Source organism: Rousettus aegyptiacus, unplaced genomic scaffold (genome assembly GCF_014176215.1).
Source record: "Rousettus aegyptiacus isolate mRouAeg1 unplaced genomic scaffold, mRouAeg1.p scaffold_m13_p_3, whole genome shotgun sequence".
Lineage (NCBI taxonomy): Eukaryota > Metazoa > Chordata > Mammalia > Chiroptera > Pteropodidae > Rousettus > Rousettus aegyptiacus.
Window position 1 is genome coordinate 2,669,163 of NW_023416306.1, and position 52,121 is coordinate 2,721,283.

The window sequence follows — 52,121 nt, forward strand, 5'->3', positions numbered from 1 at the left end:
TGGCGGGCCTCGGAGGTGGGGGCTGGAGGACCGGCCGCACCCAGGCCCACAGGCGGGGGACGGGGGCCCTGAGTGACCCCTGTATGACCTAGCTGTTGGAGCAGCAGCAGGGAAGGTCACCTCTGGTGCCAGGGAGCGTGGGAAGGGACAAAGAGCAGCGTCACCGACCTCCCCCAGCACGCCGCCTGCCCGGTCCCCACCCTGAGCCGAAGCAGGAATGGCCTGTGGGCGGAGCTGACCAGAGGGAACAGCCCCAGCAAATCGCTCCTGGCCAGTTTGAGCAAGTGGGTTCTCAGGCCATCAATAAATGATGACTGGTTGCCACGGCAACAGCCCGGCCCATATTTCATCTCCTGGAGATGCAGGGACGCTTTCGCAGGCTACAAACGGCCGGGCTCAAAGGGACGGGGCCCCAGCCTCCCGCCTTCGCCTGGGCCAGACCCCGGGGCTCTGAGCATGGGGTGGGGTGGGGGCCGTGCCAATAGACGGGGTTCGGAGGGGACACAGGGACGGTTCAAGACAACAAAAGTGGGGACCAGCACAGCCTGGGGAGCGAAAGAGAGCCGATTCCAACCCTCGGCTGACCCTCGCTCTTCGCCAGAAGGTCCGGGTCACGCGACCCCTCCAAGCCTCAGTTTCCTCATCTGTAAGAAGGGAGGTGGCAATTGCGTTGGGGTTTGCGAAAATGGAATGTGACAAACCACGTAACACGCCGGGAGCGGACGGGCACTCCACAGGTGCTACCTGACGGTATCGCTCCTGGGAAAGACATTCGAATGATAAGAATATGTGTATTTATTTATATCCGGCCGCGTCGTTCCTTGTCGGGCGGTCCGTGTTCCCATGTGCAAATTCACACCCCCTTCGGCGCCGTGGTCCCCCTTCCCGAAAGACACCCCCCAACACCCCTCGCAGCACGGGCCGCTCGCTGGTCATCATTTGGGCTCCGTGCATCTGGAAAGCCGTCATTCCGCCTTCGTTTCTGAGAACGCCCACGGTCCACCGGCGTAGGAGTCTAGACTGGCAACCCTTTTTTTCTTGCCCACTGGACTCCCGTGTTTCCGACGAGAAATGTGCCGTCTTCCTCCTCTCCGTTCTCCTCGGTCAGTGCGTCTCTTCCCATCGGCTGCTTTTGGTTTTCTCTTCATCACGGGGTCGAGCGGTTTGGTCGCTATGCGCCTTGCCACAGTTTCCTTCGCGCTTCTTACGCCCGGGGCTCGTCGACCATCCTCTCTCTGGGGGTTAATGGTCTTTATCAAGTTTGGCTAGGGACCGTCATGTCTGCAAATGTGTTTTCTGCTCCCCTCTCTTCCCTCCTCCAGGGACCCCTAGTGCACGTGCATTGGGTGGCAGCCCACAGCTCCTTGGTGGGCTGTCCACATACCTGAGGGGTTTTTCCTCTCGGTTTCACTTTGGATGTCTCCGATTGCTACGTCTTCAAGCTCGGCAATCTTTTTTTTTCTGCAACGTTTCATACCATCCTGTGTAGTTTTCATCTCAGACTCTAGTGTTCATCTCGAAAAGTTGGATTTGGGTCTCTTTTCTAGCACCCTTGCCTCTACTTAACACGTTTAGTTTTTCCTCTGGCTTTTTGAACACGTGGAACGCTGTTTTACGGCAGCCGTTTTAACATCCTCGTCTGCCGATTCTGACGTCCGGGCCGGTTCCGGGTTCGTTTCATTGGCTGCTCTCTCTCCTCGTTGGGGGTCATATTTTTCCTGCTTTTTGTGTTGCCTGGCAATTTTTTATTGGATGCCTGACATTGTAAAGTTTCAGTTATAGGTCCCGAATCTTTTTTATTCATATAAATAATCTCGAGCTCGTGTTGGGCTTACGTTTACTCTGAAACAGTTTGAACCTCTCAGGGCTCACTCTCAAGCTTTCTTATGTGGGACGGAGGGTGGGTCACCTGCTCCATTATTCCTTCCACCTGAGACGGAAGCCTTTTATCATCTCCCCAGTGGCCGCCAAACCCTGAGGTTCCCGTCTGCCCAGTGGGGACGAACAGACCCCCAGCCCAGGGTCAGCCCTGAGGGCTGTTTCCTCAGGTCGTTTCTGGCAATCGGGCCTCCCCCGGCTCTAGGATCTTTGCTCACACACTTGCAGTGACCAGCACGCAGATAAATACTCGAGGGGCCCCCCCAGGTCTCCCACACACGTGTTTTTCTGTGCACCTCTCTCCTCCGGCTCAGCCCCATGGTCCTCCCAGCCCTCAGCCCATCTCCTCCACTCAGGGGTCCCGCCAGTCTCCTCCGGGGGCCCCTCCCTGCCACAGCCTGGGAACCCCCTCAAGTCAGTGAGCTGGTGAAACCATGGGGCTCACCTCATTCGTTTGCACCTCTCGAGAATTCTGTCCTTCACCGGCCAGTGTGCATTGTCTTGAAACGGTGTTGCTGTGTCCGGATTTGGGGAGCAGGGGCTGGAAATCACTGCTGCTTTGAGCAGATGCTCCGTGGGGCCACAAGTTGGGGACACTGACCATGCAGAGCCAGCCCGGGCCCACGTCTGGGCTGTACCGGCAGCAGCAGCATCACTCACGGTGATTTTATTTTTTAATGGAAGAAGTCAAGGAAAAGGGGAGGGTCTCAGGCCCCCAGGGCCTCATCTTTCAGCCTCAGATTTGACCCGTCGACACGAGAGGACCTTCCTTACTTCTTGGTCCTCTTGACACAGTGGAGAACGCAGGGTCTGCGAAGGTCGTTTATAAACCGGAGGCCGCTCACGCTCCTTGGAGCAATGCCGGGCGGGCCTGGGGCACGGGGGCGTGCGGGCCATCAGGAGGACGGGCCCCGCAGGGGAGCTGGACATCCATCCCCGGCCAGGAGAAGGGTCCGGAATCCCCAGCGAGGAGGAAGGGGCACGTCTGCCCAGGCGACATGAGGACAAGATGCTTGGAGAACCCTGGGCTCTCCCCAGCGTATTTCCGTCTCTGGCATCATAAGCAGCCTGCCGTGGCAGGGAAGCCCCGCAGCCTGACCTTCTCTCCCACCCCCTGCCCGGCCTCCACTTCCGCGGGACCCGCAGTGTTAGGGCCCTGAGGCAGCTACCTCTGCACAGAGGTGGTGCACATCCCTCTGGCTTGGCGTCTCCCAGCCTCGTCGGCTTCTCTGAGCCCCAGGAGAGACAAGCCCAGCCGCTGACCTCCAGCCGGTAGGTCCCCCGATAAAAATTTACCGCCAGCCCATGAAACGTTTAACCACCATATTTCACGATTAAAAGGCGAGGCAGAGCCAGCACCATCAGAGAAAGTAAGTTCCTGGGGACGGACAGGCGTCTCATAGATCAAAGCAACAGAATAAAATAAATATGACCGGGAGGTTATGAGGAGCGGGAGTTCTGCCCAGGGAGGGGTTTACACGGAGAAGCAGCTCGCGGGAGAAAGGCTGGAGGGCGGCGGCCTGTCCTCACCCACGGCAGCCAGTTACCCTTGCCGGCTGGAGCATCGCGGGGCAGGAGCCCCGCCTCACGGGGAATCACTGCAGACCTCTGTGCCCGCCCCTGCCACCCCACCCCACCCCGCCCCGCCCCGCCCCCGGCAGTTTCTCAGCTTCGCTGCTGGAAACAGGCAGACCCTCCTAGGAAGCAGGGGACCCGCTCCAGGTCACCACGCCCCTCTGCCGCGTGCTCTTCATGACACCCCAACATATCCAAGGGGCCCAGGGAGCCCAGTCTCGGCTGGGATCACGTTGGAAAACTCAATAGTCCAGCAGCCAAAATTTATTAATAAAAGAAATCCAGGCCTTCACTGGTGCTTCTTAAGAAAAGATGGAACGGTCCAATCACGGGGCACAGGGCAGCTTCATCCAGCCCCTCTGCTGCCTGCTCCTTCTCCCACACCCGCAGATGCTCAGGCGCCCCGTGCTGCCTAACCCCAGAGAACGTCCAGACTCCCCCACCTCCTCTCCGCTCCTTCTGGTTGGACTGCCACGCTGCCCGCCCGCTGGCTGCTGCGGACACAGGACCGGTGGACGCTCTCAGCCGGGATCCCACCCTCCACCCCTCTTCCCACGCCCCACCCCACGAAGCCCACATGCCCCCTTGGGAGGAAAGACTGGCTGCGAGGTTAGGGGGTCTCGTCTCCTTCGCATCGGAGAACATTGATTTCCCACTTGTCCCCTTAGTCCCTGGCCCTGCCCCGTCTCCACGGGGACCACCCTGAGAGAGGGGGTCATTCCAAACGGGGACATCGAGACCACCAGGAACAAGAGGAGGCTCTTTGGAGGCTCCCCATCAGGAAGGGGGGCCGCCCCTCACCTCCTGGGACCCCCAGTGGAGAAGAGGGCAGCGCCAAGGGGCCCGCGAGACCAGCCTGCTCACCACCCTCCCACTGCGGCAGCGTCCTGCAGGAGGACCAGCTCTGCGCCCGGGTCACCCGTCTCCAGCAGGGCAGTGAGGCCGAGTACGGTCCTCGCTCCCTGAGGCTCTGGGTCTGAGCCCACGGTCAGTCAGCACCCTCAGCTACCGGCAGGCAGGCTGGGCCGCCCCCCTCCAGGCCCCTAGCTGTTCAGTTCTCATCCTGCACGAGGCACACCAGGCTTGTCTGTGAGCAGAGCTGGACAAAGAGCAAGCCTGGAAGAGGGGAAAAGGAATCGGAGATCTGGACGGCCCCAGGCAAGGCCTGCGCCTCTGGATGGAGGGTCTCTCTGGAAGGCTGCATGCCCCGCCTTTTCTCCTGGCCTCTGTGCCCGGCAGATGCCCGGCGCCCCACCTCCGAGCCTGTCTTCCCAATCCAGCCCCGTCTTCAGCCAGACCACAGGGGACCTTCTCCCGCCCCTCCTGCTAGCGACTCGCCCCGTGGCACAGGACCAGGTACATAGTAGGCGCTCAATAAACGTGGGTGAAAGGGTGATGGGGGAGGAATCCATGGGCAGCAAAGGGAGGCTGGGCAGATGCTCACCACGCTGCGCAAAGGGCTGACGCTGTCCTAAGAGCGTGCGCTGTGGGCGGCCCGCGCCTGCGTCCTCCACACCCTCCCGTCCACGCCCCGCCCCCTGCGCCCCGCCCCGCCCCGAAGCCACGCCCAGCCCCGGCTCCCACTTTCCAGTGGGCAAGCCTTTCCTCCGGACCGCACGGATAGTATGTCCCACGGAAGAGAAGGCTCAGCCCTGCCCCTGGGGGCTCTGGGCCTGGGGACAAGTCACCAACTCCTCGGACCATGAGTTTCCACGTCCAGGAGGCGGCGACGGCTACTGCCTTGCCACCGCCCAGGACGGTCACAGAGTGAAACTGGACCCTGGGTATGGGAGCCCCCAGTCAACTGTAAAGTGCAGCGTCCCCAGGAGGAGCGTCCCTCTGGTCCTGTTGGGCTCCCCAGGCCCAGCCGCTCTCCACCGGGCCTCCAGAGCCCTGGCGTTTTGTGGGGAAGGATGCCAGGGCCCACGTGGGCAGCTGGCGACTGTGCCGGGAGCTAGGCAGCTCGCAGGCGCTCGCTGGGAGGAGGGAGGAACAAGGCAGATGGCTCGTGGGCAGGCTGGTGGCACCGCCCCGTGTGGGCAGTCGACACAGACTTCTGCGTGCCGCCTCCTCCACTCCGTGCCAGGGGACACCGTGGCAGGCCTCTGGAGTCAGCCCAGCCGCCCTTCTTCCAGGGGGCCCTCCTCAGGCACTGCCCCACCCCTCCACCACCGGCAGGCGTGGGTCCTCTGGTTCCCTTAGCACCTGTGCTGCCCTCGCCCTGCCGACCCGCTTTGGTGGAGGAAGCCATCTCCTCCTCCGCCGCCACCACCAGGCGGTGGCTCTGTGAGGGCAGAAATGGCAATGGCGTCTGTTTTTTTCCCTTTGTATCTCTTCCTACCCACTCCCGGCCTTAAACCAGCATGTGCAACTTAGGAAAAATGTTTCTGGAATGAGGGACACATGGATAGATGGACGCATGGATGGACGGACGGACGGATGGATGGATGATGGACGGACGGACAGATGGATGATAGATGGAGGGATGGTGGTGGGTGGATGAGTGATGGGCGGGTGGATGGATGTACAGACACACAGTTGCATGGCTGGATGAACACACAGACAAAAGGACAGAAGGATGGAAGGGTGGATGAATAGTGGGTGGACAAGCAGATGAGTGCACAGGATGGAGGGATGGAGAGGCGGATGGGAAGATGAGTGGACGGTGGACGGGCGGGACGGATGGGTGCACGGACACACGCGTGCTGGCAGAAAAGCAGGAAGTGGACAGAAGCAGGGCCTGGAGCCCCGGCGGGAGGACAGCACCCGGGCCAGCGGGACCACCGCGGGCAGAGCCCGGGCCGGGAGGAACGGAGCCCGGATGCAGGTCCCGGCAGCCCCAGCAGCCCTGCCTTCGTGAAGGTGCCGACCTCAGGGGATGTCGTCAGAAACAGAAGTTGAGGTCCCGCCGCCAACTTCACACCCATCTTGGTGGTCTCCCCATCGCCTGATGACGCGGAGGGACTCAAAACTCCACCTGACGGACCTACATGCTCCTAGCAGGAGGAAGGCTCAGGGACCTACAGGTACAAAGAGCCCGTCCCCAGAAGTCTGTGGGCTCCTGGGACACATGGACCCCGTCGCTCTCAAACTCCTGAGAGACAGGGATGGTCACCCCATTCACAGGTGAGGGAGCCAAGCCCAGAGAGGTCTCAGCACCTGGCGCACTGGACGCAGGGAGCTTTGGTGCTGTCCCAGCTCTGGAGTGCTGTGTGACCCTGGACGAGCCCCTCCCTGCTCTGAACCCCACCTTCGCCTCCCCTGAAGCACAGAAGTAGAGATGAATCCCCCCCCCACGGCCCCCCGCCCAGGCCTAGTTCTGCTCCAGGGATGAAGGACTCTGCTCGAGAGCTGCCCTGTAACTCCCCAGGGCCCGGCCATTTCTGGAACCTTCCGAGCACGAGACCAGGCGTCCGGGGGGACAGCCTGTCGGAACCTTTGGTGTGATCAAAGAATACGGGGCATTTGATGGGAAAGGACTGTGCGTTTGTGCCAGCTAAGGATTTCTTTGCTTGGTGACCTAATTTCTCGAGGAGGGCTGGGGATTTTGTGTCAAGTTGGAACAGATTAAAATGCATTCCGGAGGCGTCCAGCCTGGCGGGGAGGCGAGGCGCTGTCTTCCTCCAGCACGCCTGGTGCCAAGTCACTCCGCGGGGAGCCGTGCACGCCCGGCTGGGCACAGAGCGGCGGGCGCCCCAGCAGGGCCACGGCCGGCCTCAGGCCCGTGCCCTCAGCGCTGCCCGGGAGCTGCACCCACGCCCTGTCCACGGCCACGATGACCCGGGCTTTCGGATGACACTCCCTGTTCCTCGAGGTGCCTGGTGGACGTGACAGTCCTGTGGGCCCCTGGCACGTGGTCAGCTTAGGCAGGGGTCCAAGGTGGCGCTAGCGGTGGCCGTGGTAGTAACGATCGGGCCACACGGTGACAGCTGTGTGCCCCGCGCTGCCCTGAGCCTTCACCTGTTTTGCCCGTCCACAGCAAATGCCATTCTCATCAGTATTTAGAAGATGCCGAGGTTCCGAGTGACTCACCTCACCAGCAGCAGCAGCAGCAGAGTTTTCATTCATTCATTCATTTGTTCGTTCATTCATTCATTCGGTAAATCCTTTTGTGTGCCTGGTGCAAGCCACGTCTGGGGCCTGGAGCTCGGCTCGGATGGAGCAGGGGGTCCCCACCCTCGTGGGCTGCATCGGCCACGGGTGGAGGCCACAGGGCAGGACTCCAGTGCTGGCAAAGCGGATGGGCCAGATCTGAGCCTCCCGTGGGGCCAGGAGGAAACCCACTGTTGAGGGGAGGCCCAGAGGCTGGAGAGCCTGGCAGGGACGCGTTGGCCTGGGCCGGGGCTGGTGATGGAGGGTGAGAACCGGTGGTCGTGCCCCTCCCTCAGAGGAGAGGGCGGCCCTCCCGAGCCCGTCTGCTTGACCACGGTCCACCAGCCCTCGCGCCGCGGCCCAGCCAGGAGCCCTCGTTGGCCTCCTGCTGCTCGGCGGGGCCGGAGCTGCCCCGAGGCTGTGACACCAGGCCCATCACGGCTGCTCCCTCCTCCTGTGCCAGCTCCCGGCCCGTCTCGGTCCAGCCTCCACATCCCACGGAGGACCCGCCGTCCACCTCACCCGACCTTGCTCCCTCTCACGCCCTCACGGCCACGTCTTCCCACCCATCTCTCACAGGGAGGGGCGGCCACCTCCGGATGTCTCACAGGGTTTTCTCTGTCCCTAGAGGATCTGACTCCACTGCGGACAGACGCCCACCTCCTGCCCCTTCCCACCGCCCGCCCCGCCCAGCCGCGCCTCCCTGGCCTGGACCACCTGCAGGAAATGCTCTCCCCATGCCATCGTGGCCCCCTGCGCCTGGGCCCTGCTCCCACCTCACCTGGCCGCCGGCCCCTTCGCACAAAACAGATGGTTGAGGGGTCCGGCAGGACCTTGGTGGGAGGACAAGGCTTCCCAGACGAGCCCCAGACACAGACATAGGTGCCCTAGGGCCCAAGCGCCCCGTCTTTCCCGTGAGTCGGTCACTCCCTCTGCTGGGCAGAGGCAGCACCTGTGGACTCAGGCCCAGGGAGGCAGGGGCCCGGCCTGAAGCCACACAGAGGGGACACCAAGCTAGGCCTCCCACCTGGGGCTGCCCCTCCTGCCCTGGCCCACAGGGACTCTGCTCACACCCCCGACGGCCTGGCTGCCCTGGCCCACCACTCTCCGGGCTCAAGTGCCCCCTTCCCCCACCCCAGGCCCTGGTGTCCGTGTGGACCAGCACACGCCCGCACACGCGTGTGCACACACGGGTATCCATCCTCGCCCCACGCCCGCCCCATGCCCCGCCCGTCAGGAGCCACGCGCCCTCCCGCCCATCCCTCAGGCCTCTCAGCCACCAGTGGACGGGCTCCCGGCGCCCTCTCGTGGACAGTCGAGGGCTGGCCGTCACTGCCCATCCTGACTGGTGGCAAGGCACTCCCGGCCCTGCACAGGGGATGGGCTGTGGGAAGCAGACTTCGGGGGCCTGGCAGATGGGTCCGAAAGGGGTGCCACGGAGGCCAAGTGCAGCCTGAGGTGAGCTCCTGCGGTCAGGGGAAGGATTGCCTCCAGGGGACGAAATGTTGGGAGCCAAACCAGAGGACACCTCCAGTGTCCCTGAGTACAAGCTGCTGGGATGCTCACGCTCCGGGGCCCAGGGTCATTGTCACGCTCCGGGGCCCAGGGTCATTGTCTGCACACTCAACCCACATCTACCTGGTACCAATCATGTGCCAAGGGCTGTTCCTGGAACCAGGCTCAGAGGCCTTGCCCTCAGGCCGACTGGTCTGGGGACAGATGTGTGACCTGAGCAGTGGTCACCCCAGCAGGGAGGTGTGCCCGGGGTCTTATGGGAGCCTCGAGAAGGGGTGCATCCCACCAGAGCCTGCAGGGTGGGGTGGGGACAGGCCAGGCTGGACAGGCTGCAGGGGTCACAGGAGCCAGGGTCACAGGGGCGAGTGGGGAGGGGTCAGCAGCGGCCACTCTGGGAGGGCCTGGGCCTGGGAGCTCTGGGCTCTGAGCAGGCGGTGAGCGTGGGAGATGGGTGAGTTAGGGGGAGGACTCTGGGGGCCCGGGGAGGACCCTGCCTGGGGAAGAGGCCATCACGAAGTCCGAGGAGGAGGGTGGGGGCAACCCAGGGCAAAAGCAGGGTGACGGGGACAGCCGTGCAGAGGCAGAGCCGGTGGGCGGGGCGACTGGGTGGTGCCTGGGCGGAGGAGGGGGTGACGGGGGAGCAGGGGCACCCCGGCCAGGGCCGGGGCTCCAGCGGGAGAGCTTTCTGGAGGAAGCTGGGAGCTGCGAGTGGGGCCGGGGGTCCTGCGGTGGCGGCGGGCTCCTGCGGGGACCAGTACTGCCAGCGTGAGGACGACAGGGGTTTGGGGACCCCGGCGGGGGTGGGGGGGGGCACGGCCTCACAGCCCCGCCCCCGCTCTCTTCCGACTTGAAGGACGGCTCCACACTGGGGTCCCAGCAGCTGCCCCCACACGCTCCTTGTTGAAGGAAAGACCGCCTCACGGGGAGAAGGCCACCCCGTGCTCTGCACCCCGTGACCAGTGGCTGGGCACAGAGGACAGAGCAGCGCACAGCCTGGGCATCTGCTTGCGGGTCACATTTCGCTTTCGCCTCTCACTCTACTGAGGCCACGTCATGCCCTGGCTCTGACCCGTCTTCGGTGAGGGACTCCTGATCAACGGGGTGATGCTGGCCTTACCTGCGGGGGCCACAGGGTGCCCGGACACCTGGCCAGACCTCGTTCTGTGCGCGGGAGGGTGCTTCTGGGTGAGGCTGGCGTTCGGACTGCCCTCCCCGGTGTGGGGGGCCTCGTCTAATCTGGTGACGATCTGAGCAGCCCGGAAAGGCCGACCTTCCTGTGGGTGAGGCGGGGTCTCCCCCGCCTGACTGCTCCGAGCCGGCCCCTCCGCATTTTCCTGCTCTCAGACGGGCTGCGACGGAGGCCCTCACTGGCCCTTGAACTTGCCCACTGCAGATTCTGGAACTCACCGCCTTCTGTAATCCCAGGGCTAACTCCTCGTGGTGACTCTGCTTATACACGCACCCCCTGTGGCTGTAAGGGAATGTCACTGTCTCCTGAAAGGGGCCCTGACTCTGGCCTGGTCCGAGTCCCAGTCTTGGTCGCTATAAGTCTCGCCACCTTCAAAGCCACTGCCCAAGAGGCCGCGGGGCCATGTGCCCTCCTGGGGCGGGTGGGCGAGTTCCAGAGGCCAAGCCAGAAGCGCCGAGGCCACCAGCCTTTGCCAGGACTCATACAGGTGACGGGGTGCTCTGAGCCCAGCACAGGCCAACGCCCGGCTTCGGCTTCCTGTCCCCAGAGGAGACATATCCGGCTGCCCACAGCGCTCCCGGTGCCCAACTTTGCCGACCAGCGAGGGGTCAGCGATCGACCGACTCTGCGCTTGGTCAAGCGCCAGGCGTATCTGTGCCCCGGGGCCGGTGGCTCCCCCCAGCGCATGGCTGTGTCCCCACAAGCTGGGGAGCAGGTGACCCCAACAGGGTCAGCAGGGCCCTGGCAGCCTTCTCCCCCCCTAGGGCTAGGACTTGTGTCATCAACAGCTTCCCGCGGGCAGTAGCGGGGAGAGCGTGGATTTCAGAGTTGGAGACCCCGATCCCCTTCCACCGTGACTCTCCACGGTGACAGGCTTCGCTTGTCCGAGCCTGCATGTTCCCTCTGAAAATTGAGCAATGTCCCCCACCGCAGGCATTGAGGCAGGAGCTTTGACCTCTGGTAAGTTCTCAAAACCTAGTGGAAGAGGGTGGTGGCCGAGGGGACAGAACAGGGGACGGCGCCTGGCAGGAAGCGTGCCAAGACCCCTCTGAGGACATTTGCCATGATTCGGGGTGGGCCGCCCGCCCTGGTCCGCTGGGCACACACGGCCAGCAGCTCGGCCCCTTCTGCTTCCCCCAGGGGAGGCCAGCTCCCCAGCCAGGCAGGGCGGGGTCCCATCGCGAATGGCAGCCGCTCCCTGGAGACCCAGAGAGGGCAGGGACACCGCGGCCAGGCGGGGGCGCCACAGCGGCTTCCTTCAGGCGTCTGCCCAGAAGCGTCCCTCGGGTCAGGTGAGCCTGAGAATTTCCACACCCAGCGCCCACGGCAACTCGCAGAGTGCGGAGACGCAGGGCTGGGCGGGCCAGGGCTGACCGGGGCGCGGCGACTCCACCTCGGCCAGTGCTTCCCAAACCCGCCTCACGGGCGTCCCCGGGAACCCGTGTCCCTTGGCCAGGCCAGGCCAGGCCTGCTGGCCAGCGGGTGTTCTGAGTGGCACGCTTGGAAAACTCTGCCAAAACACGGCTCAGGGCAAGTCAGAGCGTACGACGTGTGGACCCTGCACTGCCCCGTGACATTCCTGCCCCCTCCTGCCCCCCGCCTCGTGCTCAGTATGAGAAAGAGCCGAGTGGGGCGTCTCTGTCTCCGGAACCCCTTCTCTGCAGCCGTTTGGGACCGGAAATCGTCACACCAAGGAAGCGGCTCACGCCCACGTCCACGGCCGGCCGGAACCGGGCTCCGCAAGTGGACTGACTCCCCAGAACGCCAGCAGTGGAGGCGTTCCCGCGAGCTGGCCCTGCGGGCGGAGGCCACAGGCGACCCCGTGACAACGGGACTCCCCAGAGCCCCCCGCTTCCCTTTCCCTCTGAGACTGACCGGGCCTTGGAAACCCCATCGAAACTGTTCTAAACCCTTCGCCCACAGCTCCTCCACCCTGAAGCCATTTCCGTCCTGTGACTGGTGCCCGGGAGCTGGCCAGCAGGCAGAAGGCCAGGATCTGGCCGGTGCTGCCCCCAGGTCGCCGTGTGGCCTCGGGCCAGCTGTCCCTGCTACGCCCGGGGCCCTGGCCGGCGTGGGCAGCAGAACGCCGTCGGCGTCATGTGACTCTGCGGGCTGGGGGGTGGCGCTCATGTCCGTCCGCCACGTCTGGACTCGGGCGCAGAAGCAGAGGACACACGCTCCTGGCCTGCGACTCACCGCCGCGGGCCGCGCGCGGCCTCCTCCGTGTGCCGACGGACTCGCCCGCGCATTCGTTCACGTGAACTAACGACCTGGTGAACACCGTGAGCCCCGAACCCCAGAGCGCTGCGCACCCTCACGCACCTGCCCCCCGCCCGGACCGCCCGCACTGCACGCCGCCCGCCGCCTCTGGCTTCCCACACAGCTCTGTCACACGCCGGCGGACGCCAGCCGCCGCGGCCTGGTCCGATGCCCGTGGATGAGCTCCCTCCAGCACTGGCCGTGGCCCCTGCCGGTGGCGTGCGGGCACGCGGCTGACCCGCCCTCCGGCTTTGGCCCAGTCCGGGCCCGGCACAGTGGTCCAGGAGAGCCTCGGCCTCGGAGGGCTGAGGTCCCACGCACAAGGTCCCCCCAGCGGCTGTCCAACCCCGGCCCTCCATGGGTAGGAGGTCCTGCCGGCAGGCCCCGTCCACGCCGTGGCACGGGCACTCAGGGCCCAGGGCCCTCAGCCTTCCCCAGGGACGACGAGCTCCATCCTGGCCAGGGGCCACGGAGGGCAACTGAGGACTGGCCTACCTGCCACCACAACCCAGGCGACCCCCTGCCACCCCTAGGAGCAGCCTGCGGGCAGGTGACCCCCCCCCCCACCCGCAGCCTGGTTTCGAGCCAGAATCAGAAGCCTGGGGGTCATAGGTCAAGGAGCAGTTCTGAGGTCTGCGTCTGATCACCAGGGGTCCAGGGGACAGGGGACAGAGAGCAGACCGTCCTCCCCCGGGGCCCCGAGTGGCGCTTACCTGGGAAGCGGTCCACGCGGGAGGCAGGACACCCACGGGACCCGGGTGCCGACACCCCTCCAAGCCCTCTCAGCCCCCGGGGCACAGAACACCCAGCCTTGGCAGCACCTGGCCGTCAGGGCGCAGAGCAAAGCGGGCAGGACCTCCCTGCTCCCCCCCAGGGGACGGGGACACACAGGCTAAGGGAGCGGCCGGAGCACTTCGGAGACATCCCCGGGTGGCGGGGGAGGGGCGCTTCCGGGCTGGCCTCCCCAGGGCTGGCTGTGGGCGGGGGACTGGATTTTCAAGCATTTAAGGGACAAGGATCCTCGCCCTTGACACCACCCTGAAGTGGGGCGTGACTGCCCCCTGCTGGACACTCCGCTCCCTGCGCCCAAGCTCTTCGGCAGGGAGCCCTGTCACCCAGAGGCCAGAGCCCACATCTCTGTGGGAGGGGACAGAGCCATCGTCACCTGGCTCCGAGGCCGTCATAAACGGGCCGGGTGAGGCTCTGGCCCTGAGCACAGGGCGATTTAAGAGGACACCAGGAAACTCAGTAATCGAGACCTTTTTTAATTTTAGCATAATTTTAAAATCAAAAATGAATGCCAAAACATCAAATGTTAAATGCAGAATCTGACGCTGGCCCCCCTCTTACCCTGGAGGCGGGCTGGGGTCCCTCCTGGCCCCCAGGAAACCCACCCGAGTCAGCCACGGCTCTCCCGGCTGCCAGAGTTCCCCTCTGGAAGGAGGGGCCGCGTTGACCTGCTCGCTGTCACAAGACGCCGCAGGCTGGGCTGGCATGGAGGCTGCCTTGCAGAAGTCCCAGACGAAGGGGCCAGCAGGTGGGTGTCCGGCGAGGCTCCGCCCCCTGCATGCAGACGCCCCGCCTCACCGTGTCCTCACGGGGCCTCTCCCTGGGACGTGGTTGGGGGAGCAAACCCACCCTTGGGGCCTCATCCAACTCCAGCCACTTCCACGTACCACTGGCCCATTGGGAGTTAGGGCTTCGAGTCCCGAGAATCGTGGGGACAGAGCTCGGTCCATAACCATGACACCCGAGAAGCAGACAAAGCCCCCGCCCCCTTCCATCCTGCCTCGGCTCTCCTTGGGCCCGGGGCAGACCGCAGCTGGCGCTCAGGGCCGGCCCGGCAGGCGCCGACCCTTCGGCAACGACGCGGCTCGAGCGTGGGCACAGCCACCGCAGGCTCCGCCTGCCGGCACCAGCCCTGGCGTCCCCACCGCCCAGACCAGGCTCCCTGGCCGGCCCCTCTTCCGCAGCCAGGCTGTGGGGCCACCAGTGCAGCCACCTCGTGGCCCCCAGGGTCTTCCGGGTTTGGGGCTGACAGCCCCTTCTGGCCCCATGAGTATCACGACAGTGGCTCTGAGCTGACAGACACTTACTTTCCGAGCCTCCCCGCCGAGGGGCCTGTAGTCACCCAGTCACAAACAGGGACGGCCTGGATCACGCAGACCGGTGGCCTCTGTCCCCACAGGACCAGGCCACGCGGAGATGGACTCGCCTCTGGGCACCTCCAGCCAGGTGAACTTGCCTTCTGGGGTGACTCTGCGAGAGGTCCCCAGCTGCCTTTCCCACAGAAGCGGCCTGGGGCTGCTCCTGCTTCATGGCCGATCCCTGCGTGACCATCGGCTTTCTGTCCCCGTGAGGGCCGCACAGTGGCCCTCTTCTATTTTTTCTTTCTTTCTTTTTTTATTTTTATTTTTTGAGCACTTTTCAAAAATAATTGAAAACAGATATTCACACCAAAACTTCTACGTGCTGTACAGAGCGGCAGCACTCACAGCAACCAAAATGCGGAAATAACGTGAGTGTCCGTCCACTACCAGTTGGAGGTCCAACACCTGGCTCGTGGACAAAGCCTAGAACGCCGGGGGGACGAAGCCGGACACAGGAGGTCACAGGGCGGGCAGTTCCCTTTGAGTGAACCCAGAGAGACAGACCCCGGACGGGCGGCTCCCGGGGCCGGCACGGGGTTTCCACAGGTGCCGATAAAACACTCGGGGACCTGACGGCGAAGGCAGATGCTCCGCACTGCAGAATGGACTCGCGTTGTGTGAACGTCGCGTCACTTTATTTGTAAAAGTGCTTTCAGGCGCTCAGCAGGAGACCCAGCTCTGAAGCCTGGGGTGGTTTCCAGATCTGGGGAGCTGCAGGTTTTCTGGGGGGCCCTTGATCTCAGCATTCATTCCTGGTGCTCCAGGGCTGGTCCTCTCTGTGCCCAGACACAAGAACGGGAGTGTGTTTCTTTGTTAAAAGTGCGCGAGGCTATGTTCCAGCCTTAAAGAGGTCTTAGGGACTCGGGTGTAGCAGCTACAAAACATGCCCCAAGGGGGTGAGCCTCTTCCCACTGAGAGGCAGGGTCTCCGTCTCACTCCTGGAAGGCAGGCAGGCTGTGACAGCTTCCTCCGACACAGGACGGCAGCAGGGTGGCCACGGGCTCGGAGGTGGGTCAGCAAACACCAGGCGGTTCTGCCCGCACCAGGTGGAGAGGCCACGAGCAGGTGCTCTGATCAACAGCTGTGGCCAAGCCCAGCTGTCCTCACCCACGGTGCGACGGTCCGGCCTCGGGTCACCTCCAGCACGGCAGGACAGAGGCAGAGCCAGCCCACTGCTGGGCTGGAAGTCCTGGCCCCCAGGCTCCATGAGCATAAGGAAAGCCTGGCTGTCCCCTCTCAACGCTGAGGCGGAGGCCGAGGCAGCCCAGACGCAGGTCGCGGGTGGAGTGGCACCGGACGCTGTCCCGCTGCTTCCAGCCGGGACCGCCTGAAGTCGGTATCGCTTTCTGTCTGACATTTCCTGTTCTGCAGACGCCCGAGCTCGGCCAAGCACACCAGGTGAACAGCAGTTCTGGCAGGAAGCAAGGAGCCCGCCAGGAAGCCCCACCGTCGAGCCCCTCGAGGGGCGGGGCCGGGCCGGTGAGGAGGCGCGGCCTCGTGGGGGGCCGCGGGCACACCCGCCTCTCTCCCTTCTCTGCGGCCGCCCCCCAGCACCCACGAGTGGCCCTTCTCCCCATGGCGGGGGAAGGGGCGACGAGGCCGCAGGGTTTCCGGTTGCCATCGTTCCACATCAGCGATCTGGGTGGACGCCCCCCAACGCAGGTGCCACACGTGGAGATGCGCGCCCCCTCACACGCACACGCACATGCAAGATGCATGCATGTCGGCGTGTGCACATGTGGACACGCACGCACAGGAAGCACATGTGTGCATGTTTACAGGCACGTGTACATAAAGGAAGCACACACGCAGTGTACGCACACACAATGAACACGAGAAGCACACGCATGAAGCACATGCACACGCAGACATGCACACGCAGACATGCACACAAGGAAGCACATGTGCATGCACACACACATACATGGGAAGCACACATGCATGCACACGCACACAGGAAGCACACGTGTGCGCACACACATGCGCACCCAGGACCTATATATATAGTGAAGCTTTTGGTCATAAGTTCTACTTCTCTATAAGCGGCACACAGAGTGCACATGTGCGTACACACAAGCACACACGTGCCCACATGCACACACGCTGGGTTTCCCGCCCTCCCCACACTACGGCCTTAGCCACCCCCAGCCTGTCCCGCCCCCCTGGCTCCCCGCTGGCCCCGTGAGCTGCGACAGCCTCAGGCCACTACCATTTCCTAACTCTTCTGTGGAGAGGGCAGGCAGACCTTTTTAAAAGACTCTAACAGAAATATTTGCACTGAAATAGAAAAATCACTGCTCCAAAGAGCATTTGCAATTACTGCTTCAAGGCAGGAAGTGTCTTGGGAGCGTGTGGGGCTGGGGAGGTTTCTCTCTCCTGTATCCGCAGCCTCAGGGAAGATCCCTGCAGGGCTGGCATCCTGCCCCAGGGCCCTAAGGCCGATCCCCCAGGCTTTCTCCGGGGCTCTGGCTCAACCGATGGACCCCTCCCCTCTCCACTTTGGAAAAGACAGACGGCCCCTCAGCCTTCCTCCTGCCCAGCCAGCTCTTGCTCCTTTCCAAGCACTGACCACCGGACGCCTGTGTCCATCAAGGAGACCTGCCTGCACGTGGGAATGTCAAAGCCAATCAATCTGTCTGAGCCGATCGAGTCTCCCATCGCCCTCGCTCAGCACGACTGAGCAGCCACGATGCGCATCAGGGTCCCAGGCGCTGCGGGGTGGGCTGCGGGAGCCCGACCCTGGTGACAGTGAAGCGGGGCTCCCGCATGACCTGCCACCGCCCAGACCGACTCCCCGACTCCTGAAGGCATCACGTCCAGCAGGGTTTGCCAGTCACAGCACCGCTGACACGGCACCCGGCCCGCCCCCCCCCCCCCCGCAGATGTCACAGCCACGTGCCCCCCAGGAGGCTGCGTGTGTCGCCTCGGGTGGAGAGCCACTGGTTTGGAGGAAATGCTGCTCTAGACTGTGGATCTTTCCTGAGCCCGGTGTTCTCCTGTCCATGCCGTGGGGCTCTGCAAATCCTCCCACCGAGACCGTGGCCTGGCGGGGACAGGCCCATCACGGGGACAGTCACGGGACGCTTCCTGCGCTTTGACAGACGTCCTCCTGAGCCGCGGCCATGCCCTCATCGCCCCACGATCACCAGACGCCCCCCAGGTTTCCGTTTTTGACAAAGCCGTCATTCCTGACACATTTCCACGCGGCCCCTCACCTCGGCTGTCGAGGGCAAAGCAGCCGCACAGGACACCGGGCGCGCACGCCTGGCCGGGCCCCGCGGTTCTGACGAGGCCGGCCCCTTTGAGCCCTTCGTTCTGAAGCCTGGCAGCTCGCTTCTGCTTGGCCCCAAGGGGCTGGCGCCCGACCCTCAGGCGCACTCCCGGCGGAGTCTGCTGCACCCGGCTGCCCGCAGCCCAGGGAGTGTCCAGAACTGGCGGCCCAGATCCCGTGACAGGAACGAAGGCCCTTGGCACGCACTGCCCCCCCACCTCAAAGCAGCAGGAAGGAAACACGACTTCCTCTCAAAGCTTTTACACAAATAAGCACAATACGGAGCAGCCGGAACTGCGACGGGCCCGTGCCTTTTCCCGGAGATAAAATCTGGTGACATTTGCCTTTTTCATTCATTCTACTGGGTTTCCTTAAATTATTTGACCTGAATAAATCTCTCTAATGTGTATTTTTTTTTATAATGTGTACTTTTTTAAAAAGCTAAACCATTATATAATAGATGTTCCCAACACTGAGACTCCAAAATTTTCTTTCAGGCAAAAATGATTGCTGTTTTTAGCTGAAAAAACTAAACCTGAACAGACTCTCTCAAAGGAGGCCCTTATCTTTTCTAAAAAGCCCTACTCACTCAAAAAGCGAGCGTTCAGGCCTCCCACTATGAATGTGGCTGTGTACGTCCGAGTGTGTTTCGTCACCAAGAGAACCCCGTGAAGACAAGGGTTTTTGAAACTCCATTTTCGGGAAAACTCGGTGAGTATAAACGGCAGACTCAACGCACAGGTGAGGCCGGGGGACAGACACACACGGGAGCCGGCAGTGTGGGCAGGAAGCAGCTCGCGGGCGGGGTGGCTCGGCGCCCGCATGCGGGGGCCGGAGAGGGGGGTCTCGCTGCCCCCCAGAAGGTGCTGGGTTGTGCCACGTGTGGGGGCTGCAGGAGGAGGAGCCTGTCACACTGTCAGCACAGATGCCCAGGCCACTCAGTCGGAGGAGGCAGGGGACACACTGCCCAGGACTCACGGCCATCGAGCCCTGGGATGCTGCGGAGCGCGAGGGCCACTTGGAGTTTAAAAGGCAGAGAGCGACCGGCGCGCTGACCGAAGGCCCGCCCTGTGTCACAGTCACAAGGCCACAAAGGGTAGGACTGCTGTGTCCTCACCTACAGGAAGCAGTTGCTCGCAGCCCCTCAGCCACTGCACACGCCGGCTGGTGGGGAGCCCAGGCCGGTCCCAGGGTGGGGGGGCGCTTGAGCCGGGTCCCCGCAACCCGGCTCTATCTGGGGTCGCTTTCTCCTTGCTTCCGGCGTCGACTTCGCCGCAGAGAAGTCCAGGCCACCAGAGAACGCAAGTGGACCGGGAAGGGCCGCCTGCCGGTGCGCTTCTCAGGCTCCTTCTCACAGATGTGGATCTCCCAAACCTTTCGCCCTAAGCCCCAATCGCCTTCATGAGTGGGGGTACGCGACCAGAGTTGACATTGTCTCCGGCCCCCCCTCCAGGGGACATGGCCATGCTGGACAGGGGGGAGGGGGGTTCCTTTTTGCAAATATGAAAAGTAATCCCGGGGAACTCGGGGCTGGGGGGCTGAGTGATGAGGCGGATGTGGATGTCGGCTTGAATGGGGGCTGGATGAGTCACCCAGGACTGGCTCTCCCGAGGGAGCAGCTCGGCCTGGCCCCGGGTCGTCCTGCTCTGTGGGGACATGGCCCCCCGTCCACGTGCACACCTCCACCTGTGCCCTGTGCTCCCCGCCCCCGCCTGGCCCGCTCCTGCTCAGCGGCTGGTCACCAGCCACCAGGAGAGGCCCGTGGCCATCTTCTCTCCCAGCCCTGCCTGAGGCCCAGGGCCCAGGGCACCCCGCCAACCCAGCCCCGGGGCTCGGCTTATTTGTCCACTTTTTGAACAGCTTTATTGTGATAGAATTCACACGCCACCAAACTCACCCACGGAAAGGGTGCAATTCAATGACTTCACGCATGCACCCACCACCACAGCCAACCCGAGTGTTCATCACCCCAGAGAGCAGCGGCCGTCGCCTCCCGCGCCCGAGCCCCGCCCACACTTCCCTGGTCTCCAGGTTTTCCTGTCCTGTCCGCTGCTCTGGCTCTGCCATGCTCCTCCCAGGTGACCCAGGAGGTGGGAGGGTCCCCTCTGGGCCGGAGCGCCCTGCCCCAGCCTGCTCACTGTGTGGCAGGTTCTGATTCCGGCCCCCAGGGGAGGGCAGGGGGAGCCGCCTCCTGCTGGGCGTACCCCCTGTGCCATCCTGTGACCCTTGAAGTCGGCTTCGGGGGTGCTGCTTAAAGAACGGGCGGCTGAAACCCCGCCAGCCTGGCCGGCCCCAGAGCACAGACTGGTCAGGACGCGGGAACTCTGCGGCCGGAGCTAAGACGGGCGAACGGCGCCGAGGGGGTCACCTGCTCAGATGAAGGCTGGCGCTGGGTGGCGGCCCAGCGGCTGCTGCACCCTAGGGAGCGAGGCTGGTGTGGGACTGGCAGAGGGCTGCCCGCTGGCTGGTGGTCCCGGGAAGGGAAACGCCCCCCTTTCTGTGTCTGACCCCTGACTTCCTCCTCGCTCCTGCTCTGGGAGGGAGCCCGGCTCCTCCCCAGCTGGGTGCACGTGCTGTGGATTGAAGTCACGGTCCAGTGGATGGTGACCGCAGCTCTGACATAGGGGTGGGACCCGCTCACTCCGACACACGGCCGAGACCCCTCCTACGAGGGACTCGGGACGGCCCGCGCTAAGGCCCCCCGGAAACACATGGGCAGCCCCCCACTTCAGCCTGGTGGGCGTGGAAACATGCCGGCTGCCTTCCCCCCAGACTCCCCTGTGCGGCAGCCTGGGACAGGCGGGCAGGGGCCGCTGGCCAGCCTGAGCCCGGCCGAGCCCCTCAGTTCTCAAAAAGCCAGCGAGGCGGAGCCCAAGGGAGGTGGGAGGGAGGGCATGGCATGCAGATGGAAGTGGGCGGAGACGGGAAGGGCCTGGCGGGAGTCGCAGAGGCCACTGCCCTGGTCCCCGGTCCCCCTCGTACAGGCCAGGAGGCCAGCACCCCACCTCAGAACAAGAAAAGAGCCACACACATAGAACCAGCCACCATTCCCGGGCCCCTCTCTCCACTGGGGCCACAGGGCCAACCGCCACCCCGAAACCTGGAGACGGGGGTTCAGAGAGTGGAGCCCAGACCTGCCCGCCTGGAGCCACGGCCACCGCAGCGGGGAAGTGGCTGGCCCCCGAACGCGGGAGAGTGGGCGAGAAAGTCCTGCGTGCCACCGTCCGGGGGTCTGGCTCTCAGGGGCTCTCCCCCCAGGAGCCCCTCCTTGGGGAAGATTTGAGGGGACCCCTGGGGTCATGGCAGGGAGAGGGGACATCCCTTCTTCGCCTTGCACCGGATCTGCCCCCCCCACCCCCGCCGGTTCCCCGCTGTCTGTGGGCTGCTGGCGCCCCCTCCACACGCGGCTCGCCCACCCCATCCAGGACTCCACGAGGCGGCAGCCAGGCGGGAGGCCCATCACTCGGCCCCGTCCCCTGGGCCAGCCCTCGGGGCTGCCGTTCTGCGTCAGGGCACGGGGGTCCGCTTCTCCGTTTCCAGGGCCCACGGGCAGGAGCCGGTTCCATCTGTCGGTCGGCACGGGTCACGAGGGGAGGGCGGGGAAAGTGACCCTCCTTCCTCTGCACCTGCCTGTCCCCCGGGAGCTGACCCGTCATCCTCAAGGTGACCGGTCTCGGTGCGCCCCCGCGCGTGCACTCAGCCACTGCGGCCACGCTTGCCGAAGCTCACGCCGTCCCATCTCTGGCATGTGGGGACCGCGTCAGGTTTTACGCCTTACTCCGCCCCCCAGACCGAGGTCTCAGGTTCAGTGTGATGCCGTCCATCCGAGGTCTTCAATTCTCGACCCTGGTGGGTAAGAAAACTGAGACTCTACCACGGGCCGAAGCATCACCACATGCAGCCGAGGACGTCTGGATTTGCAGCAGGACACTGGACTATGCCCTCTGCCACTGGCCTGTCCCTAGAGCCCAGGGTCCCTGTCCCCTGGCCGGTGCCTCCAGCAGAGGGATGGGGTCTGCGCCCAGACAGTCGCCTCTCCCCCAACCCGGTCCCTCAGCCAGCTCTGCAGCCTCCGGGAAAAGTCTCTCCTGTTTCAATCACGAATGTCCTGTCCTCGGATCCTTTTCTTCCCCGGTCATAGAGGCCTGAGGCTGGGGTCTTCAGATGACACCTGAAGTGACATTCTCTGCAGCCAAGACGTCGAGGCCAGCTCTGGGCGTCTCAGGAAGATCTAGCATCCCACAGAGACCTCTTGGCTCTCCAGACCCAGACCCAGAAAGCTCTCCACCGGCCTTTCGCCAGCTCAGAGACCGTGTGGTGGGGACCCTCCTCCTCTGCCACGGGGAACCGGAAACCCAGTAATTTCTACGGAGTGGGGGGACTTCCGAGGCCGAGGCGGGAACCCTCAGTCACGCCGTGCCACACCCGCTCACCGCGAGTGTCGCCAGAGCTTGTTCTCTGTGGCGTTTGTTCTAATCCCGAGGGCTGAAATTCTATTTCCGAGTTGTATACCTAAACCTCATCATCTTATCATCATTTCTTCACACGTTTTTCAGCAGCTTCTTCCGCTGAATGGAGCGGAAATAAGATTTCTGAGAAAGATTTAACAAGTTAACTGAGCTTTGGCTGAACTACGGCGACAGAGCTGCTGGCGGAGGTTCCGAAGCGCGAGATTCGAGTAGAGGCTTCCGACGGAACACAGTCCCGGCCGTCGGTGGCGGACACAGGCCAGCTGCCCGGCCCCCTTCCGGGCGGAGGTGGCAGATGTGCAGCCTGCGCCGGCCACATCTCAGCCTGAAGGACACTCCTGGGCCAAGGTCACCACCCTCCCGGGGCAGCCCCGTCCAGTGGCCTCTGCGCGGGGGTTGTCGAGTACCAGCCACTGGGATCGACTGGGACCACTGAGCGGCCATCTCGGCCTGGGCCTCTGTCATACCCGCGCCACGGCCCAGTCCCTCTGCCCGGTCCTGTGTCCCAAGGGTGTCACCCACTAACCCTGCACACACGTCCCCTCCGTGGGGGACTGACCCGAGGTGGGCTCCTGTCCCCGAGCCCAAAGGTGTCTGATTTCTGCCGACTGTCGTTGCTTTTGCTTTTCCTCTGCACCAAGTTTTCCTACTTTCAAAGGGGGTCCCCCTCCCGGCCCTGAGCCCCATCCCGGCCACCTCCAGCTACCCCCCCAGGGGCTACCAGGCCCTCTGAGGAGAAGACAGGAGCAAATGTCCCTAAACTGCCTAATAAGGGCCTTCGTCCAATTTGTTTTCTGGGAAGACTCAGAGTGAGAAAATCTTTTTCCTCTCGAATCTCGAGCTGGAAGCCATCTCACTCTTTCTTGAACAAATCCGAGACGCATCCGGTCTGCTGACAGCGTGACTGGGCCCTCCCGAACCACCGCCTCCCCAGAGGCTTCCGCTCTGCCTCAGGTTAGAACGCCCCCTTAGAAACAGACGAGCTCGGGGCCACGTTGTCCCCTGAAATGGTACGTAAAAAACGCGGCGAAACTCACACCAGGAGCATCCTAAGGACCTGGCACTCAGACTGAATAAAGCTGGCAGGAGTAGCTTCCGAGGTAAAAGATCTTCAAACTCGTTGCATTTCCAAAGATGGAATCCGTCAGTGGCTGCTCTGGGTGGGATATGCATATGCTGCATTTGCATATGTTAACATCCTTACAGTCAGTCCCATTAAATACTTCGGTGAGAGTTAACATTTTTATAGATGAAAACAATGCTCCGCGTTAAAAAAAAAAAAAACTGAAATAGTATAAAAGGAACAATAAAGCACCCCCTTGCCAACACCCATCCCCCACCCTTGGCCACTCCCCAGTGGAACCCCACTGATGGCTGCTCGAGGAGGGACAATGCGAGTCTGTACCTCCCCTGGCCAGGCAGCAGGTCGCCTGCCACCCCCAACCTGCTCCTGAGAGCACACCTGGATGAGGCTTTACCTGGGCACAGGCCCGCCCCGTTCTTTCCATCAGAGGCTCAGTGGTGTGTGGATGTACCTGCCATCCTTTCCACAGACCCCCTCATGCTGGGCATTCTCGGCTTTTTGCTTTGATAAGCAAAGAAGAGACCCACCTGGACACACTGAGAGCAGGACTCAGGGTCCATCCCTCAGCGTGTGGGCCGGCAGCCTACACGCCACAGCAGGGCAGAGGACGTCGGTTCGCCCCCCACCGGGGGCTGTCACACTTCCTCCAGTGGGGGAAATGGTGTCTTCTGTTATCTGAGTGTCTTCAATTATGAACGCCTTAAGGGAGAACAGATACAGGTAAAGGGTTCTCTGGCTTCGGCCCCTCCATCCTGAAGTTCTTCTCTGACTTCGAAATTTACCCATTAAATCAGTGAACACTTACGAAATCTCAGAATGGTAAAAGCCACGCTGGGCCTTACCCCAAAGCCAGAAACCATAAAAACCTCAAAAAGTCTTGGCTACGTAACAAATTTAAAACTCGACCACTGCAAAGGAAAACAAAGAGGTCGAGCCCAAGAAAAAAGATCAATGAGAAACTATGGAAAATAAATGCGATCCACACACACGTGCAGCAGAGATGGGCTAAAATCCCGAACAGAAGATGCTCTAGGGTAAGAAAAAGACACACGGCCCGAGAGAAAAATGAAAAAAACAAACAAACAAACAAAAAAAACGCACACAGGACACGTACAGGCAACTTTCCAAACGGCCAATAGCAGAATGGAAAGATGTTCAACGTCACCCGCAGTCAGAGAAATTATAACCGAAGTGATGAAGAGGCCGCTTCGCCTCTGAGGCCGCTGGGGAGGAGACGCGCGGCCGGCCCGAGCTGGCAGGAGGCGGCGGTCTCTGGCCCCGCAGCGCCGCTTCTAGGAATGTACCCTGAGGAAACACTCGGCCGCTTCCAGGAACGTACCATCAGCCCGGCTCGCCACAGCACGCCTTAAAGACTGCGAAGACACATGCCAAAATATTTAGTCCGCGTTTCTGGGTTGTTAGGTGACTAATTAGACATATTTCCCCAAACTTCTGATAATGAACCAGTATTACTCTTATAATGAGAAAATATTGTTCGTTAAAACAATCCACTGAAGCATGAAAACAATGTTTTAACGGGTTTCTTAGCACTTGGCCCCCAAATTCCCCAGACTGGTCAGAGTATAGACACCCTTTCTCGTGCTCCGCAGGAAGAAGCCTCTGGGTTTTGAGTCCATCAAACCTCCCGCATTCTCCAGACGGTTAAGGAACCCCCAGTTCACCCCCAGTGGCGTCTAGGTTACGGCCACAGGGCCAGCAGGGACAGACTGACGGACGGGACGGTGTCTGTGCCTTGCCCTGGATCTGCCACTTTCAGGGCCAGTCCCCACTGGCCTGGCACCCCGAGCAGCACCTGTGACACCGTAGGCCTTGGCGAAGAGGTCCAGACTGTTGGAAAACCAAAACCAAAAAGGCGTTCCAAGTCACACCTCGGGTGAAGAGACCGGAAACAGCTGACTTGCAGTCCAGGGCGGTTCGCCACGTGATTCCCTCCCAGATGTCCAGGACGGGTGGGATGGCTACAGGTGTGCACGGGAGGCCAGTCGCCGACTCCCCCGGCCCCCTCTTTGTCCTCCAGGTCCAGCGCACTCTCAGGGGCCCGGTGACCATCTCCTGGCAGACTGAGGGAAGCTCTCCCAGGTCCTGGCTGCTGCTCAGGTGGTCCAGGTTTCTGTTGGACACAGGCTGGAACCCTGGGAGCCTCACCTCCCAGCGCCATGCCCCTGGGGGGCTCTTCATCCATTCTTAGCCCCAAGGTCCTTAACTGTGACTGGGAGGGGAGGCAGGAAGCCCAGACTCATGGAGCATTCAGCAAAACCAAAGGCAAAGGCCGCTGGGGCATGGCGGTTTCTAGGAGGAAAAGCAGACCCTGCAGCACCCAGCAAAGGGGACCTGGGGACAGGGGGTGGGGTCGAAGACAGAGAAACCCGGCTTCCAGGGCTGGGAAGCCAGGCTCAGCCTGGAGCTCTGTGCACGCACAGCAAGGAACTTCACCTTAACTGGCCCCAAGGAGAAAGAAGCCAGCACAGGGCCGGGCACACGGGGGACGCCTGACATGCAGGAGCTTCTAGCGGCACAGCAGCTCATAATCACAGTAACTGCATCCCGCACAGAACAGCCCTCAGCACGCCCGCCCGCGGCCCGCCCCGCGCGTCCCGCGCTCCCACCTCTGGGGGGCGGGGGAGGGGCGTTCGCCGGACTCGCAGCACTTACTGAGCGCGGCCCCGGGGACAAGGCGGTCAACAGCCCCCGGGGGTCCCCGCCTCTCCAAGGCTGGGTGGGGGGTCAGACTTCACGAAAAGGATTAATTCAGCAGCAGCACCCGGGGCATTTCCGGGGGCCCGTGCGGCTCGGGCAGGGGTGGGGCGTCCTCGGGCCTCCGCGGCGGCCGGCAGGTGGGCGCGCGCTCGCCGGGCGGGGGTCCGGCCGGGCCGCGCGCCTCCCCCGGAACTCGGCCGTGCCATTCCCATGATGCCCAGCCACCGGGCACGGCTTCCGGAGCGCGGCCGCCGCTCCCGCCGCCGCCGCCGGTAGGTCCGGGGAGGGGGCGGCGGGGGTCGCCCCGCCCCGCGCGCCCCGCCCTCCGCGCGGCCCTCGGCGCCGGGGCGGGGTGGGGAGCGGCGCGCGGGAGGCGCGGGCCCAGCACCCTGCGCGCCGGGCCCGAGGGGCGGGCGCCGGGACCCCGACGCCCCCGCGCGCCCCCCGCGCGCCGCTCCTCCCCCGGGACGCGGGGCGGGCGGGCCGACGCCGGGCGCAGGGGCGGCGGCGAGGGGCCGGGCGGCCGGGCCGAGGTGAGCTCCGGGGCCGGAGGGGCAGGCCGCGGGCGGCGGTGCGGGGCCGCCGGGAGGGCGCGCGGGGCGGGCGCGGCTCGGCGGGCGCCGGGGGCTGTTACCTGGCCCGGGGGGGGGGTCGCGGCCCCGGAGGCAGCTCTTGGCCCCGCCCCCGCGCCTCCAGGCACCCCCCCCCATCGCTGTGCGCCCCGCGTTCCTCGAAGCCCCGCGAGGCGCGGAGAGCGCGACGAGGGGCACAGGGCGCACCCAGGTGAGGCGCAGGTGAGGGCCCGGGGGCAGCTTCCCGCCGGCGGGGCGCCCCCGCCCTCCGAGCTCCGCCGAGGGCCCGGCGCTCCCGCGGGAGGACAGTCACGCCCTGCACCCGGCGTCGCTTCCGGGAGGGTCACCGGGCGCCCGGCCGGCCCCTGGCCCCCGGAATCCGGACACGACTGCGGGGGCGCAGACCCGAGTGGAGGCCTGCCCCCTTCCCTGAGGGACTGCTCGCACTCACCTGGCTGTGGACCAGGTCGCAGCCCGGGCGCAGGGATCCCTCTGACAGGCAGGGAGTCCCGGGTGGTGCTTGGGTGAGAGAGCAGGCAAGGTCAGCTTTGAGGGCCCCTCCTGGCTTCCTGTCCCCCAGGCACACGCGGCGGGTGGCACCACAGCTTTGCCTGGGAGACCTTGCTGCAACGTCCTGAGGTCTGAATTTCTAGCCCACGCCCACTTCAGGTTGTCCCAAGTGGGCCCAACCCCTGTCCGGCCTTTGCCGCCCTGACCCTGGGGCCAAGTCCCTCCCAGGGGTAAGGACAGGAGTCAAAAGCGGCCTTTGTGATGGAGAAATGGCGGGCATTGCCAGCCGGGAACTGGACCGACCCTGAGCGTAAGTGTAAGCCAGGTTTCCTACCCCCTGGGGGTGGGCGTCCGGACTAATGTCGGGTGCCCTCCACCGCTTTTCAAATTCTGGTACCACATGGCTTTGGGGCATGCAGTGGGTGTCCTCAGAGCCACCCTGGAGACCTGGTCCCTGGCTCTCAGAGTGCAGGACCGCCGTTGAAGCCCAGCCCACGGGCTTCAGCTCACAGTTCTCTCCAAGCGCAGTTCAGGGGAGTTTTCCAGCGTGATTCATCCGTGCAGTTGATTGTTTTAAAGCCACAGGCTGTTGCTGGAGACGCCCTCTGAATTTCAGTCTCCTCCTTGCGCTAGGCAATTTGACAACTCAGGGCCCTAGGAGCCCAGCTCCAGCTCGTCAGGGTGAGGTAAGCGTGGAGAGCTCAGTAAACACGCTTAGCCCAGGCTGGTGGTCTCTCCCCTGTCTTTGCTCCCTAGCATAGCATCCTGGGGCATTTGGGCCGTTTAAGGAGTTAATGCTCTTGGTTTAGACTCCTCGTGGCCCCGGGCCTATGCTAAGGTCTTGTAATCCCTGTAATTTCGATCAGTGACCACAGCCAGGTGGGCACAGGCCCCCCGCAGATGAAGGAGCCCTCTGCCCACCCTCCACCCCCGTTGTTGGTTCCCACTGCTCTGTGGCCGTTTGCTACGCGGGAGATCGTGGGGTGCCGTGGGTGCCAGGACTGAGAACGGGTGGACGGCGTCACGCCCTTCCCCCGCCTCCATCCTGCCGCATCCCACCTGTGGTGGGGCGGCCGTAAGCTCGTCGTGACTGACTGCATTCAAACTCTGTATTTTAGAGTTCTTCCACAATTTAATTTCGAGACCTTAAGTTGATGTATTTTTGTTTGCAAAAAGAAATAAGACAGGTCATTTGCCAGCTGTCGCCTCTGAATCCGATGTCTCTTCTTCCGCAGAGGCCGTGGAGGTGCGCGAAGGACTCTACGCGCGGCGGGCAGGGCCATGAGGCCCCCGTGCCTGCCGCGCTGTGCCGGCGTTGGCTGCCTGGTCGCGACCCGGGACCTGGGCCTGACGGGGGTCTCAGGTACCAGAAGGGCTTGGACGTGGCAGCGTCACTTGCTGAGGACCGATCGGCAGCAGCAAGTGCCTTGCTTCTGAATTCGTCGCACCCTCCGGTTGATCACCGGTCCCGCCTGTTGGGCATGTCTGCCCAGGTGGCCGGGCCGCACTGTCCTGGGAGGACTGGTGTGTAAACGAGAGCACGTGCTCGTCAGAGAGGACGCTCGCACTGGGGAGGCATCTGTGCTGGGAGCAAAGGAAAGCCAAGGTCCCCAGGGTGGGGTAAGGTAGCCTTGCCTGGCACCGTTTCGGGGGTGGAACTCAATTTCCTATTTCCGTAAATGCTGCCGAGCTGTCCTCTTCCATCTCGGCCACTTTGCGGTCCCCGTCTGGGGTCGCGAGAGGTCAGGGGAACATGTTAAGAACTGAGCGCTACCTGGCGTGTCTCGTGGTTTCTGACCGACCGCAGTCTGCGTTGGGACCTTGGCGTGCAGGCTGTTTGCCGGCTGGTCATCAGTGTTCCCAGGACCGGCCCAGCGGTGCTGCTGACGAAGCCACTTGTCGTCCGAGACGCAGACCCGTGGGCCACACAGGGCGGAAACCAGGCCACAGCTGGGTTTGGGGCTACTTTTATGCTAAGTGGCCCCAATAGCAACGTGGCTGTGTGAGGCCGCCTGGCAAACACAGTGACGTTTCTGGATAAAAAGTGACGCTCGGAAGCCGTGTGGGGAGGCCGTGGGCGAGTGGCTCATCCCAGCGTTTCCTTTCAGGAGCCCGCTGTCCCCGTCAGGAATGAACTGGGCCCCGAGGGCCCCCAACTGACGCGGGGTCAGGATGCACCTCCTCTCTGACTCGCAGAGAAGCGCCAGCGGCCGCTACCGCGTTGGCACCTCGGGGCGACTCTGAGGTAGGTGAGGCCCGCTGGCTTGCAGAGACGTGGGGGCCCCCGTGGGTGCGGGCGGGCCCGGTCCAGGCGTCTTCCGCCGTCCTCGCGGCAGTCCCCTTCCCAGCCCGGGACTCCGGGGCCGGTGACGTCCGCGGTCCCCTCGGCACAGGCGCCGTCACCACTGTGCCCTCCTCCCCCCAGGACGTGACCCGGGCGCACACACAGCTCGCCGCCGCCGGCCCCGCCGTCGCTAGGATGTTCCTGGTGAACACGCCTCCTGTGCTCGCGCTCCAGTGGCGGTGGGACGGCCTCGGCCCGCCGGGGACCTGCAGGCTGCCCGGCTGCTTCCCGGAGCCCACGGAGAGTGCGGGGGGCGCGGCGGTGAGCACCCAGGTGCAGATGCTCCTCGGCTCGCTGCAGAGCACCCGGGCGTCTCGGGGCACGAGCGACGCCCGCACCCCACCCCGAAGCCAGCGCGCAGAGGGGGGCCGCGACGCCCGCCAGGCCGCCGGCCCCGCGCTGGCCGCCTGCGGTCTTGCTGCTGGTCTGAGCCCCAGGGGCGACGAGGAAGCCGGAGGCTTTGGCCCCTCCGTGCCGGATCTAGACAGCGACGACTCCGTGGACCGGGACATAGAGGAAGCCATCCAGGAGTACCTGAAGGCCAAGAGCAGGGCCACCCAGCTGTCTGCAGCCACCGATGGGGACTCCCAGTGCAAAGCGGAGCTGCCTCAGAGCAGCGCCCCGACCGCCTCGAGTCCCCCACAACCTGCCCCTGGCCCAGGAGGTGGCCCTGGCAGCTGCGAGGGGGCCAGTGAGGACCAGGGCTCCGCCTCCCCGCTCAGTGTCAGCAGCGAGGACTCCTTCGAGCAGAGCATCCAGGCAGAAATAGAGCAGTTCCTGAACAAGAAAAGACAGCACGAGACCCCAAAACGTGCTGTGTCCGCCGACAGAGACCCGGAGCCCAGCGACAACCCAGCCAGGTCAGCGTCTGGATCCGGCAGAGAGCCGGCCTTCAAGGCACGTCGGCAGAATTCGACAGGCGTGTGTAAGGAGTTTGTCTTCCGGAAGCTTCCCAGGTTGGCCAAGGCCAGCGCGCAGCCCAGAGGCCTCAGGTCTCAGGTCACTACCGAGCCAGAGAGCTTGGGTGGCATGAAGCCAGCTGCCCCCAGGCCAGCCACCACCAGCCGCCCGACGGAAGCTGCCCCCAGCAAAGGCGGGGTCAGGAGGAGCATGGGCCCCGGGGCTAGGGGAAGACGAATCGGGGGCGCAGCCCCGGTGCGCGAGGCGTCCGACTCCAGCAGCGACGATGGCATCGAGGAGGCCATCCAGCTGTACCAGCGGGAGAAGAGGCGGGAGGCCAGCGGCGAGCCGCCACCAAAGGCTGCACCGGGCCAGGAGCAGGGGCCCGCCCCTCCTGCACACAGCGCTGGCCACTCTGCAAAAAGTGCCTTGCCCGAAACCCACAGGAGAGCGCCAGGCAAGAAGCCAGTGGCCTCGAAGGCCCTGGACCTCGGCCTGGGTGGCCTTGACCCTGACCATCCCTGCAGGCCACCGAAGGAAACCAGAGCCCCTGCCCCACCAGGAAACACAGCTTCCAAGAGCGAGTTTGCGGACCGGTCCCCGTGCCAGGCAGACACGTCCACCGAGCTGATGTGCGCCGAAGCAATCCTGGACATTTCCAAAACAATCCTGCCGGCCCCTGGGGACCGGAGCGACAGACCCCTGTCCACCAGCCCGCTCCTCGGTCCCCCCAGAGTGCCTTCCCGCTCGGATGGTGACAGCAGCTCTGTGGACAGTGACGACAGCATCGAGCAGGAGATTCGGACGTTTTTGGCGCTGAAGGCGCAGTCGGGGAGCTTGCTGTCCGGGGCGGACAGCTGCCCACAGCCCGCGTGGAGCCCGCTGCTGTCGCCTGGCCCCAGCGGCCAGCCTGGCGGCCCCAGGGCCCCTGCGTGTAAGACGCCAGACACGTCGCTGAGCTGTAAGAGGAAACGCAGAGGCGGCGGCAGCGTCACACGGCCGTCCACGCCCAAGAAAGCGAGAGAGCTGGCCAAGGAAGGTGCCCCGGATGCTGACCACAGCCAGGGGACAGCCAGCGCGGTCCCCGGGAGGGAGGGCGAGGCCAGGGCCCAGCCGCTGCCCTGCAGGACGGTCGCGCTGAGCGAGGCCGACGCGGCCCCGGCCGCCAGGAGCGACGGGTCGCCGGGCCACGGGAAGGCAGCCGAGGCCAGGAGCGCAGCCGAGAAGGAGAGCTCGGAGGACAAGAGCAGCTCGCTGGACAGCGACGAGGACCTGGACACCGCCATCAAGGACCTGCTGCGGTCCAAGCGGAGGCCGAGGAGGAGGTGCAGGGACCCCAGAGCCGCAGGCAAGAAGAAGGTCAGGTTCAGCACCGCCGAGACACAGCCGCCGGACCAGCCAGAGGGCTGGCGCAGGGCCTGGAAGGACAGCAGCCCCCGCCTGCTGAAAAGCTGCCTGTCCCAGCCCCGGCGGGACGGCAGGGGCGACCCCACAAGGAAGCTTCCCAGCGTCCCCTGTGCTCAGACGGAGAGAGCAAAGCCGGGCAGCGTGGGGCCCGCGGACGCGCCCCCCGCCCTCCGGTCAGCACGAAGAGCCCGTGAAAGGCCCCTGCTCCACGGCGCGGCGGCCGGCGCTGGCCCCCGCTCTGGCGACAGCAGCTCCGTGGACAGCGACGACAGCATCGAGCTGGAGATCCGGAAGTTCCTGGCCGAGAAGGCCAAGGAGTCTGTGAGTGGCTCAGAAACGCAGGCAGCGGGTCCCCCCGCGCTCGGGCCGAGCAGCATGCCCAGGCCAGGGCCGCTGTGCCACAAGGTAGCCCTTCCACCTGGCATGTGCACGCGGAGTCAGAGGGGCCGGGGGACCCCTCAGCCGGCCATGGGACCGAGGGCGGGCCCCCGCGCGGAGCAGGCCTGTCTCCCGGCTGCTTTGGCCAGAGGCCAGCTGGAGCCACCCAGGATCGCCAGGGGGGTTCTGTCCGCCAGAGGATCTCCCGCCGGTGGGAGAAACCTTTATCCTCCCACAGACCGGAGCCCACGAGGGGGCGGGCCTGCCGCCGGGGACAGCGCCTTCGGTCAGCTGTCCAGTTGTGCGGAAGGTGGCACCCGGGCAGGAAGTCCCACCGGGGCCATGCCCGTCACCTCCCGCAGCCGGAGCACGCCGACCTGGGGCGCGGGGGCAGACAGGGGCAGGGGTCCCCAGGCCAGCCTCGCCCTCCCGTGGGGCAACTTCGCCCACCAGGGTCGGCTGCAGAGCACGTGGACGCTGAGCTCGGAAGGCGGGGACGTGGCGTGGAGAGGCGGCCTGCGGGGCGAGAGGGAGGAGGGCGCGGAGGAGGGTCAGGCCCTGTGCGCGCCCAGCCTCGCTGCCGACCCCAGGAAAGCCGTGCCCTTCGCGGGCTTCTCCCCGCTGCTCTCCACGCAGTTGTTCCACTTTGGGAAGGGCGTCCCCTGGGGGAGCAAGCCGGCCGGCCTCTTCAGCCCCCCGCTGAGCTTGCCGCTGCAGGGCCCATCCTTCTCGGCCTTCAGAGAGGCCCCAGCCGGCCACGGCCCCGTGTTTGGCAGCTCTCACCTGCTCGTGAAGAAGGAAGGGGGCCACTGGTCCAGCAGGAAGGCACCGGCAGCTCTCGGCTTACACGCCAGGAGGAACTCGGGGTCCGAGGAGAACGTTCTAGACTTGAGGTACAGACGGAGGCTGACGGATGGGGAGGACGACCAGGAGGCCTGGGGCAGCGACGCCAGTGAGCTGAGCGACACCTCCGTGGAGGAAGGCGGCGGCCCCCTGGCCAAGGGCGAGGCCCTGCCCCTGTGAGCGCGCGCCCCGGCTTCGGCGCGTGCGGGCGGCTGGTGCCGGTGAGGGGAGGGCCGGGCCTGCCGCGCGCGTGTGTGCACCCGCGGGAAACGCCGGGCCCGTGGCACAGGCGTGTGTCCTGGTGAGTATGATTTTTGTAGCTTTTTTGTAAATTATTTAAAGTGCTGTAAAAACTATTTTTGGAAACTCCAGTTGTTTGGTTTTGTAGGGCGTCCATCGGCTCACTGCGGTTTCTGTTTGGTTTGCAAACACTCGGCTCTGCCCGTCACAGCCAGGTGTAAAGTGACTCCAGTACTGGTTCTCTGGGGCGATGGCCGCTGGTACCGTCCAGCGGTGCCTGCAGTTCAGGCCTGAGTGACGCCCTCCTGGAGCAGCGCCAGAGCCCCCCGAGGTGTCACTCAGGACCATGCTTGTCACGTAAGGGACCCCGGGCCCAGGAGGCCAGAGCACGTCCCTGGAATACTGCGGTCACAGCCTTTGATCGGAAAACCACGACAAGGCACAAAGGCTGGTGTGCACACTGGCCGTCCCGTTGCACATGGAGGCCCCAGGGGACAGCTCGCACAGGCCACCAGTCCCCAGCGAAGCCCCTGCTGCCCCGTGCCCAGTCCTGTTTGGTGACCACAGGATTCTAACGGCTCCGTGAACCTTGCACACGGGAGCTGCTGCTGGTCACGTTCAGTGCAGGCCCAAACGGCCTGTGCGCGTCACCTGTTTGTGTCCTGACCCGTGCGCGTGAATGGCCCCTGCTGGACCTGCCCAGGCACTTGGAGCACCCAGGACAGGGCCCAGCATCGGCCGGGAGCAGCTGGGCGGGCGCTGCGCCTCAGCTGGCTCTGGGGGCCACCGCCCCCCCCCCCCCCCGCCCTATGGCAGGGACGAGGTGGGCCACGTCCCACGCTATGGCCCGGCTGCCCGGATGAACGCGGCGGCCTACTCCGCTCTGCCGCAGTGCCCGTGGCTGCTGCAGAGACAGGCACAGCCTCGTCCCGGGGGGCCGGGCACCGCCCGGGCACGACGGTCACGCGTCGCCCCGCAGACCGCCGGCTGCCCTGCATTTAACGGCTCGCCGCTGCGGTCTGGCCGGGACGGCCCCAGGCAGGGCTCACTTGGCAGCTGGGTGTCGCGGGTAGTCTAACGTACGGGCGAATTTTCTGCGCGTCGTGCACCCCGGTGTGGGGGGCGATCCACTCCTGTACCCAGACACGGACAGGCGCCGGCACCCGCAGTCAGCGCCGCCGGGCCGGGTGCTGTGAAGAGCGAGCTCGCGGCCGCCGTGACTGCCCGGCGCCTGCATGATGTCTTCTCAGTCCTCTGTCGTCAGCTGTGTGTGTCCACGTGGTGCTTTCGGGGCGCAGTTCATGTAGTCCCTGCCGTGTGTTCTGTTTAAGTTTTAAGGAGTACGTCTCACACTTGGAAACACACGTCAGCTCGTTTTGTACATGAGAACCATTTTTAAGGATAATAAACGAAGCGCTGCCCCGAATCAGTGTACGGGCTCTGTGCTGTGCGGGGCGGCCTCTGCCGGGCGCGGGCACGAGACCCCGTCGTCCGGGGCCTGCGGCGTCCCCTCCGGCGCCACCAGCGCGCTCAGCGCTGAGCATCTCGCCGCTGCCCCGCCGCCCCAGACTCCCCCAGACCGGCGCCTTCACGCCTGCCCCTCTTCCCGCCCCGCGAGTTCCCGCCACCCCTGCCACACTGAGCCCTGTCCTTTGGGTGTGCCGCGTCATGACACACGCCTGGACTGTCCTGGTCCGTCCCTGCGACTCACACGTTGTGTGAGAACGTCACCCCACTCCCCGAGTGGACCCAGGCGCGTGCCGCCGAGGCCAGGGGCCCCCCTCACCCGCCGGGAACGGGGACCGCAGTGGGGGCAGGTGGGTCAAGAAGTGAAGGCTGGCCGCACCATGCGCGGCCTCCGTCCCACACCCCCGCTGGCCCAGCAGGCAGTGTCACGGGCCACGTGCATACCCACTTGTGGAAAGAGGGCCAGGGGACAGCGCGTTACCGTGTCCAGCTGTAGTGCAGAAGGCCTGCAGACCAGTGACAGCCAAAGAGCCACTCTCCTCTCCCAGGAAGTGGGGGACCGGTCGGGGGCGGCTCTGTCCCCAGGGCCAGGCTCACCTCATTCAGTACAAGGAAGGGGGGGAGGCCCGGTTCTCAGGTGTCACGCTCCGGGGGATCGGGGTCACGGTGCCGGGTCAGGAGCTGCGGGAGCAGGAGTCAGCGGGGAGAGGCGGAACGTGCTGGCGGTTGGTGTGGGGTGCTCCCACCCCAGTCCCCAGAGAGGGTCTCCCATAGAGGAGCGTCACGCCGTCACTCAGGCTGAGGCCGGGTGGCAGGTTTTCCTGGCCTGAGACGGCCGCACTGGGAGCCGGGCACTGAGCGGACATACCAGCCGGTTCTCCGCACGTGTGGACACGTGAACGGTGTCACCGCGACCCCCTCCCTCGACATTAAGGGCCCGTGTGGAGAGGGAGGGAGCAGCACGATCCCACTGTCCACGCCTGTGTCCAGCCTGGGTGGGAGGGGGGCGGCCAGAGCACAGTTGTCATTTCCAAAATCTTCGAGGTTTCTGCCATTTTGTGTGCCGGACGTAGAGTTTCAGTGTTAAAACATCATATCTTTGAAACGTCTTAACTCTTCTTGACTATAATTGAAATATTAAAAGTCCCTGGAGAAAAACGTACAAAACCTAAGTGGGGCGATGATGGTTTAAGCTGAGAAGCCGCTGCTTTCAGCCCGGTAGCGAAAGTCGGTCGTTGGTGGAGTGTTACGAAACTTCATTCTTTAGTGTTCCCTTTCGGGGTGGAGTAGCTGTGAACTTTACATATTTTGTGGAAGGAAACTAACTGGCTTTTGTCACCCAAAATGTTTCGATCGCCTTTTCTGTGATCGTCGAGATCGGCTTTAAGATTTTGGAAAAGCAGTGCAAAGGCCGGAGAGCGATGGGAGGTCACTTCCTTCCGTTTCTCCACCAGCCACCCGTGCTGCGGCCACCACCGCAAACAGCACGTTCTCACAGCATCGGCCGAGACCTGTGGGTCTAAACCTTTTCTCCCCCCAGCTCCTTATGCAAAGATTGCAGATGGACATGTGTTAAAGGTCACGAAATTTATCATCACAGGAGTTCCTGTAGGATTTGTGCAGATGCGTAGAAAGTCAGGGCCCAGAAGTGGGGTCTGCGGCTGTTGACCTCGCTTGCCCAGGGCGTCCCCTAGGCAGTTCAAGCCCAGGGCCTCCTGCGGGCCCTCTCCTTTGGATTCTGATTTTCCCATCCGGAAACAGAGGTGCAGGAGTAACTCACCCCAGGTGTGCCTGCTGGAGGAGGTGACAGTGTGCGAGCCTTTTGAAAAGCATGTGATGGGCTAGCAAATGGAGAAGGGCGCTCACAGGGGCCCAGTGTCAGGAGGAGGGTACCAGGAGCCTGAGCTGGGGACCATGACTGAGTTTTGGGAAGACGGACATGTAAACCAAAGGCGTTTGTTTTCCAGCTTTCCAGACACTTAATAAATGTAGAAAGCCTAACTTTATCTTCACCCACTAGTGCTGTTACAGAAATGTCAGTTTTAATGGCTACGACCAATGAGAGCACTCAGCACCCGATTAAGATGCCAGAGTGCACTTTGGGACACGGCCACTGAGCTCAGCTTTTTGGGTTTGTTTGGTTTTTTTTTGGGGGGGGGGACAGATCTCAATAAAGTGCAACTCATCAGTCTTTAAGAAATCCGGGCCTCCCCAAGGTCACGGACACACTTCCTGGGCTTTCTTCTAGCAGCTTCATTGCTCCACTTCTCACACTCGTGAACGGACCCGCCGGCATCTCTCCTGTTGCCAGCGGCTCCTCCGCGGTGCTCCCAGCAGGCCCCGAGACCGCCCTCCACCGAGAACTGGGGGTTCTGTCCCAGAGGAGCGGTCCCCCCTTCGTTCTTGGCTTGGGGGACGCCGCCCTGTGTGTGGCCTGAGCACAGACCCTCGCCAGTGCCAACGCGGAAGACCCGTGCTGCTGGCCTTCTCCGCCCCGGAGCAGGCGGGCAGCCATGCCCCGTGGCAGGTGCGGGGGCTGGATCGGCGGTCTCCTTCCAACAGAACCGGGATGCAGAAGAGGTCTTAGCATTTCGGCGTTTTCAGTGCAGGGTTGTAAAACCTGGTTTTCGGTTTGGTGCCTGCAGCCTCTGCTGGTTTCGCAGCTCAAGAGGAGGATGTCACACACGTCCCGGCTCCGGGCTCGGCCTCGGCTCTGTATCTTTCTATTAAATATGTTGACTTTCTCTGCAAAGCATTTTCATTCCGAATTGGACACTAAGAATGTTGCCAAATGTTTACTGCGTGTATCAGTAATAAAACGTTTTTAATGAAGAAATGACCAGTTTCTTCCCTAACTCACATACGAGTAAAATCTCATTTGGGTGAAGGTCTGGAAACAGGATGTCACCGGTGGTAGCGACATGATTTCTTCTGTCTAGTTCCCCAACGCCCTGTAAGCGGGACGTTGTCTGGGAGAGAGAGACTGTCTCAGGGAACTTTACTGAGGACCCTCTGACTCATAGAAAAACCCTGATTAAGAACTAAGTACATAGAGATAAAAATCCACTTAATACAGCTGTTACTCCCGCCTGAGAAAAATGTTCCCTGCCTTTGAAAGTTTAAAACGAACACGGAGGCGACAACTCCCAGGTGGGCCTTGTTCCCTCTCACGGGACCCGCACTTGACGGCCTCGCTTCATCTACGCGCCTCGGGCCAGCCAGCCCTTCTCCCTGCTCGAGCGTGAGCCCGGCTCCCCGCCCCGGGACGACGTCGCCCTCCTGCCTGCCGCTGCCCGGAGCCTTCCGCCCGGCCCCGCCCACGCCCTCGGGCCCCGCCCCCGGCCCGGCCCCGCCCACGCCCCGGTAGGCCCCGCCCTCCCTCCCCGGCCTGGCCGCGTTTGTACAGATTTTGGCCACGACGCACTAGAACAGGAAACTTGCCCCGTAATTGTCGGGCGTACAAACGAGACTCCCAAATAAAGACGCAGGGGGACAGCGACATTCGGGACAACATTTGGGGCCCGGAATTTGCGCACCGCCTTTCCTTGCTTACCGGCGAGCCAGGAATTTAGAACGTGGCAACGTGTTTAATGTAAAATCAAAGTATTAGCACATTTTCAGTCTTAGATATATAAGATGAGAAAGTGGGACCTTACTGCTCCATTTGCATATTTTTCTAATCTAGAGAGGAAAAACATTTTGAGGGCAAGCAGTGAATTCTGTATCTTCACATTTGGGCAAATTAGCAAAGCTTAGGGATGCTGACTGTCCAGGCGGCCGCTGCTCCGGTCAGGGGACCCCCGGAGGGAGGCTGCCGGGCCCTCAGTCGCAGATGGACGGCTTGCTGACGTTGTAACTGGGCTGGAAGTTTAAACGGTCATAGGAGGTGATGCAGTTGCCTACACCTGTCACGATGCTCTTCTCCATGTACATGTTTAAAGTATTGTTCCGGAACATTCCACCAGCTGTAAGCTGTCTGGAAAATTTATTCGAGTATGCATAAAATACCTTCTGGAAGGGAAAAGGGAATACGATTATGCATGATAATACTCTTCAGCAGTAAGTCATTAGGTATCTTTGGAAGAAAAATAAGAATTTGTAAGAAAATGTCTCTTTCCCAGGAAGCAGAGAAGCCAGGGCAGACAGCGAGGCGTGGTTCACCCCAGACCATCCCAATTTAAGCCCGATGTCCGGGAATAATTATCAGTGGTGGCTCCTTCCACTGTCACACAGACGGGCCAGTCACGGGGCCACCTGGGCACGGTTACGAGCCTTGACCTGGGGGTCAGGCCCGAAGCTGCCCCCTGGTTCTGCTGTGCTACTGGGGCAGGTACTGGGCCTTAATAATTACCTCAAAAGTAACTCCCTTCAGCTGTAAGAGTGTGTGTGGGGGGGGGGGCAGTCCTTCAGGGGCATCGTAAGTCTGTATGTACCTTTTCATCCTTTAAAACGTTTCGTTGCTAGGTTCACTCATTTCTACCCTCCCCTGATTCAACAGGATCCAAGATGACCCTCCTTCCTGGCGATGCAGGAACTTCGGGCCCCTTCCCGTCCCACTCTCGTGAGGAACCCAGGGGTCAGCCTCCTGTAGGGTCACCCGCCCCCAGCATGTGCTGCTCCCCGCTCCCCACTTACCGGCATCTCATGCACGGTGGGGGCCCTGCCCCCGTAAGTTTGGTTGCTGGTCCGGTACACCGAGGCAGGCTCGTTGGTCCTGACAGATGAGAAACTCACTCTACTTTCCATCCATTTACTCTAACTCTGCCCAAGCCACAGCCATAAAGGGCGCCCCAGGCTGGTGAGGTGGCCATGAATGTGAGCTCTGGGGGCCAGAGGGCACAGGCTTGCCTCCTAGGCCCCCCAGCTCTCCACTGCCCTAGCGCTTTGCAAGGCAGGCCAAAGCCCTAAAGAATTTCCAGGTGGCAAGTGCTAGTCCTCAGCATCGGCTCCACCCCACCACATGCTGTCATTTTCTGGGTGGGGGCTGGAAGCTGTGGCTCAGCCTCTAGACCCCACCACCCACAGGTGTGGGGGGGTTCCCTCCACCTCGGACCCTCCTAAGGCGCCTGCAGTCTCCAGGACTGACTTTACCGGGGGAGCTGTTGGGCTGAGTGACGACGTCCCAGCTCCACCTCATACTATGAGATCTCGGGTAAGACACGGTCTTTCTGCCACCCCAGGTGTGTCTCCTGGAAAATGAGGGTAGCAATAGCCCCGACCTGGGATTGTAGGGGGCACTGAAGGCGGAGGACAGGGGACGTGCGCACACCTTCACATCTCTGCCCAGGTGTGATGCAGGGTATGGAGTTTGCGATGCACTGTGACAGCTCACAGGTCACTGACTGACTCTGCATGATGATGGAGGTGTGGCAGGATTCACTTTGCAGGGGTGTCGCTAGAGAGGAGTGGAGACTTACCGCCCACCACCGTCACCACCACAGAGCTGGTGACTTCCGCTGGGATTAGGTACTGGCCACCTGCACTGGCTGGAGGCCCACTGGCGTGCACCTAAAGCTTACGGTGGCCCTGTCAGCCCCTTTGGTGGTTCATCGATGACCTGGCTTTTGACTTGAGTGACAAGGCAGGCTGGGGGCCTGGAGACTTGCATACAAGATTATCTGAGCAGAGCGCTGGAAGAGCCAGCCTCTCTTTCCTCTGCGTTCCCCAGGTGGACCCTGCCAGAACTCCATCGTCCTCACCTGTAGTCCTCACCTGTAGCCCCGGAACCATGCCGGGTTGTTGAACCTGACCGGTAGGTCCTCAGCTACTCCGTAGTAGTCGCTGGTTTTCTCGGGGGGAACCTGGGCCGCGGGCTCCACAGGCTTCGCGCACTCTTGGGGATCCTCCTCGGACATCCCGCCGTCCACCGCAGCTGCGCAGGCAAAGCAAGACAGACAAGGTGGGGTACAGCTTGTCTCAGCAGCCCGTGCTGCTAGGGTCGCGCGGCGTCCTGTTGCTAAGCGACGGCCTGGTCACCCGACCGGGTGGGTCGAGTCCTTAAAGGCGCCGCGCCTTCCTGACCTGCGGGGTCGAAAAGCCGAGGTCTAGAACCTTCGCGGCAAGAAGCCAGGGCTCGGGCTGGCGGGGACAGCAAGGCATCAAACACTTCCCGGGGTTGTAGTGCTGGACGGGCAATCATCGCACGCAGATCACGACCTGACATTGTCCCAAATGGCGGAGAAGGCGGATTTCTGCGCAAATGCAACGCGGATGCCAAGACTTCATCGCGAACTGAGTTCTGCGAGGCCGCTGGGCACGCGAGGACCTGATGCTCACAGCGCACGCCAAGGGCGCTCTCGGCCCCCGTAATTTCGTGCACCCCCCCCCCCCGAGTCTGCATATAGACCCCAGATTTGCATAACTTTATGTAATCCTTCTAAGACAAGTACTGTTAAAAATTAAAACGATTTTGGACAGCGAGAGGTTGGATCAGACTGGCCGGAGGTGAGGAGGGTCCCATGGCCCAGCTGGTTCCCACGGGGACGGTTTATGGGCCCCTCGGCCAGCCAGCGCTGCGCAGGGAGAGGGGGAGCTAGAAGGCAAGGGGCCGCCCCCAACGCCGTTCCGGGGATTCGGGGAAGGGGCACAGGGCGAGGGGGCGCGCTGCCCGACCCCGCACTTGCCCAGGCCCCGGCCCACCCCACCCTTCTGTCGGCGAAAGTCCGCGGTGCCGGGCCGGCGGCGAGCAGAAGTCGGGCTCAGCGCCTCGCGCACCCCAAGGTAGGCGCGCTGGGACCCCGGAGGCGGGCGGGGCGCAGGTGGGGACGCCTCGGGGGCGGGGCCTGGGGCGGGCTCGGGGCGCGCAGTGGCACCTCCGGGCCTGCAGGCGGCGCTGCGGCGGGGTCGCGGGCGGCGGCGGAAGGAGAAGCCGCTCGGCGCCCGCCCTCTCCGCGCCATGGCGCCCGCGCCCGTCCTGGCCCTGTTACTGAGCGCAGGTGAGCACGTCGGGGCCACCGTGCGCCTCCGGCCTGCACGTTCGCTGTCGGGGACCTGGGGCGGGAGGACGCGCGCGCCACGAGTCCGCTCTTCGCTCTCTCCGCAGGTGTCCGGCCCAGGCCGCTCCGGCTGCCCGTCCTCAAGGCGGCGACCCTGGGGCCGACCCGGCCGAGCAGCAGGACGCTGGGAAGCGCCGCGGCCCCTGCCGTCGGCGAGCCCGAGGGCAGCAGCGGTAATGCGGGTCCCCGGGCAGACAGGGGGCAGGGGTGCAGGGGACGCGCCAGGCCGCCCCAGTCCGGGTTGAAATCGTCTGCCGCCTGGAGGGTTGAGCCCCGCTTGGTTTAGGTGTGAAACCCTGGAGGGGTCCGAGCCCCGCAGCAGCCCCACGGGGAAGATGCCGCCGCGTAAAGCGGGCGGTAGAGTCGCCCCGCCCACCGCTGCTGAGCAGGTGCCTCGCAGCAGCTCGGTTATAGGCTCGCTCAGAACCGGGCCGGGGGCAGAGGCGGTGGTCGCCCGGCGGCTAAGGCAGGGCTTGGCTCCCTGGGCAGTGCTATTGCCCCCCCCCCCCCACCGCCGCACAGAGCTGCCCCGGACTTCCGCGGGCGCTGCCAGGGACCAGAAGGACCTCCAACTAGCGCGGGCTTCGCCTCCTCCTGAGTGAGGGCTCGACCCGGTTTACCAGGCCCAGAGCCATGTTCAGAACCCAGCCTCTGTCCCGAACCTCCCGAAAAGGACCCCGTGTCCCCGGGCACCTTCAGCGGCCGGGCTTCACCGCCCCTCCTGGCCCCCTCCACTGGTCTCCCCTCCCTTGAGACACACGCCCTCTCCTTGCTCTAGATCTCCAGGACAGGATCCTCAGCGAGCCCCTGAAGCACTCCGACTTCTTCAGTGTCAAGGAGCTGTTTTCTGTGAGAAGCCTCTTCGACGCCCGAGTGCACCTAGGACACAAAGCGGGCTGCCGGCACAGGTAGGTGTCCCCCACCCAGTGGGTGCTGGTCCCGGGATTTGGGACGCTCTGTACGGACATGTGTCAGTTTGCATGAGTGAGCATGACCCTCCCTTCCAAATGGGGTCGCCAGGCCCCACTAGAGAGGCAGCGGTTTGTCCTGGGGCTCAGCTTGCAACTCCCTTCCCCCACCAGACTTCCTACCCTGGAGTGAGGCTCAGGGGCCAGGCGGGGAGAGAGGCCTAGAGGTTCCATAGGGGAGTAACAGCTGGCCCGGTCTTGTCACGTGGTCATCGTGACAGCTGCATGGAGAGTGGATCGGAGGCCTGGGGGGGCCGGTGGGTGGCCGGCGGGGAGGGTGATGGGGTCCGAATCCCCAGGGCAGAAGGGCTGGAGCGGCGAGTGCACGTGAGGGCGTGGGGGCAGTGCCGCAGGTGGGGGAAAGGCGGGCCGAGCAAGTGCAGGTTGGTGGCTTTGCCGAGGTGACCAGGACAAGGGGAGGCCTGGGGGGTGTGGGTCCTGGGAGGGGCGACCCCCTGGCCACCCCTGTGTGAATGTCATATGGGTGCTGGGAGGGAGCAGCCTGGACCTGGGAGGCTGCTGGGAAATCGTGTGAGATGGGGGCGGGCAGGCCTGGTCGGGGTGGGGTTTGTGGGTGCCTCAGGCAGTTTCCGTTGAGAAGGAGGGAGGGGAGCTGAGGACACAGGCCTCGGGAGCCCACAACACAGATGGTCCCCTGGCCTGCTGCCCCTCTACCCTGGCCAGTGCAGATCTGCCCTTGGGGTCCCCCGCCCAGGCCTGGCTGGCCTCTGTCCCGGCTCCTCGCACTTGCGGCCTGGGGCACCCCCCGTTTGGCTGGTGCCTCAGCCCAGCCCCAGAGGGGCCTCCGTTGTAAAGCCTGGAAAATGGTGGCGGTGATGGTAGAAGTGGCCGTGACGCGAGCAGAACGCCTCGCCAACCTGTTTGCACGTCCGGACGCCCACGCGCGATAGCTTCCGTTAGGGTCCCCAGCTGGCGAGGTGGAGGTGCTGAGGTCTGAGCCGCTTGCCCGAGGGCCTGTGTGGGGAGGGGTGCGTGTGGTACCAGCCCTGGGGATGGGGTTCCCCTGCAGGGCAGGGGACAGAAGCTGACACAGCCAGCCGCGTGAGCACTGTGTGCCCACCCACGTGGGGTCCCGACAGGTTTATGGAGCCCTACATTTTCGGGAGCCGCCTGGAACAGGACATCATCGACCTGGACCAGACGGCTGCACACCTGCAGCTGGCCTTGAACTTCACAGCCCACGTGGCCTACCGCAAGGGCATCATCCTGTTCATGGGCCGGAACCGCCAGTTCTCCCACCTGATCGAGAGCACTGCCCGGGCCTGTGGCGAGTATGCCCACACCCGCTACTTCAAGGGCGGCCTGCTGACCAACGCCCCCCTGCTCCTGGGCCCTGGCGTCCGCCTGCCAGACCTCATCATCTTCCTGCACACGCTCAACAACGTCTTCGAGCCCCACGTGGCCGTGAGAGACGCAGCCAAGATGAACATCCCCACGGTGGGCATCGTGGACACCAACTGCAACCCCTGCCTCATCACCTACCCCGTGCCCGGCAACGACGACTCGCCCCCGTCCGTGCAGCTCTTCTGCAGGCTCTTCCAGACCGCCATCCGCCGGGCTAAGGAGAAGCGGAGGCAGGTCGAGGCCCTGTACCGCCTGCAGGACCAGGCGGGGGCCCAGGGCTCAGGGCCCACCAGCCCCCCGCCCCCGGGAACACAGGCCAGGCCGGATGTGGGGCGTCCCCATGATGTATCCACTCTCCTCCCAAATAAAAGCCAGCCTTGTCCCTAAACAGACCCCTCCGTCCTTGGCCGCAGTCCTTGGCGAGTCCCAGCGTCCCAGCCTCGTGTCCCCACTGCCTGCCATGATTCTCGGCGGCTGCCCTCTCGGGGCTGCTGCTGACCCTCGGCCCCGCAGGCTCACAGCACTAGCGGCCTGTGCACAGAGTCCCTGCCGGGAGCCACACCGTCCCGGGGCTGAAGCCCCCTGCCATGCCGATCAGGCTCCTTCACCAGGGCAGTTAGTCTTCCTAACCAGAGGACCCCTCCGTGGGGCTGCTTTGTGACGTGAGGTCCTAGTGTGAGCCACTCAGGAGCCCATCTCGGTTGGGACAGGAGAGGCCGAGCTGGCAGGATTCCAACAAAGCAAGCTCAGATTTGGGCAGAATGGCCGGGACCTCAGGAGCCAGCGTGGGCTGGCCAGCGTTGGTGTGGCAGGCCCACGGAGCGCACAGGGTCCCTGCCCCCTCGAGCTTCCAGGAGATGGGTGTGGTTATGGGCAGGACAACACAAGTGCCAGCTGCCTCTGAGGCCACCGTCTTCCGTGTTGGGGCTCAGAGCCCCTTGCCATGCACCCACAGGCCAGGCGAGCCCCAGGCACCCTCCCAGTGGTCAGGAAGGACCTGGGGGCACTCGCTCACAGGGACTTCTCGCCATTCGCTCATGAGTGGGGCCATCCCTGGCAGCACTGGTCTCGAGGTGAGGTGCTACCCCTCTGTTCTGGGCCCCTCCTTGTGGCTCAGCATTGACATTCCCGACCACCTGCCCGCTGGAGTCTGGGACAGGGTGGCCCCCGTGTGGACGGACACATCCGCCTCTGGCAGCCCAGGTCCTGCAGAGCACGTGGGGGACCGGGAGACCAGTCCCGGTGGCCGCTCGGCCCTCCCCTCGGGGCCGGTGCCAGGGCACGGTCTAAGGGGCAGGGAACCGGGTGCCCCTTTGAAACCACAGATGACCAGCACGACTTTAATTAGCAGACCCGAAAAATGAAAACGCACCTGTACAGCAGGTAAATTGTGGGATGTCTCGTGATGAGAGAGGCAGCTGGGGGACCAGAGGGGCTCGGGAGGTGGGGTGGGGAGGACAGCCTGGACCATGGCAGGAAGGGACCTCCAAGTTTGCCACCCTGCAGATGGACCCCAAGCAAGCCGGGAAGCGGCCCAAAGACACAGTGCCCGAGGCCAGGTGCTCGCCCCCCAAGTCCCTCCCGCTGCCATAGCACCTGGCATGTTCTGTGAGACCTGACGAGTCGAAGGGCCTGGCCTCCCTGACTGGACACAGACTAGAAATGCAGGGAGGGCCCTGTCACCGTTAGGCCTGCAGGCATCCAGTCCGGTGGCAGCCGGCCCTGGGGACAGAGCGAGGGAGCAGAGGCCCCTGGGGAGAGGCTGTCCTCTGGAGGAGCAGTAGGCGCTCCGTCCACCTACAGGCACTGGCCCTGGGTGTGTGTGTGTGTGTGTGTGCACATGTGCGTGCACTGCAGGCGTCGGGGGAGGAGGGTCCTGAGCACCCACCCTTCTGGAACATCACCTCCCCCGGGTGGACACCGCCCCTCAGCCCTCTTCCTCCTGTGCGTTTTCCGTGTGCTCATCTCAGGATTTCCAAAGAGCCACCGCCGTGGACCGTGGGCCATTTCCCGTCTTCCACAGATCCATGCTGAAGGGAACATCTGTCCGTAAACCTCTGATTAGGACAGGAGCCATGGAGGGGGGTTTCCGGGTCAAAATGTTTACAGTGTTTAATCTATTGGCCGCAGTTCCCAACATCCTCTTTGGGACTTGTGTGGGGACGCAGGGGGGTGGAGACCTGAGGCCCAGACCTCAGGGAGGGAGCGGGGGAGGAGCCCTGAGTGGAGGTGATCGAGGTGCCTGGCAGTGACATGCCCTGCAGGGAATGTCTAGCCCCTCAGCCGCGCTCCCGCCGTGCGCACGACGGCAATGTCGTGGGCTAGTTCTGTGACCCATGCTACAGCGTGTGCTGGAGGCAGCCCTAGTTCAGAAGGAAGCTCTGGTCCCAGGACCGGCTCGGGGGCTGGAACTGCAGTGGGCTCCGTCTCGCGGCTGACCCGAGGGCTCTGGGGCAGGTGCCGGAGCTGGATCTGCCTACCATTGGCTCTAGCTCTAGAGCTGAGTTTAGCTCTCGAGCTGAGTCTAGCCCTTGAGCTGGTACCGGCGCTGGCTCTGAAGCCGCCCCCGAAGCTGCCCCTGACACCTGAGCAGGTGCTGGATCCGGGCAGCGGGCCAGGTGGAGCTGGCCGTCGCTCTGGGGGTGAGCGTCCAGCTGGTGCCAGCAGTGGGGCGAGAGCCGGCTGGGCGGCCGGGGCTGGAGCAGCTCTCATCCCGCAGCTGGCGTAGCAGCTGGCTTCACCCCTCATGCGGGTGCTGGAGCTGGCTCTCCACTCTGGTTCTGATGCTGGGCCCGGCTCTCGTGGCTCTAGGTGTCCAGCTCCGTAGCCGCCGTGAGGGCGGCTGGTGGAGCCGGCCACAGCTCTGGCGCTCAGCTCCACGTCTGCAGCTGCCGAGGGGCAGAGTCTGGTGCAGAGCCGTGCGGCGGGCACAGGAGCTGGCCCAGGAGCTGCCGCTCGCTCTGACTGGCGCTGGAGCCGGTGCCGGAGCTGTGGCTTTCTCCTGAGCGGGCTCTGGCTCACGCCGGCTCGCACTCGGGCACTCGTGGGGGCTCCGGCTCTGGAGCTGGTACTGGGGCTCTGCCGGAGCCCGCTCTTCCCTGAAGCCTGGTGTGCGCTTTCCGTCGGCTGCAAGCTGGCTCTCGCTCTAAAGCGAGCACTGGAACCATCAGTGCAGCTGGCATTCTAGGCAGCCCTCGCTCGTGGGAGAACTTGCCCCGACCGGGAGCTGGTGCTGGCTCTGTCTCGGGAGCTGACGCACGTGCCGGAGCCACAGCTGGCGCTCGCTGGGGAGCCGGCTCGGACCCAGGGGCTGGAGCTGGCTCTGGCTCTGGCTCTAGTTCTGGAGCTGGTAACGGAACTGGCTGCAGCAGTGGGTCTGGTGCTGGCGCTGGCGTCGGAGTTGGCCCTGGCTCTGGAGTTCTGGTCGGAGCTAGCTGCAGAAATCACTCAAGCTCCTGAGCCGGTGCTGGAGCTGACGCTGCAGCTGGCTCGAGCTTTTGACCTGGTGCTGGAGTTGAATCTAAGTCTGGAGCTGTCCCTGGAGCTTTCCCTAGCCCGGGAGCTGGTGCTTGAGCTGGTCCTGGCACTCACACTGACACTTAGCTCTAGAGATGGCTCCGGCTCTAGAGCCGCCTGGAGCTGTATTACCAGAGCTGGCGCGGGAGCCGGCTCCAGCTCAGTTCCTTTTGTTACCTGCCACTCCGGAGTGTGGGGTCTGACTCAGGCTCTAAGCTGGTGCCAGACCGGGGCTGGGGCTGGCAAAGACGTCGCCGACAGAGCTGCTGCCTCTAACTCTGTGGTCGGTGTTGGAGCTGGCGCCGGAGCTGGCGGGAGTTCCAGGGCTTTTGCCTGAGCTGACGTTAGGACCAGTTCAAGCTCTGGTGTTGCCACCAGATGTGGCGACAGAGCCGGCTGTAATTCTGCGCCTGGCATTGGCTCTAGATCTGGAAGTGGCGCTGGGGCCGGCTCCGGCTCTGTAGCTGGTCCCACATCTAGCTGCCGGGCTTGGGCCAGAAATGACTCTAACGCCGGATCTGCTGCCAGGGCTGGTATGATGAGTTCTGGTTCCGAAGGCGATGAGAGCTTTGGAGCTGGTGGTCCCGCTGGCGCTGGAGCCGGCACTGGCTCTGCGGCGAGCACCGGGGCTGCAGAGGGACAGAGGTTCACCAGCACGCTGCCTGCCCAGACCCTGGAAGCCTCCCGGGGCCTTCCAGGCGAGCTGCAGCCCAAGAACCCACTCCGGGACATCTTCCCAAACTGCAGACAGGAGGGCGAGTGTGTGTGTATCAAATCGATTGACTCCTTCCCTTCCTCGCCTTCTTATCGTGTACCGTGAGATGTACCAGTACTAACCGACTGCACGTGGCAGGATTTGAGTTACAGGATACAAGGGAGAGAGAGCGTCACGTCCGCCTTGGGGAGGGTGCTCGCGTGTCTGGGCGCGTGCAGGGGACAGCTGTGCCGCTCTAGGGGGAAACCGGACTTCCTTCCCTCCTTCATTCGCAGATGCGATATGGCTAAAGGACATGTGTGGTGCCAAGTGGAGGGAGGGTGGGCTGTGACGGTCAGCCTCACATGGCAGCCTGACCGGGCCACAGGATGTGGTCACTTAATCAGGCCGGACAGTCAGCCCGGTGTCCCTGTGAAGGGATCTGTGGGCGTGGCCAGTGCACACGGCACAGAGGCGGGCGGCCCAAGCCAGCTGAAGGCCCTGGGAGCAAAAGCAAGTTTCCGGAGGAGGAAAGGTGCCTCTCGAAAGCTGTCCGAACCCATGGCCTGCCAGCCCGGCCTGCAGACTGGGGACGCGCCAGCCACGTGACTGACCACACGGGCTGTGGCGAAAGCCTTTGTCGTCCCCATTCCCACTTCAGACTCAGGGCCGGGGGCGGTTTGCAGCCAAGGCGTCCGTCCCGTCCAGACCGCGCCAGGTTCCGCAGGCACCACTGGGAGCTCTGAGGGAAGCCTGGCTGGACACGCGTGTGACCCCCACGCCCTCCTACCTGTGACAGCCACCCTGTGGAAGAGAAGGCTCACGCTGGCAAGGCCAGACGACCACATGGTCGGCGCCCGCCTGCAACGGAGAAGCGAACAGACGAGGCCTCAGGCAGCAAACCCCAAACAGGGCCGTGGGAACACGACTCCGCAGCGGGGGGCCCGCGGAGAGTCCGTTATGTCCCCTCAGCACGTCCTGGGTGAGTAAAGCTTTTTGCTTGGTCACCGTTACCTTTGAGCACACACGCCTGACATGCCCAGCGGTCCCCAACCTTCCTGGCACCAGGGACCGGTGCTCCTATGAGAATCCCAATGCCCGATGATCGGCGGCGGGGCTGAGGCGGTGATGCCCGCGCTGGGGAGCGGCTGCAAACGCAGCCGAAGCTTCGCGGCTCGTCCGCTGCTTGCCTCCCGCTGTGCGGCCTGGGTCCCAACAGGCCGTAGACTGGTATCAGTCCACGACCCAGGGGTTGAGGACCCCTGATATACACCATTTCCTGTGCAAGTTGTGAAGAGAATGGTAGAGTATGCACCCTAGAGGGAGAACGGCTCGCAAGCTGACGAGGTCCTTGCAATCTGTGAGGTCAATCAAGGGTGGCCTCGCCCCAAGGACCCTCCTGAGAACGGGAAGTACGAACGATGGGGAGCAATGCGGGGTTGCTCCAGACCAAGGAAGCAGGTTCTCAGCCACGAGCAGAGGGAACTGCAGAAGGTCGCAGCAGGTGCGGGCTGGGTGCCCGTGCAGAGAGTGACCTGGTCCTAGCCAGCGATTGCGTGCTCTTGTATAAAAGCAGCTTGCAAAAATAAAACCGCGCCACGGCTCCGCCATCAGCGGACGGCGGGGCTCCTGAGCCCAGCTTTCCGCCTTCTTCCCTTTCTCCATTTCCCGCCGTGCCCACTCAGGCGCCTTCTCCAGAGCCGCGCTGGACGCGGCAGAAAGGAAAGCCAAGGCTCGGTGTTTTGTTTTTGCCAAAGGGTGAGACACAGGGTCCCCTTCGTTCTCTCTCCAGCACACAAACGAAACAGGCTGCTGGAGAAGAGGGAGCTCAAGGGCACGTTGCCACTTTCTGTTCGCCCCCAAAAGAGAGCTGAACCAAATGACCCGGAGCCTGACCTCTTCGCGCTCGCAGTCAACCCACAATAAGTGCGTCGACTTGCGGCAAGGGCGGCATAAGTGAACCCAGACACGCACATCTCGGCCAGGCAGCGGCCGGGCTGGCCACAGCTGTGCGCCTGGCGCTGCCCCGTTACAGGAAATGGACTGCAGGTGTGCACCTGCCCGCAGGTGTGCACCTGCCCGCAGGTGTCCAGACGAGGGGTGGGAACAGTGGGGGCAGGACAGTGGCCCTTTGGGGGACTGGAGCAGCTCTCTTACCTGCAGGCTGCTGGGTCAGGGTCCCTGTCTCCCCTGCTCCGGCGATGGAGGCCCCTAGCTTGCCTTGTCTCCAGGGCACTTGCAGACCCTGGCGCCTCTGCCCAGCGGTGTCCAGAGGCAGCTTCAGGAGAGTTTCCAGCGCCAGGAGAGCTCTGGGTTCTGAGCCTGGGACCCCTCTCTGGTTCACCCTCTGAGCTGGACTCCGTGGACATGCCCGTCCTTTGTCATGGAGGTCTGCTTGTGCGTTTACAGAAGAGGGCCCGAAGAGAGAAGGCCTGTTTCTCCTCTGTAAATCAGGGTGCTTTGAGTGGGTGACCCCCAGGCCCTTTACATCACCGTGGAGCCTGTAGGTCCACCCATTGCCCCTGGGGCCCAGGAGAGCTGATGGCACGTCATAGATCATTGAGCTGCTGGGCGAGGACACCTGCCCCCCAGCCTATCCCGGTTCCTCTGGTTCCCCCCGTTCTCGGGTGCACCGCGAAGCCAGACCCCGCCGCAGACAGAAGTCGCGCAGGGCAGTGACCGCCACGTCAGTATCTGTGCCCTCAGCACACATGTGGGCTCACCGAATGAACTCTGCAATCGGGGTGCTGCGGAGGACCCCGTCCCGTATCGCTTCGGGGGCATGTGTGCGTTCTTTATGAGCAGGGACCCTACAATGTCCACATCATGGACCACAAAGCGGGCCGAAGACCAAGTGACAACAGCGAGGATGGTCCCTGTCTTCAGATCCAGCTCACACCACTGGGAACGCCCATTCGGACGGCAGGAGTCAATTTTAAAAGGGAACTCAGAAATCCTGATTTTTTAAAATGTGAAATCACCAAGTTTTAAAATCAAGAAAAGCCGTAAGCAAGATTGGATCCACAGGGTTACAGTCGGACGCCAAGGGTCCCCGTGACGATGTCAGATCTCACGCTTGTTCCCTGCTCAGCCGATCCCAGGACGAGCAGCTGGGGGCATCTCCTGAGGGCACGGAGACTTCTCAGCAGCCGGTGAGAACACTGGTCCCCAATGCAAGAGGCCGCGTGCCGGCCACCGGCCGTGCTCAGACGACACTCCCCGGGCTGGAACCACGTCCCTCGAACTGGACGCCGTGGCGTCCAGTCTGGCTTCAGAAACTTAGAAACAGCGAGTAGGAAAAGTTTTTATTCTCACCCTTTGTCCTGGACGTTATTAATAAGATGAAATATTGCAACGAAAGACTATTAGTTTCGGCTGGGGAAAAAAAAAGTGTAGCTAATCCAGGGAAGAGGTGAGGAGCACGAAGGTAGCCAAGGTCCGGGAGCGGTCACCACGCCCCAGGCCCCCACTCTGTGGGTCCCGGCTCACTCAAAACGGCGTTTACCTGCCAGGGTTTTCCCGCTCTGCTTCCTGGCACGTCTCTAACTTCTTGTTCTAGAAAACATAGGACATGCTGTGATAGAGAGCTCGGCTATGGTACTTGGTTCTAATTAGGGGCCATATGTACTGCACGGCATTAGAAAATAGAAAAAGTCCAGCAAAGAACATGGAAGGGACCCTAACCCACCGCCAGCATCCGCCTGCCCCACTCCCCGTCGGGT

The 52,121-nt window shown here is 63.4% G+C and overlaps 4 protein-coding genes and 1 long non-coding RNA gene across 17 annotated transcripts; 2 read left to right on the plus strand and 3 right to left on the minus strand.

Annotated features, from left to right (window-relative positions):
- Nucleotides 1-13,816: 13,816 nt before the first annotated feature.
- On the minus strand, nt 13,817-16,525 carry LOC118600435. The gene is made up of 2 exons (XM_036218267.1): nt 15,595-16,525; nt 13,817-15,434 (listed from the first exon to the last, which is right to left on the minus strand). The coding sequence occupies exons 1-2, from the start codon at nt 16,277-16,279 to the stop codon at nt 15,319-15,321; spliced, it is 801 nt and encodes a 266-aa protein (XP_036074160.1). The 5' UTR covers nt 16,280-16,525; the 3' UTR covers nt 13,817-15,318.
- A 1,840-nt stretch (nt 16,526-18,365) lies between these two features.
- Nucleotides 18,366-26,446, minus strand: LOC118615110. 6 transcript variants are annotated; one of them, XR_004956364.1, is made up of 3 exons: nt 25,372-26,446; nt 24,010-24,855; nt 18,366-23,554 (listed from the first exon to the last, which is right to left on the minus strand). It is a non-coding gene; the product is annotated as an uncharacterized LOC118615110 (long non-coding RNA). The 6 variants fall into 6 exon arrangements; XR_004956363.1 differs by having other exon boundaries at nt 25,296-26,446; XR_004956360.1 differs by having other exon boundaries at nt 24,010-24,181; nt 24,597-26,446.
- Nucleotides 26,442-36,663, plus strand: PPP1R26 (protein phosphatase 1 regulatory subunit 26). Of its 7 annotated transcripts, none has more exons than XM_036239559.1 (5): nt 26,716-26,733; nt 27,353-27,592; nt 28,518-28,902; nt 29,391-29,527; nt 29,708-36,663. In XM_036239559.1, exon 5 carries the CDS (start codon nt 29,762-29,764, stop codon nt 33,332-33,334), a length of 3,573 nt encoding a protein of 1,190 aa, XP_036095452.1. In that variant the 5' UTR covers nt 26,716-26,733; nt 27,353-27,592; nt 28,518-28,902; nt 29,391-29,527; nt 29,708-29,761; the 3' UTR covers nt 33,335-36,663. The 7 variants fall into 7 exon arrangements, 6 of the variants coding, with proteins under 6 accessions (XP_036095454.1, XP_036095453.1, XP_036095452.1 ...); XR_001595508.2 differs by lacking the exon at nt 26,716-26,733 and having other exon boundaries at nt 27,289-27,592; nt 29,708-33,455; nt 33,543-36,663; XM_036239561.1 differs by lacking the exons at nt 26,716-26,733; nt 27,353-27,592 and adding an exon at nt 26,442-26,472.
- A 1,672-nt stretch (nt 36,664-38,335) lies between these two features.
- Nucleotides 38,336-41,569, minus strand: CUNH9orf116 (chromosome unknown C9orf116 homolog). Of its 2 annotated transcripts, none has more exons than XM_016133947.2 (4): nt 40,883-41,556; nt 40,574-40,733; nt 39,497-39,575; nt 38,336-38,872 (listed from the first exon to the last, which is right to left on the minus strand). In XM_016133947.2, exons 1-4 carry the CDS (start codon nt 41,199-41,201, stop codon nt 38,684-38,686), a joined length of 747 nt encoding a protein of 248 aa, XP_015989433.2. In that variant the 5' UTR covers nt 41,202-41,556; the 3' UTR covers nt 38,336-38,683. The 2 variants fall into 2 exon arrangements, with proteins under 2 accessions (XP_015989433.2, XP_015989434.2); XM_016133948.2 differs by having other exon boundaries at nt 38,725-38,837; nt 40,883-41,569.
- A 152-nt stretch (nt 41,570-41,721) lies between these two features.
- On the plus strand, nt 41,722-44,579 carry MRPS2 (mitochondrial ribosomal protein S2). Its single transcript, XM_016133939.2, has 4 exons — nt 41,722-41,796; nt 41,904-42,029; nt 42,635-42,764; nt 43,925-44,579. Exons 1-4 carry the CDS (start codon nt 41,757-41,759, stop codon nt 44,574-44,576), a joined length of 948 nt encoding a protein of 315 aa, XP_015989425.2. The 5' UTR covers nt 41,722-41,756; the 3' UTR covers nt 44,577-44,579.
- The last annotated feature ends 7,542 nt before the right edge of the window (nt 44,580-52,121 follow it).

What these genes read in the sequence shown, in the direction of transcription:
- PPP1R26 (XM_036239561.1), top strand. Translation starts at nt 29,762, where the DNA reads ATGTTCCTGGTGAACACGCCTCCTGTGCTCGCGCTCCAGTGGCGGTGG.
- MRPS2 (XM_016133939.2), top strand. Translation starts at nt 41,757, where the DNA reads ATGGCGCCCGCGCCCGTCCTGGCCCTGTTACTGAGCGCAG. An exon ending in CGAGCCCGAGGGCAGCAGCG is followed by an intron (nt 42,030 to 42,634) that starts GTAATGCGGGTC and finishes TCCTTGCTCTAG; the next exon opens with ATCTCCAGGACAGGATCCTC. An exon ending in AAAGCGGGCTGCCGGCACAG is followed by an intron (nt 42,765 to 43,924) that starts GTAGGTGTCCCC and finishes GGGTCCCGACAG; the next exon opens with GTTTATGGAGCCCTACATTT.
- LOC118600435 (XM_036218267.1), bottom strand. Translation starts at nt 16,279, where the DNA reads ATGGCAACCGGAAACCCTGCGGCCTCGTCGCCCCTTCCCCCGCCATGG. An exon ending in AGCCTGCCTGCCTTCCAGGA is followed by an intron (nt 15,435 to 15,594) that starts GTGAGACGGAGA and finishes GTCTGGGCACAG; the next exon opens with AGAGGACCAGCCCTGGAGCA.
- CUNH9orf116 (XM_016133947.2), bottom strand. Translation starts at nt 41,201, where the DNA reads ATGCAGACTCGGGGGGGGGGGGTGCACGAAATTACGGGGGCCGAGAGC. An exon ending in TCGGCTTTTCGACCCCGCAG is followed by an intron (nt 40,734 to 40,882) that starts GTCAGGAAGGCG and finishes TTGCCTGCGCAG; the next exon opens with CTGCGGTGGACGGCGGGATG. An exon ending in GCATGGTTCCGGGGCTACAG is followed by an intron (nt 39,576 to 40,573) that starts GTGAGGACTACA and finishes CTCATCTGTCAG; the next exon opens with GACCAACGAGCCTGCCTCGG.